Source organism: Leptodactylus fuscus, chromosome 3 (genome assembly GCF_031893055.1).
Source record: "Leptodactylus fuscus isolate aLepFus1 chromosome 3, aLepFus1.hap2, whole genome shotgun sequence".
NCBI lineage: Eukaryota > Metazoa > Chordata > Amphibia > Anura > Leptodactylidae > Leptodactylus > Leptodactylus fuscus.
The window spans coordinates 243,425,775-243,497,863 of NC_134267.1; the positions used below are offsets into that span (position 1 = coordinate 243,425,775).

General features: G+C 41.7%; 1 protein-coding gene across 1 annotated transcript; it reads left to right on the forward strand.

The window, feature by feature from the left end:
* The first annotated feature begins 3,016 nt into the window (after positions 1-3,016).
* Positions 3,017-43,857, forward strand: LOC142198686 (uncharacterized). The gene is given in 12 exon segments (XM_075269714.1): positions 3,017-3,034; positions 7,665-7,772; positions 13,311-13,619; positions 13,703-13,894; positions 14,389-14,640; positions 14,724-14,850; positions 19,086-20,980; positions 36,637-36,738; positions 39,579-39,806; positions 39,890-40,016; positions 41,430-42,286; positions 42,288-43,857. Coding segments are annotated over 11 exon segments (5,094 nt in total). The 5' UTR covers positions 3,017-3,034; positions 7,665-7,694; the 3' UTR covers positions 43,215-43,857.
* The last annotated feature ends 28,232 nt before the right edge of the window (positions 43,858-72,089 follow it).

The following is a 72,089-nucleotide window of genomic DNA, read 5'->3' on the forward strand; positions in this document are numbered from 1 at the left end:
CCACTACATGTCACTGTACAGCCGCTATATACCACTACATGGTCACTGTACAGCCGCTATATACCACTACATGTCACTGTACAGCCGCTATATACCACTACATGTCACTGTACAGCCGCTATATACCACTACATGTCACTGTACAACCTCTATATACCGCTACATGTCACTGTACAGCCGCTATATACTACTACATGTCACTGTACAGCCGCTATATACCACTACATGTCACTGTACAGCCACTATATACCACTACATGTCACTGTACAGCCGCTATATACCACTACATGGTCACTGTACAGCCGCTATATACCACTACATGTCACTGTACAGCCGCTATATACCACTACATGGTCACTGTACAGCCACTATATACTACTATATGGTCACTGTACAGCCGCTATATACCACTACATGTCACTGTACAGCCGCTATATAGCACTACATGTCACTGTACAGCCGCTCTATACCACTACATGTCACTGTACAGCCGCTATATACCACTACATGTCACTGTACAGCCGCTATATACCACTACATGTCACTGTACAACCTCTATATACCACTACATGTCACTGTACAGCCGCTATATACCACTACATGTCACTGTACAGCCGCTATATACCACTACATGTCACTGTACAGCCGCTATATACCACTACATGGTCACTGTACAGCCGCTATATACCACTACATGTCACTGTACAGCCGCTATATACCACTACATGTCACTGTACAGCCGCTATATACCACTACATGTCACTGTACAACCTCTATATACCGCTACATGTCACTGTACAGCCGCTATATACTACTACATGTCACTGTACAGCCGCTATATACCACTACATGTCACTGTACAGCCGCTATATACCACTACATGTCACTGTACAGCCGCTATATACCACTACATGTCACTGTACAGCCGCTATATACCACTACATGGTCACTGTACAGCCGCTATATACCACTACATGTCACTGTACAGCCGCTATATACCACTACATGTCACTGTACAGCCGCTATATACCACTACATGTCACTGTACAGCCGCTATATACCACTACATGGTCACTGTACAGCCACTATATACTACTATATGGTCACTGTACAGCCGCTATATACCACTACATGTCACTGTACAGCCGCTATATACCACTACATGTCACTGTACAGCCGCTATATACCACTACATGTCACTGTACAGCCGCTATATACCACTACATGTCACTGTACAGCCGCTATATACCGCTACATGTCACTGTACAGCCGCTATATACCGCTACATGTCACTGTACAGCCACTATATACCACTACATGTCACTGTACAGCCGCTATATACCGCTACATGTCACTGTACAGCCGCTATATACCGCTACATGTCACTGTACAGCCGCTATATACCACTACATGTCACTGTACAGCCGCTATATAGCACTACATGTCACTGTACAGCCGCTATATACCACTACATGTCACTGTACAGCCGCTATATACCACTACATGTCACTGTACAGCCGCTATATACTACTATATGTCACTGTACAGCCGCTATATACCACTACATGTCACTGTACAGCCGCTATATACCACTACATGTCACTGTACAGCCGCTATATACCGCTACATGTCACTGTACAGCCGCTATATACCACTACATGTCACTGTACAGCCGCTATATACCACTACATGTCACTGTACAGCCGCTATATACCACTACATGGTCACTGTACAGCCGCTATATACCACTACATGTCACTGTACAGCCGCTATATACTACTATATGTCACTGTACAGCCGCTATATACTACTATATGGTCACTGTACAGCCGCTATACTGTCCAAGATGGCGCCGCACTGAGTGGCTGGCTGCCTTGATACAGAGCTCCAAGCTGGGAGTAACCTTTATCTTTCCTTTTCACTCTCTTTGTCTGTATCTTCAAGAATCCTGTAACCAAGTAACCTAGTACTATGAATTGGACGGAAGACCTTGTGGAGTATTTTTTTCCTTTTGTTTCTATTGTTAAGCATGGACAAGACTCAAGACCTGAATCAGCTGGAGTTTCCTGTGTGCACATGTGCCTGTTACCATCCCCCCGCAGCTAAGGACAGCATGGACACCATGCGGCATGGAGGAGAAACCTGCATGGAAGTGTGGGCTTCTTCTTTCCAGGAGATGATTTCTGGTGTCTATGGCTGATGTTTGAAGATGTCTGCAGCTGACTGGTGTTTCTTTCTATTACTGTGGACACGCGGGACTCTGTTACAGCCTGGGAACCATCACCCACCTACCCCAGGAGTTATGGAAGCTTGGCAAGAGAGCAGCACCATGTATACCTGGATGGCTTCAGACCTCTCTGGAGGAGGAGGAGGAAGACTGTGATGAAGGACATTTGGAACATTTTCTGTGGTTAATGGACAATAGCACTGATACAAGATACCGAACTATCAGCTGTGAGCAGGAGATCTCACCACCTACCAAAGAACTGCCACATGTTATCATGATAGCTGCCTATGTCCCCACCTCTGCCTGTCATATCCACATGCTGTGACCCCTCCTCGTGTCCTCCAACCACAGCCCGGCCGTATTATTATTATTATTATTAACATCACTTCACACAGAGAACTAAATGATCCTGCAGTGTGTCTGTTTCTTTCTTTAGTTGCTGTGATTCCTAGGATTTCTCTATCTGCCATGAGCTTGTTATATACTACTGTACCATCTATGAAACTGTATCACTGAGTAAACCCATTGTGGGACTATTAAAGGATTATCTTATCTTATCTATATACCACTATACCAATAGAGAGGATATCGTATAACTAGGTCGGGGTCTCCGCAGACATGTTTGTCCCTCTGCGCTGTAACCATGAAGAAATAAACTCTGCCCCCATATACTGGTCACATGATAGCGGTGACATCATCACAGGTCCTTCATCCTTCTCCTCTCCTGAGCTCCGCCCCCACTTCCTGATCACATGATAGCTGTGACATCATCACAGGTCCTTCAGCTCTTGCAGCTCCTGCTCGGTGGTCAGTGTTGTTGTCTTGTTCTCTCTGTTATCAGCCATTACCCCAGGCTATAGATATATATATATACTGTATATACAGCAGTGACTGCTCTCTCTGTTATCAGCCATTATCCCAGGCTATATATATATATATATATATACTGTATATACAGCAGTGACTGCTCTCTCTGTTATCAGCCATTACCCCAGGCTATAGATATATATATATATATACTGTATATACAGCAGTGACTGCTCTCTCTGTTATCAGCCATTACCCCAGGCTATATATATATATATATATATATATATATATATATATATATATATATATATATATATACTGTATATACAGCAGTGACTGCTCTCTCTGTTATCAGCCATTATCCCAGGCTATAGATATATATATATATATATATATATATATATATATATATATATATACTGTATATACAGCAGTGACTGCTCTCTCTGTTATCAGCCATTACCCCAGGCTATAGATATATATATATATATATATACTGTATATACAGCAGTGACTGCTCTCTCTGTTATCAGCCATTACCCCAGGCTATATATATATATATATATATATATATATACTGTATATACAGCAGTGACTGCTCTCTCTGTTATCAGCCATTACCCCAGGCTATAGATATATATATATATATATACTGTATATACAGCAGTGGCTGCTCTCTCTGTTATCAGCCATTACCCCAGGCTATAGATATATATATATACTGTATATACAGCAGTGACTGCTCTCTCTGTTATCAGCCATTACCCCAGGCTATAGATATATATATATACTGTATATACAGCAGTGACTGCTCTCTCTGTTATCAGCCATTACCCCAGGCTATAGATATATATATATACTGTATATACAGCAGTGACTGCTCTCTCTGTTATCAGCCATTACCCCAAGCTATAGATATATATATATATATATATATACTGTATATACAGCAGTGGCTGCTCTCTCTGTTATCAGCCATTACCCCAGGCTATAGATATATATATATACTGTATATACAGCAGTGACTGCTCTCTCTGTTATCAGCCATTACCCCAGGCTATAGATATATATATATACTGTATATACAGCAGTGACTGCTCTCTCTGTTATCAGCCATTACCCCAGGCTATAGATATATATATATATACTGTATATACAGCAGTGGCTGCTCTCTCTGTTATCAGCCATTACCCCAGGCTATAGATATATATATATATACTGTATATACAGCAGTGACTGCTCTCTCTGTTATCAGCCATTACCCCAGGCTATAGATATATATATATATATATATATATATATATATATATATATATATATATATATATATATACTGTATATACAGCAGTGACTGCTCTCTCTGTTATCAGCCATTACCCCAGGCTATAGATATATATATATATATATATATATATATATATATATATATATATATATACTGTATATACAGCAGTGACTGCTCTCTCTGTTATCAGCCATTACCCCAGGCTATAGATATATATATATATATACTGTATATACAGCAGTGACTGCTCTCTCTGTTATCAGCCATTACCCCAGGCTATAGATATATATATATATATACTGTATATACAGCAGTGACTGCTCTCTCTGTTATCAGCCATTACTCCAGGCTATAGATATATATATACTGTATATACAGCAGTGACTGCTCTCTCTGTTATCAGCCATTACTCCAGGCTATAGATATATATATACTGTATATACAGCAGTGACTGCTCTCTCTGTTATCAGCCATTACTCCAGGCTATAGATATATATATACTGTATATACAGCAGTGACTGCTCTCTCTGTTATCAGCCATTACCCCAGGCTATAGATATATATATATATATATATACTGTATATACAGCAGTGACTGCTCTCTCTGTTATCAGCCATTACCCCAGGCTATAGATATATATATATATATATATATATATATATATATATATATATATATATATATATATATATATACTGTATATACAGCAGTGACTGCTCTCTCTGTTATCAGCCATTACCCCAGGCTATAGATATATATATATACTGTATATACAGCAGTGACTGCTCTCTCTGTTATCAGCCATTACCCCAGGCTATAGATATATATATATACTGTATATACAGCAGTGACTGCTCTCTCTGTTATCAGCCATTACCCCAGGCTATAGATATATATATATATATATATATATATATATATATATATATATACTGTATATACAGCAGTGACTGCTCTCTCTGTTATCAGCCATTACCCCAGGCTATAGATATATATATATATACTGTATATACAGCAGTGACTGTTCTCTCTGTTATCAGCCATTACCCCAGGCTATAGGTATATATATATACTGTATATACAGCAGTGACTGCTCTCTCTGTTATCAGCCATTATCCCAGGCTATAGATATATATATATATATATATATATATATATATATATATATATATATATATATACTGTATATACAGCAGTGACTGCTCTCTCTGTTATCAGCCATTACCCCAGGCTATATATATATATATATATATATATATACTGTATATACAGCAGTGACTGCTCTCTCTGTTATCAGCCATTACCCCAGGCTATATATATATATATATATATATATATATATATATATATATATATATATATATATATATATATATATAAATATATATATATATACTGTATATACAGCAGTGACTGCTCTCTCTGTTATCAGCCATTATCCCAGGCTATAGATATATATATATATACTGTATATACAGCAGTGACTGCTCTCTCTGTTATCAGCCATTACCCCAGGCTATAGATATATATATATATATACTGTATATACAGCAGTGACTGCTCTCTCTGTTATCAGCCATTACCCCAGGCTATAGATATATATATATATATACTGTATATACAGCAGTGACTGCTCTCTCTGTTATCAGCCATTACCCCAGGCTATAGATATATATATATATACTGTATATACAGCAGTGACTGCTCTCTCTGTTATCAGCCATTACTCCAGGCTATAGATATATATATACTGTATATACAGCAGTGACTGCTCTCTCTGTTATCAGCCATTACTCCAGGCTATAGATATATATATACTGTATATACAGCAGTGACTGCTCTCTCTGTTATCAGCCATTACTCCAGGCTATAGATATATATATACTGTATATACAGCAGTGACTGCTCTCTCTGTTATCAGCCATTACCCCAGGCTATAGATATATATATATATATATACTGTATATACAGCAGTGACTGCTCTCTCTGTTATCAGCCATTACCCCAGGCTATATATATATATATATATATATATATATATATATATATATACTGTATATACAGCAGTGACTGCTCTCTCTGTTATCAGCCATTACCCCAGGCTATAGATATATATATATACTGTATATACAGCAGTGACTGCTCTCTCTGTTATCAGCCATTACCCCAGGCTATAGATATATATATATACTGTATATACAGCAGTGACTGCTCTCTCTGTTATCAGCCATTACCCCAGGCTATAGATATATATATATATATATATATATATATATATATATATATATATATATATATACTGTATATACAGCAGTGACTGCTCTCTCTGTTATCAGCCATTACCCCAGGCTATAGATATATATATATACTGTATATACAGCAGTGACTGTTCTCTCTGTTATCAGCCATTACCCCAGGCTATAGGTATATATATATACTGTATATACAGCAGTGACTGCTCTCTCTGTTATCAGCCATTATCCCAGGCTATAGATATATATATATATATATATATATATATATATATATATATATATACTGTATATACAGCAGTGACTGCTCTCTCTGTTATCAGCCATTACCCCAGGCTATATATATATATATATATATATATATACTGTATATACAGCAGTGACTGCTCTCTCTGTTATCAGCCATTACCCCAGGCTATATATATATATATATATATATATATATATATATATATATATATATATATACTGTATATACAGCAGTGACTGCTCTCTCTGTTATCAGCCATTATCCCAGGCTATAGATATATATATATATATATATACTGTATATACAGCAGTGACTGCTCTCTCTGTTATCAGCCATTACCCCAGGCTATAGATATATATATATATATATATATATATATATATATATATATATATACTGTATATACAGCAGTGACTGCTCTCTCTGTTATCAGCCATTATCCCAGGCTATATATATATATATATATATATATATATATATATATACTGTATATACAGCAGTGACTGCTCTCTCTGTTATCAGCCATTATCCCAGGCTATAGATATATATATATATATATATATATATATATATACTGTATATACAGCAGTGACTGCTCTCTCTGTTATCAGCCATTACCCCAGGCTATAGATATATATATATACTGTATATACAGCAGTGGCTGCTCTCTCTGTTATCAGCCATTACCCCAGGCTATAGGTATATATATATATACTGTATATACAGCAGTGACTGCTCTCATGACACGTTCACACTGCGGCTAGAAGGTAAGATGACATCACTGCTCCAGGTGTGAACAGAGTCTTAGTTACATCCAGTTTCCTCCTCTTCTCCTCCAGACGCTCCTTCTCCTGAATGTCCCACCAAGGATGGACAAGGACAGGACTGAGATCACCAGAAGAATATTAGACTTCACCTTGGAGATCATCTCCCTGCTGAGCGGAGAGGTATCTGTACTACATTTCTATCATCTATCTACTGAGCGGAGAGGTATCTGTACTACATTTCTATCATCTATCTGCTGAGCGGAGAGGTATCTGTACTACATTTCTATCATCTCCCTGCTGAGCGGAGAGGTATCTGTACTACATTTCTATCATGTATCTGTTGAGCGGAGAGGTAACTGTACTACATTTCTATCATCTCCCTGCTGAGCGGAGAGGTATCTGTACTACATTTCTATCATCTATCTGCTGAGCGGAGAGGTATCTGTACTACATTTCTATCATCTATCTGCTGAGCGGAGAGGTATCTGTACTACATTTCTATCATCTCCCTGCTGAGCGGAGAGGTATCTGTACTACATTTCTATCATCTATCTGCTGAGCGGAGAGGTATCTGTACTACATTTCTATCATCTCCCTGCTGAGCGGAGAGGTATCTGTACTACATTTCTATCATCTCCCTGCTGAGCGGAGAGGTATCTGTACTACATTTCTATCATCTCCCTGCTGAGCGGAGAGGTATCTGTACTACATTTCTATCATCTATCTGCTGAGCGGAGAGGTATCTGTACTACATTTCTATCATCTATCTGCTGAGCGGAGAGGTATCTGTACTACATTTCTATCATCTATCTGCTGAGCGGAGAGGTATCTGTACTACATTTCTATCATCTATCTGCTGAGCGGAGAGGTATCTGTACTACATTTCTATCATCTATCTGCTGAGCGGAGAGGTATCTGTACTACATTTCTATCATCTATCTACTGAGCGGAGAGGTATCTGTACTACATTTCTATCATCTATCTGCTGAGCGGAGAGGTATCTGTACTACATTTCTATCATCTCCCTGCTGAGCGGAGAGGTATCTGTACTACATTTCTATCATGTATCTGTTGAGCGGAGAGGTAACTGTACTACATTTCTATCATCTCCCTGCTGAGCGGAGAGGTATCTGTACTACATTTCTATCATCTATCTGCTGAGCGGAGAGGTATCTGTACTACATTTCTATCATCTATCTGCTGAGCGGAGAGGTATCTGTACTACATTTCTATCATCTCCCTGCTGAGCGGAGAGGTATCTGTACTACATTTCTATCATCTATCTGCTGAGCGGAGAGGTATCTGTACTACATTTCTATCATCTCCCTGCTGAGCGGAGAGGTATCTGTACTACATTTCTATCATCTCCCTGCTGAGCGGAGAGGTATCTGTACTACATTTCTATCATCTATCTGCTGAGCGGAGAGGTATCTGTACTACATTTCTATCATCTATCTGCTGAGCGGAGAGGTATCTGTACTACATTTCTATCATCTATCTGCTGAGCGGAGAGGTATCTGTACTACATTTCTATCATCTATCTGCTGAGCGGAGAGGTATCTGTACTACATTTCTATCATCTATCTGCTGAGCGGAGAGGTATCTGTACTACATTTCTATCATCTATCTGCTGAGCGGAGAGGTATCTGTACTACATCTCTATCATGTATCTGCTGAGCGGAGAGGTATCTGTACTACATTTCTATCATGTATCTGCTGAGCGGAGAGGTATCTGTACTACATTTCTATCATCTATCTGCTGAGCGGAGAGGTATCTGTACTACATTTCTATCATCTATCTGCTGAGCGGAGAGGTAACTGTACTACATTTCTATCATCTCCCTGCTGAGCGGAGAGGTATCTGTACTACATTTCTATCATCTATCTGCTGAGCGGAGAGGTATCTGTACTACATTTCTATCATCTCCCTGCTGAGTGGAGAGGTATCTGTACTACATTTCTATCATCTCCCTGCTGAGCGGAGAGGTATCTGTACTACATTTCTATCATCTATCTGCTGAGCGGAGAGGTATCTGTACTACATCTCTATCATGTATCTGCTGAGCGGAGAGGTATCTGTACTACATTTCTATCATGTACCTGCTGAGCGGAGAGGTATCTGTACTACATTTCTATCATCTATCTGCTGAGCGGAGAGGTATCTGTACTACATTTCTATCATCTATCTGCTGAGCGGAGAGGTATCTGTACTACATCTCTATCATGTATCTGCTGAGCGGAGAGGTATCTGTACTACATTTCTATCATGTATCTGCTGAGCGGAGAGGTATCTGTACTACATTTCTATCATCTATCTGCTGAGCGGAGAGGTATCTGTACTACATCTCTATCATGTATCTGCTGAGCGGAGAGGTATCTGTACTACATTTCTATCATGTATCTGCTGAGCGGAGAGGTATCTGTACTACATTTCTATCATCTGTCTGCTGAGCGGAGAGGTATCTGTACTACATCTCTATCATCTATCTGCTGAGCGGAGAGGTATCTGTACTACATTTCTATCATGTATCTGCTGAGCGGAGAGGTATCTGTACTACATTTCTATCATGTATCTGCTGAGCGGAGAGGTATCTGTACTACATTTCTATCATCTATCTGCTGAGCGGAGAGGTATCTGTACTACATCTCTATCATGTATCTGCTGAGCGGAGAGGTATCTGTACTACATTTCTATCATGTATCTGCTGAGCGGAGAGGTATCTGTACTACATTTCTATCATCTATCTGCTGAGCGGAGAGGTATCTGTACTACATTTCTATCATCTATCTGCTGAGCGGAGAGGTATCTGTACTACATCTCTATCATGTATCTGCTGAGCGGAGAGGTATCTGTACTACATTTCTATCATGTATCTGCTGAGCGGAGAGGTATCTGTACTACATTTCTATCATCTATCTGCTGAGCGGAGAGGTATCTGTACTACATTTCTATCATCTATCTGCTGAGCGGAGAGGTAACTGTACTACATTTCTATCATCTCCCTGCTGAGCGGAGAGGTATCTGTACTACATTTCTATCATGTATCTGCTGAGCGGAGAGGTATCTGTACTACATTTCTATCATCTCCCTGCTGAGCGGAGAGGTATCTGTACTACATTTCTATCATCTCCCTGCTGAGCGGAGAGGTATCTGTACTACATTTCTATCATCTATCTGCTGAGCGGAGAGGTATCTGTACTACATTTCTATCATCTATCTGCTGAGCGGAGAGGTATCTGTACTACATTTCTATCATCTATCTGCTGAGCGGAGAGGTATCTGTACTACATTTCTATCATCTATCTGCTGAGCGGAGAGGTATCTGTACTACATTTCTATCATGTACCTGCTGAGCGGAGAGGTATCTGTACTACATTTCTATCATCTATCTGCTGAGCGGAGAGGTATCTGTACTACATTTCTATCATCTATCTGCTGAGCGGAGAGGTATCTGTACTACATCTCTATCATGTATCTGCTGAGCGGAGAGGTATCTGTACTACATTTCTATCATGTATCTGCTGAGCGGAGAGGTATCTGTACTACATTTCTATCATCTATCTGCTGAGCGGAGAGGTATCTGTACTACATCTCTATCATGTATCTGCTGAGCGGAGAGGTATCTGTACTACATTTCTATCATGTATCTGCTGAGCGGAGAGGTATCTGTACTACATTTCTATCATCTATCTGCTGAGCGGAGAGGTATCTGTACTACATCTCTATCATCTATCTGCTGAGCGGAGAGGTAACTGTACTACATTTCTATCATCTCCCTGCTGAGCGGAGAGGTATCTGTACTACATTTCTATCATCTATCTGCTGAGCGGAGAGGTATCTGTACTACATTTCTATCATCTCCCTGCTGAGTGGAGAGGTATCTGTACTACATTTCTATCATCTCCCTGCTGAGCGGAGAGGTATCTGTACTACATTTCTATCATCTATCTGCTGAGCGGAGAGGTAACTGTACTACATTTCTATCATCTATCTGCTGAGCGGAGAGGTATCTGTACTACATTTCTATCATCTATCTGCTGAGTGGAGAGTTAAAAAAACAAAATAAAACTTGCTAGTCTTCAGTAGTTGATCCCTATTAATGGCTGACTAATACTGATGACAGATTACAACGTTTCGGATCTCTCGGCTCCTTTCTCAAGTAAATTTAAAACCATTTCTGAAGGAGCAGATTTATGTACAAGGGGACACACAGGGATAGAATTCCAGGAGGAGGGGGTGGAGGGGGGTTATTAGTAATTGGTAGAAACAATGTAAACAATTCCAGGGTTTTATCAGTTCTCAGGGTCTCAGGTCAGTGATTTCTGTAAGATGCCATAAACCCATGTGACAGATTTAGCCCCCTCTCCAGTGTGTGAAGCAGGGTCATCAGTTTATACTCATAAATCCGTCGCTCTTTCTTTGATTTAAAATTCCCTCTTAAAACCAAAACTTTCATGTGATCAGTGATATTATGATCCTCATTGCAGAAATGTTTTGATACGGGAAGGTCCAGTCTTCGTTCTCTAATTGTATGGCGATGTGAGTTCATACACGAGTGAATTCCCATCGCCATACAATTAGAGAACGAAGACTGGACCTTCCCGTATCAAAACATTTCTGCAATGAGGATCATAATATCACTGATCACATGAAAGTTTTGGTTTTAAGAGGGAATTTTAAATCAAAGAAAGAGCGACAAATTTATGAGTATAAACTTATGACCCTGCTTCACACACTGGAGAGGGGGCTAAATCTGTCACATGGGTTTATGGCATCTTACAGAAATCACTGACCTGAGACCCTGAGAACTGATAAAACCCTGGAATTGTTTACATTGTTTCTACAAATTACTAATAACCCCCCTCCACCCCCTCCTCCTGGAATTCTATCCCTATCCAATGTCCCTTTGTATATAAATCTGCTCCTTCAGAAAGGGTTTTTAAATTTACTTGAGAAAGGAGCCGAGAGATCCGAAACGTTGTAATCTGTCATCATTATTAGTCAGCCATTAAAAAATGGATCAACTACTGAAGACGATCAAGTTTTTTTTTTTTTCCTACCCACTGGCTTACACGGTACGTGAACAAACATTTTCCTTATACTTAGTGGAGAGGTAACTGTACTACATTTCTATCATCTATCTGCTGAGCGGAGAGGTATCTGTACTACATTTCTATCATCTATCTGCTGAGCGGAGAGGTATCTGTACTACATTTCTATCATCTCCCTGCTGAGCGGAGAGGTATCTGTACTACATTTCTATCATGTATCTGCTGAGCGGAGAGGTATCTGTACTACATTTCTATCATCTATCTGCTGAGCGGAGAGGTATCTGTACTACATTTCTATCATCTATCTGCTGAGCGGAGAGGTATCTGTACTACATTTCTATCATCTATCTGCTGAGCGGAGAGGTATCTGTACTACATTTCTATCATCTCCCTGCTGAGCGGAGAGGTATCTGTACTACATTTCTATCATCTATCTGCTGAGCGGAGAGGTATCTGTACTACATTTCTATCATCTATCTGCTGAGCGGAGAGGTATCTGTACTACATTTCTCTCATCTCCCTGCTGAGCGGAGAGGTATCTGTACTACATTTCTATCATCTATCTGCTGAGCGGAGAGGTATCTGTACTACATTTCTATCATCTATCTGCTGAGCGGAGAGGTATCTGTACTACATTTTTATCATCTATTGTCTCTCCATATGCAGGAATACTCACTGGTGAAGAAGACATCGGGGGACTGTGTGGCCCCCAGCAGCCGAGGACCCATCACAGAGCCAAGAGGAGGAGGGAGCAGGAGCCGGGGCCCCATCACAGAGCCAGGAGGGAGCAGGAGCCGGGGCCCCATCATAGAGCCAGGAGGAGGAGGGAGCAGGAGCCGGGGCCCCATCACAGAGCCAGGAGGAGGAGGGAGCAGGAGCCGGGGCCCCATCACAGCCCCTCCCCCTCTCTCCCTGATACATGAGCAGAAGATTCTAGAACTCACCAACAAGATGCTGGAGCTGCTGACTGGAGAGGTGACACTGCTGGGAATGCTGGGAAATTCTCCAGTAACAGCACTGGAGGGGGAGGGGTGATGACTGTATCATTGTGTTGTCAGGTTCCTATAAGGTGTCAGGATGTCGCTGTCTATTTCTCCATGGAGGAGTGGGAGTATTTAGAAGGACACGAGGATCGGTACAAGGAGGTGATGATGGAGGATCGCTCATCAGGAATGGACAAGGACAGAAATGACATGACTAGAAGGATATTGGAGCTCACCCTGGAGATTACGGATATTATATCTGGAGAGGTGAGAGCTTCTCGTCCTTCTTATCGCTATTAAAGGGATCCTATCATTAAAATGCTATTTTTTGGGACTAACACGTCGGAATAGCCTTAAGAAAAGCTATTCTTCTCCTACCTTTAGATGTTTTCTCCACGCCGCCATTCGGTAGAAATTCCGGTTTTCGTCGGTATGCAAATGAGTTCTCTCGCAGCACTGGGGGCGTCCTCAATGCTGCTAGAGAACTCTCCAACACTGCCTCCATCTTTTTCAGGAACGACCTCTCTGCGCGTCTTCTTCCGGCGCTGGGGGTCAAACTTCTAGGCCTCGGGCAGAGCTGACTGTGCATGCCCGCGGCACCAAGAAAAATGGCCGCTTACGTAGTAAGTAAGCGGCCATTTTCTTGTGGCCTGTAGGCATTGCGTTTTAATGATAGGATCCCTTTAATATAACAGGTAATGACTGGACGGGTGAAGGAGTCTTAGAATCTTTATAGTAATCTGTAGTCTCTCCATACACAGGAATCCATAGTAGTAACCAAGGCGTCTGGTGAGTGTGAGGCACCCCGTGTGTCAGGAGGAGGGAGCAGGAGCCGGGGCCCCATCACAGAGCCAGGAGGAGGAGGGAGCAGCAGCCGGGGCCCCATCACAGAGCCAGGAGGAGGAGGGAGCAGGAGCTGGGGCCCCATCACAGCCCCTCCCCCTCTCTCCCTGATCCATGAGCAGAAGATTCTAGAACTCACCAACAAGATGCTGGAGCTGCTGACTGGAGAGGTGACACTGCTGGGAATGCTGGGAAATTCTCCAGTAACAGCACTGGAGGGGGAGGGGTGATGACTGTATCATTGTGTTGTCAGGTTCCTATAAGGTGTCAGGATGTCGCTGTCTATTTCTCCATGGAGGAGTGGGAGTATTTAGAAGGACACGAGGATCGGTACAAGGAGGTGATGATGGAGGACCCCCGGCCCCCCCAGACATCACATGGTAAGAGGAGACATATAGATGTATGTGTGTAAGTGTATATATAGTTTGTATACAGGTGTAGCCTGAACTTCTCCAATTGCAAATGTTTTTCTAATGACTTTTTATTGGTTTTATATGGCGGCTTTTTAACACAAGTGCCAGTAAGTAAAATTTCTTTGCCAGGGCGCAGACAGGATGAGGCCTTGACCTTATTAGCATTCTGAATCCAGTAGCTTCTGTCCATGTTGTGGAGGAAGACAGGGATGAACAGTGAGTACCTGTCAGGCATGGAGACAGTACTTAGGCCCCAGAACAGGTTGCTAAAGATAATCTTGAGGGAGAGATCAGAGATGGCGCCTCAGAAGTCCTTCTGACAAGTAGTCAGAGAAACCATCACCTGGGAGAGGGAGGAACAGACAGACGCCAATAGTTCCTCTACTGAAGGTGCCTCCTGCAAAGGAAGTCCTGCTAAATAAGAGAGAACCTTCATACAGAAGATGCTTAAGATAACTCAATTCACGAAGGAAGACATGGGTGGGGCAAGTACCATGCATGAGCAGGGCGATACACAGAAGACAGGATCTTCTCATTTTTTGAACCAGGTATATTGGTTGTGCCATCAGAAAGGGCCCTTGGTGAGAAGTTAGTCACTTCTGGGGTCCACACCTCATAGGGATGTGAAGGACATCATACAACATCAAATCAAAGGAGGGCAGTTGCAAAGATCCGTAGGTAAGTATAGGTCAATAGAGATCAGATAATCGGGAATTTACTGTTACGTTTGAATAGAAACTCTATACCAATTGCATTGATCTGTGGAGTGAAGGCAAACACGCTCAAAACATCTAGCAACAGAGTCCATGGCTTGTTTTCTATTCACTAATATTAGAAACGTGACCTCATTGTCATTTAGGTTATTAATTGCTTGACTAAACGTTTAAGATAGTAAATGCTGGACTACGTTTTATATCCGAGTGACAAAATGAGGCCCAGTAAATCCTATAGTAATGACTAACCATAATAGAACGAGGCATCAGCGAAGTAAGAATGAGGCTTACTGACCTAAATGTCAGGGCTCTCAAATATCATCTTGTCCAATGTTCTTCACTCCTCCTATAACCAATGAGCTGTAAATTATGCTGAGAGTTTCCCTGGACACAGGGGGCGCTAGTCCCTCAGTACATTAGTTCCTCGGTGAATGCTCAAGCTGCTCCCACACCACCTAAGCCTTTATTCCATCTTCCCCTGAAAGTTTAGGGAAAGTAAGAGTGGACCTGGTGTCCTTACGAGGTCGGCTGCATGTTAGTATCTGTGACATGTTATTACTAGCTCACAATACCCCACAGCATCAGAGTTCCATTTCGGCTGACAGCACAGATAGAGAGATCCATCAAACGGCATGGACTGATAGATCATGCTCTGGGACAGGCCTACATATATACTGAGCTGCTGATATAAGATAAGATAATCCTTTAATAGTCCCACAGTGCGGATACTCAGTATGTTACAGCAGCCTAGTAATACAGATACAGGATAATACACAGTAATATAATACAGGACACACATATGCTGAGAAGAGAAGATATACTAGGAATCCATAGCAGCTAAGGAACAGAAGAAGGAAGACCTCATAGTCATAATCATTAGTTCTGTGTGCGGAGTGTCTTCGCTTGGTCTGATGTAGATTATACAGCCTGGTCGCGGTTGGAAGGAAGGACTTGCGATAGCTCCTTCTCACATTTGGGGTGAAGCAGACGTTCACTTACAGTGCTGCTAATTGCCATCAAGGTCTCATACATGGGATGGGATTTGTTCACCTGCATGGAGGTCACCACAGACAGTATCCTTCTGTCACCCACCACCTGTACTGGGTCCAAGGGGCTCCCCAGGACAGAGCTGGCCCTCCTGATCAGCCTGTCAAGTCTATTTCTGTCCCTGGTTGATATACTGCTCCCCCAGCATTCCACTCCGAAAAAGATGGCAGAAGCAACCACAGAGTTGAAAAAGGCCCTAAGAAGTGTCCCCTGGACTCCGAAGGCCCTAAGAAGTGTCCCCTGGACTCCGAAGGCCCTCAGCCTCCTAAGCAGGTAGAGTCTGCTGTGGCCCTTTCTGTGCAGCACCTCAAGGTGATCAGCCCAGTCTAGTTTATTATTGAGGAGCACACCCAGGTACTTATAGGTCCTGACTATCTCAATGCCCGTCCCCTGGATCTCCACCGGGGTCGGAGCACTTCTCCATTTGCTAAAGTCCACCACCATCTCCTTGGTCTTCCCAGCATTAATCCTGAGCTGGTTCTGCTGGCACCATTCAACAAATGGACCTTGTGGTGCCCCCGTACTACAGATCACAGTGTCAGACACACAGTCCTGGATGCTCACATACTGAGGGCGGGTTGTCAGGTAGTATAGGATCCAGTAGGACAGGTGATGGTCCACTCCACCAAGGTTCAGCTTCTCCTTCAGTAGCCCTGACTGAATGGTGTTGAAAGCACCGGAGAAATCCCGGTTCCGGGTTTCTCCAGGTGAGAGAGAGCTCTATGAAGAAGGTGGATGATGGCGTCATCTACCCCAATGCCCAGCCGATAGGCAAACTGGAGGGAGTCTAGATTGCAGCACACTAGAGGGCGTAGGTGTGTCAGGACCAGTCTCTCTAGGACCTTCATCAGGTGAGATGTCAGTGCTACAGGTGTTACATTGTAGGTAGTCATTGTAGCCCGTCGGGTTGGGTTTCTTTGGTACTGGTACCACACAAGATGTTTTCCAACTAATATCAGATCCCTCGCTAGACACGAAGTATCTGAATGATGGAGTGCTGATATCTAGATAAGGTACAGAGCCGGGATTTAATATATGTAGCCACTTGTTTTGCACCTAATACTGAGTGAGGGACATTAGCTCTGGCTGGAAGAGATGTTAAGACTAACCAGCTGGAGTCTAGCCAGAGAAGTTGATTCCAATCTGGGGCGGTAAATGCCAGCAAACTAAAGATTGAGTTATACATAGTCCCTTCTCTGCTCCCGATCAACTGTGACCGGTGTCATTAGGCAGTAACACCGATTCTGCGCCACGAGAAAGCCTTATGAGGTCGGTAGCCAAATACGTAGGCTACCCAGGGAGAATGCCTTATGTACTTGTCTGACACGTAGCTCCTGGCTAGAGTATAGAGGTATCAGTAACCGATATGAGGGCCGCTACTCTCAGACTAAGTCCAATCATTGTTCTTTTGCCTTTTAGATCATTGTGCTGAGGCAAAATATCCATCTTTACGTTTTTGTATACTCCCTTTTATATATCCACTAATAAATGTTCGTTTCTGATCGACTTCTATCCCTTTATTATAAGATAAGATAAGATAATCCTTTAATAGTCCCACCTTGGGGAAATTTCAGCGTGTTACAGCAGCATAGTAATACAGATACAGGATAATACAGAGTAATATGTTACAGACGTAGACACAGATAAGCTGAGAAGAGAAGATATACTAGGAGTCCATGGCAGCTAAGGAAAAACAGAAGAGAAAGAGGAAGACCTCATGGTCATCCTCATAATCATTAGTTCTCTGTGCGGAGAGCTCTTCGTTTGGTCTGATGTAGATTATACAGCCTGGTCGCGGTTGGAAGGAAGGACCTGCGATAGCGCTCCTTCTCACACTTGGGGTGAAGCAGACGGTCGCTTACAGTGCTGCCAAGTCCCATCAGGGTCCCATACATGGGGTGGGATTTGTTCTCCCGCATGGAGGTCACCACAGACAGTATCCTTCTGTCACCCACCACCTGTACTGGGTCCAAGGGGCTCCCCAGGACAGAGCTGGCCCTCCTGATCAGCCTGTCAAGTCTATTTCTGTCCCTGGTTGATATACTGCTTCCCCAGCAGGCCACACCGAAAAAGATGGCTGAGGCAACCACAGAGTTGAAGAAGGCCCTATGTTGATAGCCATGAGTTTTTGAAGTGACCTACGAGACTTCCACATATTGGTTTACTGTAGAGATGCCTCTAGTGTTCAGGAGTGAGACATGTCGATATGTATGTATATATGTTTTTTTGTTTTTTTAAATGCCAAAAAAATCTAAAACTAAGATAGTCATTCATTTTCATGAATAAGAATTTAGTGACTCACTCCCTATAAGAGTAATGTCTCTATCTCTCTGTCATTGATTATATTATATATTGTTTGTGCGTTTCCAGCCTGTTATAAATTTTTCTACTTTTGTGTTTTGAAAAAAAAAATAAATCATCAAATCCATTTTAATCCTACAGAAAATCCCAATAAGAATCTTCAGATAAACTTCATGTCATCAGTAAACTATAAAGTAGAAGATGAAGATATTGTTTATACCCATAATGCATATCCAGGACGTCACAGTACAGATCCCTCATATAATCCCCCGAATCATGAGGAACCCTCTGTCCCATCACGGATTGTGACCACAAGTACCAGGAAGAAAGACGGGAAAAGGTTTCAATGGAAAGATGGAAAAGAATTTAATAAGAGCTCAGGTCTTCTTACACACAGAAGAATTCACCCAGGAGATGAGCCATATTCATGTTCAGAACATGAAGATTATTTGAACGATGAATCAAATTTTGTTACATATGAGAGAAGTCACACTGAAGAGAAGTCATTTATATGTCCTGAATGTGGGAAATGTTTTAGCAATAAATCAAATCTTGAAAAACATGAAAAAATTCACACAGGAGAGAAGCCGTATTCATGTTCTGAATGTGAGAAATGTTTTATTTCTAAAGCCAAACTAAGTTATCATCAGAGAGGTCACACAGGGGAGAAGCCATATGTTTGTTCTGAATGTGGAAAACATTTTTCAGATAAATCAAGTCTGAATAGTCATCAAAGATATCATATAACAGAGAAGCAGTATTCATGTTCAGATTGTGGGAAATGTTTTATGAAGAAGAGCCATGTCGTTGTGCATCAGAGAATTCACACAGGAGAGAAGCCGTATTTATGTGCTCAGTGTGGAAAATGTTTTTCAGATAATTCAAGTTTCATTAGACATAAAAAAATTCACACAGGAGAGAAGCCATATTCATGTTCAGAGTGTGGGAAATGTTTTATGAAGAAGGAACATTTTGTTGGGCATCAGCGAATTCATACAGGAGAGAAGCCGTATTTATGTTCTGAATGTGGAAAATGTTTTTCTAATAAATCAAGTCTCATTAGACATAGAAAAATTCACACAGGAGATAAGCCGTATTCATGTTCAGAGTGTGGGAAATGTTTCATAAATAAAGCAAGTCTCATTAAACATCAGAAAATTCACACAGGAGAGAAGCCATATTCATGTTCAGAGTGTGACAAATGTTTTATGACGAAGAGTCATTTTGTTGTGCATCAGAGATTTCATACGGGAGAGAAGCCATATTCATGTTCTAAATGTGGAAAACATTTTATACGCAAATCAAATCTTATTAGCCATCAACAAATTCACACAGGAGAGAAGCCTTATTCATGTTCAGAGTGTGGGAAATGCTTTATGACAAAGAGTCATGTTGTTGTACATCAGAGAATTCATACAGGAGAGAAGCCATATTCATGTTCTGAATGTGGAAAACGTTTTATACGCAAATCAAATCTCATTAACCATCAACGAATTCACACAGGAGAGAAGCCTTATTCATGTTCAGAGTGTGGGAAATGTTTTATGACAAAGAGTCATGTTGCTGTGCATCAGAGAATTCATACGGGAGAAAAACCATATTCATGTTCTGAATGTGGAAAACATTTTATAGATAAATCCCTACTCATTAGACACCAGAAATGCCACACAGGAGAGAAACCGTATTCGTGTTCTGAATGTGGAAAACATTATATCCATAAATCAAATCTCATTAGACATCAAAGAATTCACACAGGAGAGAAGCCATATTCATGTTCTGAATGTGGAAAACATTTTATAGAAAAATCAGGTCTCATTAGACATCAGAGAACTCACACAGGACAGAAGCCGTATTCATGTTCAGAGTGCGGGAAATCTTATATAAAGAAGGAAAATTTTGTTGTGCATCAGAGAATTCACACAGGAGAGAAGCCATATTCATGTCCAGATTGTGGGAAATGTTTTATTTCAAAAGCCAAATTTAATGATCATCAGAGAAGTCACATGGGAGAGTTTATGGAAAATAAGACCACTCTTGTTTGAAGTTCACAGATATTAAACAGCCAATAAGAGCCTCTTTTTGGGTGACATTAGCTTGTATCTGCGAGGTCAATGTGACCGGGATCCATGGAGGAAAAGTCTGGTGGATATAAGATGTGAAGCTGAATTGTCATCATGAAAAAGGAAGGAGACCCTGTGTGACATGTATATTATATGATATATGGACGTATCGTTGTCTGATTGTTATGTAGGGGATGACTCCTAAATAGAGATCGGGGCTAATAGCCCAGAAAGAGCTGCTGGACTGTAATAAACAATGAGTGATTACACATTCTGGAGTGTGGGCTATTCCTTGGTGCATCAGGGAACTGCCCCAACAACAAAGACATAGAGGGCTTAAAGGGATAAACCTCAGCTCTGATTGTAGATACAACTACAGGTCTAATTGTAACGTTGTATCACAGAGCCCGGCCATTCATTTACTATATAGCACCAGCACATAACACTTTGCAGTTGGTCACTGTCCCATATAGGACTCACAATCTAAATTCACTGTTAGAGATGAGCGAGTAGTGAAATATTCGATATTCGTTTCGAGTAGACCCTCAATATTCGACTATTCGACCGAATATCGAATCCCATTACAGTCTATGGGGAAAAAATGCTCATTTCAGGGGAAACCACTATTCGACTAAGGAGAGTCACCAAGTCCACTATGACACCTCAGCAAATGATGCAAACACCTCTGGGACAGCAGGGGAAGCGCCTGGGGTAATCTAACATGCCAATGTCCCAGTATTACCCCACTATCACAGCCTATCAACTAGACACTTTCCAAACTCAATAGAACCTCTATGGAAAGTGGAAAAATACTTGGAAACCTTCTTTCCTCTACATTAATATGGACAGAAACACAAATTTAAAGCTAAACAAACATTAGCACGCGCTCATCACAATCCCTGGCTTGATGGCAACGTTAAGCAGGGTGCAGGGTACAACGCTGACCAGGCCCGAGCACCAGGAACAGGTATTACAAATTGTAACATTATGTGAAGTATGGTCTATACTGTATGGCAAGTAGACCCATATGGGACAGGTATATTGGGCGCACAAACCGATACAAGCAGACTGTATTGCAAGTATACACAGTATCTATTTTGAGTGTATGTGATTCATGTACACTCAAAATAGATAGCATCCTAATGGAACCTAAAGGGTGTTTGGTAAAGGCCCAAACCAGGGAGGTCAGCTGACTAATCAAGGTCTGATATTAGTCTTTGTGGGAGGACTAAGTGTGTGGCACCACACTGACTGACCTGTCCAGACCAAATCTACAGAAGCAGGTACTGTGCCACCCATTGTTGTTGCCAAGGTGGGAGTCTGGTAGCCAGGCTTCTATATAGACAGGGAAAAGTTTTCCTATGTTTAGTGAGTTCTCAGCTGAGAAGGGTTTTGTTCTGTTTATTTTGTGCCAGTTAATGCACTGCAAGTGAATAAAGCCTAAACTTGTGTGCAACCCAGTGTCTGTGTCCCTTTTTCCTGCACTGCTACCGAGCATCTACCTGAGCGATTCCCCACAGCTTGTATACATCGTTTTTTGCACCCAATATACCTGACCCATATGGGTCTGAAGCAATGGGTCTACTTGCCATACAGTATAGACCGTACTAGGTAAATGCTCAAAATAGATACCGTGTATACTTGCAATACAGTCCGCTTGTATACATTGTTTTTGCACCCAATATACCATACGAGTCTGAAGCAATGGGTCTACTTGCCATACAGTATAGACCGTAGAAGGTATACACTCAAAATATATACCGCATATACTTGCAATACACTACACTTGTATACATCTTGAAATGATTAAGGCTAGCGGAAGAGGACGGGGGCATAGTAATCCAGCTAGGCCGTGGTCAAACTACTGCGGATCCAATGCCTACTGGTGAGGGGCAGCCAGCATTGCGCTCATCTACAATCTCTGGCTTGATGGCAACATTAAGCAGGGTGCAGGGTACAATGCTGACAAGGCCCGAGTGCCAGGAACAGATGTTACAATGGCTAGCAGATTATGCTTCCAGCTGCATTTCTGCCAGTCAGCCACTACCTCCAGTTGTGTTCCTACCCAAGAGTCTGCCCCTCCTTCCTCCCAACATGCCCAATCTTCCCAGCAGAGTCATCCCACCCTTTCCCCCTCCCAGGAGCTGTTTTCGGGTCCTTTAACTGTTTCTCACTCTGTCCAACCACTTCCCGAATCCCAGGAGCTACCAGACGAATTTCTCTATCCTGATACCCAAGCACTGGAGCATCCGCGATCTCCTGCCGATTTTGTGGTTGTGGACCCGCAACCAGCATTTCTCGGTCTCAGTGATGATGATGAGACACAGTTGCCATCAAGGTAGGCTGTGGTTATGTGCGGTGTGCAGGAGGAGGAGCATATGAAGGAATTGGAAGAGGAGGTGGTGGATGACGAGGCCACCGACCTGGACAGGGGTGATGTCTAGCGTGGTGGCTATAGGCAGAGGCATGTCCAGAGGCAGAGGGTAGCTGCTTCATAGAAGCCAGGCCAGAGTCAGCAAGGCCCAAGATTTTGCCTGTACTAGCCACTCGCCCATCGAGGTGACGTCCCTCTATGGTGGGTATATTATTCAACATATGTGCAGAGGACAAACTGAGTGCAGTTTGCACACTGTGCAACTCAAAACTGAATAGGGGCTCTGAATAAAGCAAACTGACCACCTCAGCCATGCGCATGTCATTTGGAAGGCAAGCACTGGGCTCAGAGGGAGAGAGCAAACTCAGGACAATTGTCATCCAGCGTTGCCGCCAATGACTCTTCCACTGTGTCCCATAACATCAGTCAGGCCCTGAGTTCCACACTTTGCTCTAAGGTCCACTTGACCACCGATGCCTGGACAAGTACATGCAGTCAGGGACGCTGCAACTCTCTACCGACAGACTGGGTGAATGTAGTGGAGGCTGGGACCGGGTCGCAAACTGGGGCGGCCTATCTCCTCTCCCCACCCAAGATTCCTGGCAGGGGTTCTCACAAAGCCTCCTCCTCTGCCGTAACATCGACCCCAGCTGCAAGTTGGAAACGCTGCAGCACTGGTGTGGGGAGACATCAGCAGGTCGTGCTAGGATCAGCTTGGGTGACAGAAAACACATTGCCCCCAAGGTGAGGGTTGCCATCCTAGACACGTCAATGTGGTTTTCGCTGGTGCACCTGGGCCCAGGCATGGTCGTGTGTGATAACGGCCGGAACCTGGTAATGGCTTTGGAGCTTGCCAGACTCAAAACACTTTCCATGCCTGGCCCAAGTTTTCAACTTGGTGGTGCAAAGGTTTTTAAAAACCTACCCCAATGTGCCTGAGCTACTGGTGAAAGTGCGCACTTGTGCGCCCACTTTCGTAAGTCTACAGTAGACACTGCTAGCCTGAAAACCCTCCAGCAATGCCTCCATCTGCCTGAACACTGGCTGTTGTGCAATGTCACCTCACGCTGAAACTCTATATACCATATGTTGAGCAGAGTGTGTGAGCAGAGACCTTTCATGGAGTTCCATCTCCAAAACCCAAGGGTTCCTCAAAATCAGCTGCCCCTCACCAGTATTGGATCCACAGTAGATTGACCACGGCCTGGGCCCCCAGCTGGATTTCCACACCCCCGTCCACTTCCGCTAGCCTTACACATTTCAAGATGTATACAAGCATAGTCTATTGCAAGTATACGTGGTATATATTTTGAGGGTATGTGAAGTGCAGTCTATACTGTATGGCAAGTAAACCCTTGCTTCAGACCAGTATGGGACAGGTATATTGGGTGCAAAAAACGATGTATACAAGCGGACTGTATTGGAAGTATACATGCTATCTATTTTGAGATACACCTGTTCCTGGTGCTCGGGCCTGGTCAGCGTTGTTCCCTGCACCCTGCTTAACATTGCCATCAAGCCAGGGATTGTGATGAGCGAATGCTAATGTTTGTTTAGCTTTAAATTTGTGTTTCTGTCCATACTAATGTAGAGTAAAGAAGGTTTCCAGGTATTTTCCCACTTTCATAGTGTTTTTTTTTTTGAGTATGGAAAGTGTGTAGTTGTTAGGCTGTGATGTTGGGGTAATAGAGGGACTTTGGTGTGTTAGATGCCCCCAGACATGCGCCCCCTGCTGTCCCAGTTGCATTGCAGAGGTGTTGGCATCATTTGCTGAGGTGTCATAGTGGACTTGGTGACTCTCCTGATTCGTATGGTTGGATCCCCTGAAACGAAGCATTTTCTCCCATAGACTATAATGGGGTTCCATATTCGGTCAAATAGTCGAATATTGAGGGGCTATTCGACACAAATATCAAATATTTCACTACTCACTCAACTCTAATCATTATTATTATTGTTGCACCTCTCAATACCGCACCGAGTCCGAGATATCACAGAGAGAAGACAACCCGTGTCATCTGCTGCCTCCTATATATAACAATAAATCCCGCCCACTCATGACATCATCACAGGTCCTTCATCCTTCTCCTCTCCTGAGCTCCGCCCCCCATGCACTGGTCACATGATAGCGGTGACATCATCCCAGGTCCTTCAGCTCTTGCAGGTCCTGCTCGGTGGTCAGTGCTGTTGTCTTGTTCTCTCTGTTATCAGCCATTACCCCAGGCTATAGATATATATATATACTGTATATACAGCAGTGACTGCTCTCTCTGTTATCAGCCATTACCCCAGGCTATAGATATATATATACTGTATATACAGCAGTGGCTGCTCTCTCTGTTATCAGCCATTACCCCAGGCTATAGATATATATATATATATATATATATATATATATATATATATATATATATATATATATACTGTATATACAGCAGTGACTGCTCTCTCTGTTATCAGCCATTACCCCAGGCTATATATATATATATATATATATATATATATATATATATATATATATACTGTATATACAGCAGTGACTGCTCTCTCTGTTATCAGCCATTACCCCAGGCTATAGATATATATATATATATACTGTATATACAGCAGTGACTGCTCTCTCTGTTATCACTCATTACCCCAGGCTATAGATATATATATATATATATATATATATATATATATATATATATATATATACTGTATATACAGCAGTGACTGCTCTCTCTGTTATCAGCCATTACCCCAGGCTATAGATATATATATACACTGTATATACAGCAGTGACTGCTCTCTCTGTTATCAGCCATTACCCCAGGCTATAGATATATATATATATATATATATACTGTATATACAGCAGTGACTGCTCTCTCTGTTATCAGCCATTACCCCAGGCTATAGATATATATATATATATACTGTATATACAGCAGTGACTGCTCTCTCTGTTATCAGCCATTATCCCAGGCTATAGATATATATATATACTGTATATACAGCAGTGACTGCTCTCTCTGTTATCAGCCATTACCCCAGGCTATAGATATATATATATATATACTGTATATACAGCAGTGACTGCTCTCTCTGTTATCAGCCATTACCCCAGGCTATAGATATATATATATATATACTGTATATACAGCAGTGACTGCTCTCTCTGTTATCAGCCATTATCCCAGGCTATAGATATATATATATACTGTATATACAGCAGTGGCTGCTCTCTCTGTTATCAGACATTACCCCAGGCTATAGATATATATATATACTGTATATACAGCAGTGGCTGTTCTCTCTGTTATCAGCCATTACCCCAGGCTATAGATATATATATATATACTGTATATACAGCAGTGACTGCTCTCTCTGTTATCAGCCATTACCCCAGGCTATAGATATATATATATACTGTATATACAGCAGTGACTGCTCTCTCTGTTATCAGCCATTATCCCAGGCTATAGATATATATATATATATACTGTATATACAGCAGTGACTGCTCTCTCTGTTATCAGCCATTACCCCAGGCTATAGATATATATATATATATATATATATATATATATATATATATATATATACTGTATATACAGCAGTGACTGCTCTCTCTGTTATCAGCCATTACCTCTGGCTATATATATATATATATATATATATATATATATATATACTGTATATACAGCAGTGGCTGCTCTCTCTGTTATCAGCCATTACCCCAGGCTATAGATATATATATATATATACTGTATATACAGCAGTGACTGCTCTCTCTGTTATCAGCCATTACCCCAGGCTATAGATATATATATATATATATACTGTATATACAGCAGTGACTGCTCTCTCTGTTATCAGCCATTACCCCAGGCTATATATATATATATATATATATATATATACTGTATATACAGCAGTGACTGCTCTCTCTGTTATCAGCCATTATCCCAGGCTATATATATATATATATATTTATACTGTATATACAGCAGTGACTGTTCTCTCTGTTATCAGCCATTACCCCAGACTATAGATATATATATATATACTGTATATACAGCAGTGGCTGCTCTCTCTGTTATCAGCCATTACCCCAGGCTATAGATATGTATATATATACTGTATATACAGCAGTGACTGCTCTCTCTGTTATCAGCCATTACCCCAGGCTATAGATATATATATATACTGTATATACAGCAGTGACTGCTCTCTCTGTTATCAGCCATTACCCCAGACTATAGATATATATATATACTGTATATACAGCAGTGGCTGCTCTCTCTGTTATCAGCCATTACCCCAGGCTATAGATATATATATATATATATATATATATATATATACTGTATATACAGCAGTGACTGCTCTCTCTGTTATCAGCCATTACCCCAGGCTATAGATATATATATATACTGTATATACAGCAGTGACTGCTCTCTCTGTTATCAGCCATTACCCCAGGCTATAGATATAAAACTCCTAGAGAGCGGAATAGGAGGAAGAACGTACGACGTCATCAAGAGCTCCTACACCGGAAACCAGTGCAGTGTGAAGGTGAATGGGAAAAGGACCGCATACTTCCAACAGGCCCGAGGGGTCAGACAAGGCTGTAGCCTGAGCCCAACGCTCTTCAACATCTATATCAATGAACTGGCTACAGCCCTGGAGGCCTCACCAACCCCAGGCCTCACCCTGAACGAGCGGGAAGTGAAGTTCCTGCTATACGCCGATGACCTCCTACTCCTGGCCCCCACTGAGAAAGACCTCCAAGAAAGCCTGTCAGTGCTGGAAAAATTCAACACCACATGGGCCCTACCCATCAACCAGAAGAAGACCAAAATCATGGTATTCCAGAAGAAGGGCCACAATAAAGCCTCCACCACCCCACAATTCACACTGAACGGCTCCACACTGGAGAAAACCAACAGCTACACCTACCTGGGGCTGGAGCTCAGCCAATCAGGAAGCTTCAAAGCAGCAATAGAAACCCTGAAAGCAAAAGCCTGCAGAACCTTCTACACCATCAGAAGACAACTGTACCACCTCAAACCACCGGTGAGGGTCTGGCTGAAGATATTTGACGCTGTCATCTCCCCAATCCTTCTCTATGGCAGTGAGGTTTGGGGCCCAGTCACCTACCCAGACCAGTCAAAGTGGGATTCCAGCCCAACAGAGAACTTCCACCTGGAGTTCTGCAAATACCTGCTCCATGTCCATCGCAACACCTCCAACATGGCCTGCAGGGCAGAGCTAGGCAGACTCCCCCTATGGCTCACCATACAGAAGAGGGCGCTAGCTTTCCAGGCACACATCCAGGTGAGCAAGCCCGACTCCTACCACCACCAAGCATGGCTAAGCCACCTGAGCAAACCAGACACTCACCAACCAAACAGCAGCCAACCACCAAACCAAAAACACCAACAGATGACAACCAAGGCCGAAATAAAGGCGACCACAGAGGCAAACAGAGAGCGGTACATTGAAGAATGGAGAAACGAAATAAATAACTCCAAGAAACTCACCAATGTGTACCAATCCCTACAAAGGGACTACACCATGGCCACCTACCTGGAGAGAATACGCCACCCCAAGCACAGACAGACCCTGAGCCGATACAGACTGAGCGCCCACAACCTAGAGATAGAGACGGGGCGATACAGACAGACGTACAAGCCACGGGAGAAGAGACTGTGCCAGCACTGTGACCTGGGGGCCCTAGAAGACGAGACCCACTTCCTGCTACACTGCACCAAATACTCAGCTGTGAGGGCCGTCTACTACCAAAGACTCTCTGCCCACATCCCAGACTTCATATCTGCAGACGAGAAGAGGAAACTCTACATCCTACTGGGAGAAGAAGAGGCCACTGTGGAGATCGCTGCCCAATACGTGTCCAGCTGTCACCAAACAAGAGGAAGATGAGACTCCATGGACTGTTATATTTATCCCAAATATATATATATATATATATATATATATATATATATACTGTATATACAGCAGTGACTGCTCTCTCTGTTATCAGCCATTATCCCAGGCTATAGATATATATATATACTGTATATACAGCAGTGACTGCTCTCTCTGTTATCAGCCATTACCCCAGGCTATAGATATAATCAAATCAAAAAAGCTTTATTGGCACGTCCGAATAGATATTTGGCATTGCCAAAGCTAGTAAAGTGTGTGTGGGGGGGGGGGAGTTGGACTCGGGTGGGTGGGTGGTTTGGGGTATAACAGTCCATGGAGTTTCATCTTCCTCTTCGTTGGTGACTGCTATATGGGGAGGTGGGGTGGGGCGGGTGTATTGGGATAAATATAACAGTCCGTGGAGTCTCATCTTCCTCTTCGTTGGTGACTGCTATATGGGGAGGTGGGGTGGGGCGGGTGTATTGGGATAAATATAACAGTCCATGGAGTCTCATCTTCCTCTTGTTTGGTGACAGCTGGACACGTATTGGGCAGCGATCTCCACAGTGGCCTCTTCTTCTCCCAGTAGGATGTAGAGTTTCCTCTTCTCCCAGTCTGGGATGTGGGCAGAGAGTCTTTGGTAGTAGACGGCCCTCACAGCTGAGTATTTGGTGCAGTGTAGCAGGAAGTGGGTCTGGTCTTCTAGGGCCCCCTGGTCACAGTGCTGGCACAGTCTCTTCTCCCGTGGCTTGTACGTCTGCCTGTATCGCCCCGTCTCTATCTCTAGGTTGTGGGCGCTCAGTCTGTACCGGCTCAGGGTCTGTCTGTGCTTGGGGTGGCGTATTCTCTCCAGGTAGGTGGCCATGGTGTAGTCCCTTTGTAGGGATTGGTACACGGTGAGTTTCTTGGAGTTATTTATTTCGTTTCTCCATTCTTCAATGTACCGCTCTCTGTTTGCCTCTGTGGTCGCCTTTATTTCGGCCTTGGTTATCATCTGTTGGTGTTTTTGGTTTGGTGGTTGGCTGATGTTTGGTTGGTGAGTGTCTGGTTTGCTCAGGTGGCTTAGCCAGGCTTGGTGGTGGTAGGAGTCGCTCCCCTGGATGTGTGCCTGGAAAGCTAGCGCCCTCTTCTGTATGGTGAGCCATAGGGGGAGTCTGCCTAGCTCTGCCCTGCAGGCCATGTTGGTGGTGTTGCGATGGACATGGAGCAGGTATTTGCAGAACTCCAGGTGGAAGTTATCTGTTGGGTTGGAATCCCACTTTGACTGGTCTGGGTAGGTGGCTGGGCCCCAAACCTCACTGCCATAGAGAAGGATCGGGGAGATGACAGTGTCAAATATCTTCAGCCAGACCCTCACCGGTGGTTTGAGGTGGTACAGTTGTCTTCTGATGGCGTAGAAGGTTCTGCAGGCTTTTGCTTTCAGGGTTTCTATTGCTGCTTTGAAGCTTCCTGATTGGCTGAGCTCCAGCCCCAGGTAGGTGTAGCTGTTGGTTTTCTCCAGTGTGGAGCCGTTCAGTGTGAATTGTGGGGTGGTGGAGGCTTTATTGTGGCCCTTCTTCTGGAATACCATGACTTTGGTCTTCTTCTGGTTGATGGGTAGGGCCCATGTGGTGTTGAATTTTTCCAGCACTGACAGGCTTTCTTGGAGGTCTTTCTCGGTGGGGGCCAGGAGTAGGAGGTCGTCGGCGTATAGCAGGAACTTCACCTCTCGATTGTTCAGGGTGAGGCCTGGGATTGGTGAGGCCTCCAGGGCTGTAGCCAGTTCATTGATATAGATGTTGAAGAGCGTTGGGCTCAGGCTACAGCCTTGTCTGACCCCTCGGGCCTGTTGGAAGTATGCGGTCCTTTTCCCATTCACCTTCACACTGCACTGGTTTCCAGTGTAGGAGCTCTTGATGACGTCGTACGTTCTTCCTCCTATTCCACTCTCTAGGAGTTTTAGAAGTAGGCCTGGGTGCCATACTGAATCAAACGCCTTCTTAAAGTCCACGAAGCAGGCGAATATCTTGCCTCTTCTGGTGTTGTGGACGTGCGTCTTGATGAGGCTGTGCAGGGTGTAGATATGGTCTGTGGTGCGGTGGTTTGGCATGAACCCTGCTTGGCTCTTGCTGAGGACCCCGTGTTGTGTGAGGAAGGTGAGGATTCTGTTATTGATGATGCTGTTGAACAGTTTCCCCAGCTATGTGCTGCTGACGCAGATCCCTCTGTAGTTGTTGGGGTCATATTGGTCCCCATTCTTGTAGATGGGGGTTATGAGCCCTTTGTTCCAGTCTTCGGGGAAGTGTCCAGCATTGAGCACGAGGGTGAATAGCTTTGCCAGTGCCGCGTGTATTGCTGGAGGGCTGTATTTGATCATCTCTGGTAGGATGCCGTCAGGGCCACTGGCCTTTTTGCCTTTCAGCAGGGCAATTCTTTCCTGTATATCTTTTATGGTGATTGGCGAGTCCAGAGGGTTCTGGAAGTCTTTGATGACTTTCTCCATGTCCCTCAGTTTGGTGATTATCTGTTGCTGTTCTGGAGTTAGTTCTTCTTCTGGGATGTTTTTGTAGAGACCTCTGAAGTAGTTGAGCCAGATATTGCCATTTTGGATGTGGAGAGAGTTTTTCTTGGGCTTTGTGCCCATGTGGTGCCAGGTCTCCCAGAATGAGCTGTCCTGGAGGGAGTCCTCTAGTTGCTGTATTTTGTGGGAGAGGTATCTCTGTTTCTTCTCTCTGAGGGTGACCTTGTATTGCTTGCATAGATTGCTGTAGGCTTCCCTCGACTCTCTGTTGTTGGGGTCTCTGTGTTTCTGGTTGGAGGCTGCCCTTAGAGAACGGCGTAGAGCCTTGCAGTCGCTGTCAAACCATTTGTGAGACTGTTTGTTAGTCGGTCTCTTGGGCTTTGTCTGTTTCAGGCCTGCTAGTTCTGCCGTGGTGTACAGGATGTTACTGAAGTCCTTCACTGCTCGGGTGACCCCTTGTTGGTCTGGCTGGTAGGAACTCATATAGAAGTTTGTGAGCAGTGTCTTGATTTCGGGTCGGTTAGCTGCATTGGTGTATTCGGTGGCTCGGTGACTGGCCCATTTGAAGAATGGTGGCAGGTTGTAGAGACCAATCTGGTGGGGCTGCTGTGTGAGGGGCTTGTCAGTGGATCTCATGTACAGCAGGATCTGGTTGTGGTCTGACAGGTGTGTCTCAGGGGTGACTATGAGAGCATCTATGTCTGCTGGGTCTGCGTCTGTGATGACATAGTCCACCACGCTGTTGCCCACATGGGAGTTTAGTGTGAAGCGTCCCTGAGTGTCCCCTCTGGTACGCCTGTTCATTATGTACAGTCCCAGACTCCGGCACAGGTTCAGCAGCTGTCTCCCGCTCTTGTTGACGACTATGTCATAGCTATTTCTTCTTCTCTGTGCAGACTCCAGGTGGTGGACCTCGCCTACTGGGATGTGCAGGTTTCCATCAGAGGACAGGTAGTCTATCTCTGTTCCAGTCCTGGCGTTTAGGTCGCCGCAGATCAGCACTCTGCCTTGGGACTGGAACTGTGCAGATTCCCTTTGTAGGACCTCATAGATGTCTGGGTTGTGGTAGGTGGACTCAGATGGGGGGATGTATACTGCACAGAGATAGATGTCGTGTTGGCCGTTGAGGATGGAGTTGCTTATTTTTATCCACATGTGGTTGTCACCGCGTTTGATGGCTTTCACATGTTCTTTAAGCTCCTCCTTGAACCATATTAGTATGCCTCCTAAGTAGCGGCCATGTTTGGTAGTCTTGCTTTTCCGGGCAGCGACAGAGAATTCCTTGTAGCCCATGGGTGTTAGGGATTCATCTTCTGCCCGGGTCCATGTCTCTAGGAGGATTTGGATGTCTATGTTTTTTAGTCTGTCTATAAATTCTGGATCGTTTGGTTTGGATCCAAAGGCTGAGGCGTTCAGCCCCTGGATATTCCAGCTACTGATAGTCAGTGGTGTCATCTTTGGTGGGTATACCTTGTAATGAGCTGTCCTGCAGAGGACGGGCTGGGTTCCTGATTGGTGGCCATGTTGTGGATCCCAGTCTGGATCAGTGTGTTGCACAGGGTGCTGAACATGGTTCTTATCTCCTCCATGTCTGTGCTCTGTCTTGTTCTGTATGGCACAGGTGGCTTCCGCCCTGGCTTATAGTAGTCCCCATTTCCAGTTTTTTGGGGGAGACGTTGTGTTTGAGATATTTTCCAGCCAGGCAACCCCCCCATGAGTCTTTGTCTTGTATGTTGAGGGTGTTATGGTGTTTGGGTGTGTCTCCTGGAAGGTGACTTCTCCACAGGTTTTTGTCTTGTATGGTGTATGGGCCAGGGGTCTCTGTTGAGCACTATGTCTAAGTTCTTTGGCCAGGAGGCTGACTCCCTGTTTGTTGAGGTGTTTGTTATCATATAGGTGACGCCTGTCTATGGAGGGGTGTTGTGCCAGGGTGATACCTGATGTTGATCGGATTTTGGATGCCAGCTCTGAATTGATATCTCTGATGATGTGTTCAGAGATGTCTCCTCGTGGGAGCAGAGATGACAGGATGATACTACAGTCTGGGAACTGTTGTTGTGCTTTCTCTGCTAGCTGGGTCAGCTGTCCCGCTATCTGTTGGTGCTGGCCCTGGGCCTCAAGGTTTTTTGTCCCTGTGTGTATGATGATGTGGTTGGGTTTGGTGAAATAAGGGTCGTTGATGACAGCGTTTGCTTTTTCGATTGTTAAACAGCGGATTTTGGTGACTCTTTTCCCTGGGAACAGTCTATTTGTGTCCAGGTATTTGCCATTGGAGTCTGTGATCAGGACAATATCTGGACCCGGTGATCTCCTCGTCAAGACTTGTCTGCTGTTCGGTTGGGTTGTTGGGGTTTGTTCTGGTTCTGATCTTGGGTTGGGGGGCAGCTCTGGTTCTGATCTTGGGTTGGGGGGCAGCTCTGGTTCTGATCTTGGGTTGGGGGGTAGCTCTGGTTCTGATCTTGGGTTGGGGGGCAGCTCTGGTTTTGATCTTGGGATGGAGGGCAGCTCTGGTTTTGATCTTGGGATGGAGGGCAGCTCTGGTTCTGATCTTGGGTTGGGGGGTAGCTCTGGTTCTGATCTTGGGTTGGGGGGCAGCTCTGGTTCTGATCTTGGGTTGGGGGGTAGCTCTGGTTCTGATCTTGGGTTGGGGGTAGCTCTGGTTCTGATCTTGGGTTGGGGGGCAGCTCTGGTTTTGATCTTGGGTTGGGGGGCAGCTCTGGTTCTGATCTTGGGTTGGGGGGTAGCTCTGGTTCTGATCTTGGGTTGGGGGTAGCTCTGGTTCTGATCTTGGGTTGGGGGGCAGCTCTGGTTCTGATCTTGGGTTGGGGGGTAGCTCTGGTTCTGATCTTGGGTTGGGGGTAGCTCTGGTTCTGATCTTGGGTTGGGGGGCAGCTCTGGTTCTGATCTTGGGATGGAGGGCAGCTCTGGTTCTGATCTTGGGTTGGGGGTAGCTCTGGTTCTGATCTTGGGTTGGGGGGTAGCTCTGGTTCTGATCTTGGGTTGGGGGTAGCTCTGGTTCTGATCTTGGGTTGGGGGGTAGCTCTGGTTCTGATCTTGGGTTGGGGGGTAGCTCTGGTTCTGATCTTGGGTTGGGGGTAGCTCTGGTTCTGATCTTGGGTTGGGGGGTAGCTCTGGTTCTGATCTTGGGATGGAGAGCAGCTCTGGTTCTGATCTTGGGTTGGGGGGTAGCTCTGGTTCTGATCTTGGGTTGGGGGTAGCTCTGGTTCTGATCTTGGGATGGAGAGCAGCTCTGGTTCTGATCTTGGGTTGGGGGGTAGCTCTGGTTCTGATCTTGGGTTGGGGGGCAGCTCTGGTTCTGATCTTGGGTTGGGGGGCAGCTCTGGTTCTGGTCTTGGGTTGGGGGGTAGCTCTGGTTCTGATCTTGGGATGGAGGGCAGCTCTGGTTCTGATCTTGGGTTGGGGGGTAGCTCTGGTTCTGATCTTGGGTTGGGGGGTAGCTCTGGTTCTGTTCTTTGGGTGGGGGGAAGCTCTGGTTCTGTTCTTTGGGTGGGGGGAAGCTCTGGTTCTGTTCTTTGGGTGGGGGGCTGCTCTGGTATCTCCTGTGTTGTATTTCCTTCTGCTTTGTTGGGGTCCTGTCTGTTATCTGTCCTTTGTTTCTCACTCCCCTCATTCTCTGACCCTCTCTCTTGGGTGAGGTGTTGTATCTGAGATTTCATGTCTGCTATCACTCTCCACAATTCAGCGTTTTCTTGGCGTAGTTTATGAAAATCACCTTCTAGTTTCTGCAGGGCTTCACACCTCAGCCTGGTCAGCTCAGCCATGGTTTGCTTATTTGTGTTGTTGTCACTGTGGTTCCTTTTAATTTGTTGTTTGAAGTGTGTGAAATCTCTTTCTAGTTCAGATAAGGAGTCTCTGAGGATCTCAAGTGAAAGGTGAGGGGGGTTGTGGCTTGGAGCAGTGGGGGGATTTGCTGCTGGGGGTTCCTGTGGAGGGGGGTTTGCTGGAGGGATGGCTCCCCTGTGTCAGTCTCTGTGCAGGCAGAGGTCTCTGTCTTCTGTTTGTGGGTTTGTGTCAATCTCTAAATCTTTGGAAAGGCATCTTCAAACTGCTGTAGTATGACTTCTCTGCCCTGTATTGTAATATTACCAGTATTGTATACGGTTATAGTGAGTATCACGTCGCCATCGTTTTGTGGGTCTTTTACTCTAATTCGTCTGCCTGTGCTGTTGTATATACTGTATATACAGCAGTGGCTGCTCTCTCTGTTATCAGCCATTACCCCAGGCTATAGATATATATATATATATACTGTATATACAGCAGTGACTGCTCTCTCTGTTATCAGCAATTATCCCAGGCTATAGATATATATATATATATATATATATATATATATATATATATACTGTATATACAGCAGTGACTGCTCTCTCTGTTATCAGCCATTACCCCAGGCTATAGATATATATATATATACTGTATATACAGCAGTGACTGCTCTCTCTGTTATCAGCAATTACCCCAGGCTATAGATATATATATATACTGTATATACAGCAGTGACTGCTCTCTCTGTTATCAGCCATTACCCCAGGCTATAGAGATATATATATATATATACTGTATATACAGCAGTGACTGCTCTCTCTGTTATCAGCCATTACCCCAGGCTATAGATATATATATATACTGTATATACAGCAGTGACTGCTCTCTCTGTTATCAGCCATTATCCCAGGCTATATATATATATATATATATATATATATATACTGTATATACAGCAGTGACTGCTCTCGGGTTTCGGGCCCCTCCTCTCTCCTGCACTACTAGATCCTCCAGCTCATCCAGTTTCCTCCTCTTCTCCTCCAGACGCTCCTTCTCCTGAACGACCCACCAAGGATGGACAAGGACAGGACTGAGATCACCAGAAGAATATTAGACTTCACCTTGGAGATCATCTCCCTGCTGAGCGGAGAGGTATCTGTACTACATTTCTATCATCTATCTGCTGAGCGGAGAGGTATCTGTACTACATTTCTATCATCTCCCTGCTGAGCGGAGAGGTATCTGTACTACATTTCTATCATCTCCCTGCTGAGCGGAGAGGTATCTGTACTACATTTCTATCATCTATCTGCTGAGCGGAGAGGTATCTGTACTACATTTCTATCATCTATCTGCTGAGCGGAGAGGTATCTGTACTACATTTCTATCATCTATCTGCTGAGCGGAGAGGTATCTGTACTACATTTCTATCATCTATCTGCTGAGCGGAGAGGTATCTGTACTACATTTCTATCATCTATCTGCTGAGCGGAGAGGTATCTGTACTACATTTCTATCATCTATCTGCTGAGCGGAGAGGTATCTGTACTACATTTCTATCATCTATCTGCTGAGCGGAGAGGTAACTGTACTACATTTCTATCATGTATCTGCTGAGCGGAGAGGTATCTGTACTACATTTCTATCATCTATCTGCTGAGTGGAGAGGTATCTGTACTACATTTCTATCATCTATCTGCTGAGCGGAGAGGTATCTGTACTACATTTCTATCATGTATCTGCTGAGCGGAGAGGTATCTGTACTACATTTCTATCATCTATCTGCTGAGCGGAGAGGTATCTGTACTACATTTCTATCATCTATCTGCTGAGCGGAGAGGTATCTGTACTACATTTCTATCATCTATCTGCTGAGCGGAGAGGTATCTGTACTACATTTCTATCATCTATCTGCTGAGCGGAGAGGTATCTGTACTACATTTCTATCATCTATCTGCTGAGCGGAGAGGTATCTGTACTACATTTCTATCATCTATCTGCTGAGCGGAGAGGTATCTGTACTACATTTCTATCATCTATCTGCTGAGCGGAGAGGTATCTGTACTACATTTCTATCATCTATCTGCTGAGCGGAGAGGTAACTGTACTACATTTCTATCATGTATCTGCTGAGCGGAGAGGTATCTGTACTACATTTCTATCATCTATCTGCTGAGCGGAGAGGTATCTGTACTACATTTCTATCATCTATCTGCTGAGCGGAGAGGTATCTGTACTACATTTCTATCATCTATCTGCTGAGCGGAGAGGTATCTGTACTACATTTCTATCATGTATCTGCTGAGCGGAGAGGTATCTGTACTACATTTCTATCATCTATCTGCTGAGCGGAGAGGTATCTGTACTACATTTCTATCATCTATCTGCTGAGCGGAGAGGTATCTGTACTACATTTCTATCATCTATCTGCTGAGCGGAGAGGTATCTGTACTACATTTCTATCATCTCCCTGCTGAGCGGAGAGGTATCTGTACTACATTTCTATCATCTATCTGCTGAGCGGAGAGGTATCTGTACTACATTTCTATCATCTATCTGCTGAGCGGAGAGGTAACTGTACTACATTTCTATCATGTATCTGCTGAGCGGAGAGGTATCTGTACTACATTTCTATCATCTCCCTGCTGAGCGGAGAGGTATCTGTACTACATTTCTATCATCTATCTGCTGAGCGGAGAGGTATCTGTACTACATTTCTATCATCTATCTGCTGAGCGGAGAGGTATCTGTACTACATTTCTATCATCTATCTGCTGAGCGGAGAGGTATCTGTACTACATTTCTATCATCTATCTGCTGAGCGGAGATGTATCTGTACTACATTTCTATCATCTATCTGCTGAGCGGAGAGGTATCTGTACTACATTTCTATCATCTATCTGCTGAGCGGAGAGGTATCTGTACTACATTTCTATCATGTATCTGCTGAGCGGAGAGGTATCTGTACTACATTTCTATCATCTCCCTGCTGAGCGGAGAGGTATCTGTACTACATTTCTATCATGTATCTGCTGAGCGGAGAGGTATTTGTACTACATTTCTATCATGTATCTGCTGAGCGGAGAGGTATCTGTACTACATTTCTATCATCTCCCTGCTGAGCGGAGAGGTAACTGTACTACATTTCTATCATGTATCTGCTGAGCGGAGAGGTATCTGTACTACATTTCTATCATCTATCTGCTGAGCGGAGAGGTAACTGTACTACATTTCTATCATCTATCTGCTGAGCGGAGAGGTATCTGTACTACATTTCTATTATCTATCTGCTGAGCGGAGAGGTATCTGTACTACATTTCTATCATCTATCTGCTGAGCGGAGAGGTATCTGTACTACATTTCTATCATCTATCTGCTGAGCGGAGAGGTAACTGTACTACATTTCTATCATCTATCTGCTGAGCGGAGAGGTAACTGTACTACATTTCTATCATCTATCTGCTGAGCGGAGAGGTATCTGTACTACATTTCTATCATCTATCTGCTGAGCGGAGAGGTATCTGTACTACATTTCTATCATCTATCTGCTGAGCGGAGAGGTATCTGTACTACATTTCTATCATCTATCTGCTGAGCGGAGAGGTAACTGTACTACATTTCTATCATCTATCTGCTGAGCGGAGAGGTAACTGTACTACATTTCTATCATGTATCTGCTGAGCGGAGAGGTATCTGTACTACATTTCTATCATGTATCTGCTGAGCGGAGAGGTATCTGTACTACATTTCTATCATCTATCTGCTGAGCGGAGAGGTAACTGTACTACATTTCTATCATCTATCTGCTGAGCGGAGAGGTATCTGTACTACATTTCTATTATCTATCTGCTGAGCGGAGAGGTATCTGTACTACATTTCTATCATGTATCTGCTGAGCGGAGAGGTATCTGTACTACATTTCTATCATCTATCTGCTGAGCGGAGAGGTATCTGTACTACATTTCTATCATCTATTGTCTCTCCATACACAGGAATACTCACTGGTGAAGACATCGGGGGACTGTGTGGCCTCCAGCAGCCGGGGCCCCATCACAGAGCCAGGAGGAGGAGGGAGCAGGAGCCGGGGCCCCATCACAGAGCCAGGAGGAGGAGGGAGCAGGAGCCGGGGCCCCATCACAGCCCCTCCCCCTCTCTCCCTGATACATGAGCAGAAGATTCTAGAACTCACCAACAAGATGCTGGAGCTGCTGACTGGAGAGGTGACACTGCTGGGAATGCTGGGAAATTCTCCAGTAACAGCACTGGAGGGGGAGGGGTGATGACTGTATCATTGTGTTGTCAGGTTCCTATAAGGTGTCAGGATGTCGCTGTCTATTTCTCCATGGAGGAGTGGAAGTATTTAGAAGGACACGAGGATCGGTACAAGGAGGTGATGATGGAGGACCCCCGGCCCCCCCGGACATCACATGGTAAGAGGAGATATATATATTATATACAGACCCCCCCCCCCCCCCCCCCGGACATCACATGGTAAGAGGAGATATATATATTATATACAGACCCCCGGCCCCCCCGGACATCACATGGTAAGAGGAGATATATATATTATATACAGACCCCCGGCCCCCCCGGACATCACATGGTAAGAGGAGATATATATATTATATACAGACCCCCGGCCCCCCCCGGACATCACATGGTAAGAGGAGATATATATATTATATACAGACCCCCGGCCCCCCCGGACATCACATGGTAAGAGGAGATATATATATATATTATATCTAATTTGCTTCCTTAAAAACAAAGTATATTTACTCATATGCCTGTGACCACACGTTCTTATTTCCTGGTAACGTTCTCTATCGGCGTTTCCGGAGACTGGAGGCCACCAGTACTCCACTCCCGGCCTCCTCAGTCCCTCTTATACTCACCACTGCTCACTTCCTTTTCTTCTGCTGGGCGTCGCTTCCTTCACAAGGAGCCGGAGTTGTCACTTGCGCAATAGAACGCTGGCAACAGCAAAAACAAGCAGCGTTCTATTGCGCATGCGTGGCCTCTGCCGGCTTTCTATTGCACAGGCGACAGTTCCAGATCCCAGGTGAAATGGAAGAGGAAGGGACAGCGGTACCTCAAAGTCATCTCCAGGATGAGAAGACAGGTAAGTATGATGGGATGAGGAGGGGTTTGGGGGACTGAATTAGGTAGCTGGGTATGTAGATAGGGCTAGTAGTCCACGGGCTAGCGAGTGAGAGGTTTATCTGAAGGAACTACAATGCATCATGGTAGTTGTAGGCTAAGACATCAAGAAGCTAGCCATGTAAATGAATACAGAGGACATCATGAGCTCCCAGAGAAAGCCAAAAATCACTCAAAACACTGCTAAAGGTATTTGGGGGACACCTATTAACCCACTGATAGCACTAACAGAACTTTTTAAAAAATATATTTTTTGCCTGGAAAACCCCTTTACACATCACAATGATACAAATACAGTTTTCCGCTGCTACACATAAAGCTTCTAAAAAGCATAAAAGACGGTGTCAGTGCGGCCACTACAGTTATGTGAGCAGGAAATTATAAAGGCTTTTCATACACTACAAATGTAGTAGTGCAGAGATGTATTGTGAAGCTACTGTTGCTTAAGGAGCTGGGATGACATCATCATAGGTCCTTAAGCAACTAGATATGGTGGAGAGAGGGTTAACTCCTTCCATTACTCTGCTATAGGTTGTGTACACAGATGATGCTGCCTCTAGTGTTCGCTATGGGCTTTATCATTGATTATATTATATATTTCTTCTGTATTTCCAGCCTGTTGTAAATTTTTCTACTTTTATGTTTTGAAAAAAAATATCATCAAATCGATTTTAATCCTACAGACAAGCGCAGTAAGAACCTTGAGGAAAACTATAAAGTAGAAGAAGAAGATATTGTTTATACCCATAATGTACGTCCAGGACCTCACAGTACAGATCCAACATATAATCCCTCGAATCATGAGGAACCTTCTGACCAACCACAGATTGTGACCACAAGTACCAGGAAGAAAGAGGGGGAAAAGTTTCAATGGGAAGATGGAGAAGAGTTTAATCAGAGCTCAGATCTTACACAGAGAACAATTCACCCAGGAGATGAGCCATCTTCAGGTTCAGAACATGGAGAATATTTCAACGATAAGTCAAATTTTGTTACAAATGAGAGAAGTCACGCGGAAGAGAAGTCATTTATATGTCCAGAATGTGGGAAATGTTTCAGCAATAAATCAAATCTTGAAAAACATGAAAAAATTCATACAGGAACAGGAGAGAAACCGCATTCATGTTCAGAATCTGAGAAATCTTTTATATCTAAAACCAAACTAAGTGATCATCAGAGATGTCACACAGGAGAGAAGCTATATTCATGTGCAGAATGTGGGAAATGTTTTACTTCTAAATCAAATCTTATTACACATGAGAAAATCCACACAGGGGAGAAACCATATTCATGCTCAGAATGTGGGAAATGTTTTACTTATAAATCAAAACTTATTACACATAAGAAAATCCACACAGGAGAGAAGCCATATTCATGTTCTGAATGTCTGAAAAGTTTTACAGTTAAATCAAGTTATATTAGACATCAGAGATATCACACAGGAGAGAAGTCATATGTGTGTTCTGAATGTGGAAAAACATTTTCAGATAAATCAAATCTAAATAGACATCAAAGAAATCACACAGGAGAGAAGCCATATTTCATGTTCTGAATGTGGGAAAGGTTTTATGAAGAAGGATAATTTTGTTGTGCATCAGAGAATTCACACGGGAGAGAAGCCATATTCATGTTCTGAATGTGGAAAACGGTTTACAGGTAAATCAAGACTCATTACACATCAGAAAAATCACACAGGAGAGAAGCCATATTCATGTTCTGAATGTGGGAAATGTTATATGAAGAAGGAAAATTTTGTTGTGCATCAGAGAATTCACACAGGAGAGAAGCCATATTCATGCTCTGAATGTGGAAAATGTTTTATAGATAAATCAAGTCTCCTGAAACATCAAAAAATTCACACAGGAGTCAAACCATATTCATGTTCAGAGTGTGGGAAATGTTTTATGAGGAAGAATAGTTTTATTGTGCATCAGAGAACTCACACAGGAGAGAAGCCGTATTCATGTTCTGAGTGTGGAAAATGTTTTTCAGATAAATCAAGTTTCATTAGACATCAGAAAATTCATACAGGAGTGAAACCATATTCCTGTTCAGAGTGCGGTAAATGTTTTATGAAAAAGGATAGTTTTGTTGTGCATCAGAGAATTCACACAGGGGAGAAGCCATATTCATGTTCTGAATGTGGAAAATGTTTTATTGATAAATCAAGTCTCATTAGACATCTGAGTAATCACACAGGAGTGAAGCCATATTCATGTTCAGTGTGTGGGAAATCTTTTATAAAGAAGGACAATTTTGTTGTGCATCAGAGAATTCACACAGGAGAGAAGCCATATTCATGTTCTAAATGTGGAAAATGTTTTTCAAAAAAATCAAATCTTATTAAACATGAGAAAACTCATACAGAAGACAAGCCGTATTCATGTTCTGAATGTGGAAAACATTTTATATATAAATCAAGTCTCATTAGACATCAAAGTAATCACACAAGAGAGAAGCCATATTGATGTTCACATTGTAGGAAAGGTTTCCTTAAAAAGAAACCATTTGTCGTGCATCAGAGAACTCACACAGGAGAGAAGCCATATTCATGCTCTGAATGTGAAAAAAGTTTTTCAAATAAATCAAATTTCAATAGACATCAAAGAATTCACACAGGAGAGAAGCCATATTCATGTCCAGATTGTGGGAAATGTTTTATTTCAAAAGCCAAATTCAGTGATCATCACGGAAGTCACACGGGAGAGTTTATGGAAAATAAGACCATTCTTCTTCACAATCAGACATTAAACAGCCAATAAGAGTCTCTTTTTTGGGTGACATTAGCTTGTATCTGCGAGGTCAATGTGACCGGGATCCATGGAGGAAAAGTCTTGTAGATATAAGCTGTGAAGCTGAATTGTCACCATGATAAAGGAAGGAGACCCTGTGTGACATGTATATTATATGATATATGGACGTATCGTTGTCTGATTGTTATGTAGGGGATGACTCCTAAATAGAGATCGGGGCTAATAGCCCAGAAAGAACTGCTGGACTGTAATAAACAATGAGTGATTACACATTCTGGAGTGTGGGCTATTCCTTGGTGCATCAGGGAACTGCCCCAACAACAAAGACATCGAGGGCTTAAAGGGATTCTGTCAATGGCATTAGTGATTTTTAACTAAACATTTTATATTTTTCATATCTCATTTTATTAACATTTTCAATTTTTTTTTTTACAGAAAATAAAACATAAAAATGAGGTAGCAGTGGTATGAACATTTTGAGCATATGAGATGAAACAATACAAAGAGGGTCAAACCCTCAAATGATCTGAAAAAGACTGAATAAGTAACATGTATGTAAAGTACAAGGATTCTTGTTCTTAAGCAAAGGAAATGAGAGGAAAAGGCATAAAAATGAAAAAAGGGAGGGTGGGGGATGGGGGGGGTCAGGGGATGTAAAGGTCTGGTGAAAGGTGAGAGAGGGGTCTGTCAGTCTGTAATAGTCTCGTGAGTGTGGGTCTTTGGTATAGAACAATCTTTGAAAACGTCTACTGGGTGTCTGCTGAGATACTAATTTGGTTGAATTTAGACCACGGTGACCACGTCTTCAAGAATCGGTTGTGTGAGCCGGTGGACCAGCTAAGCATCTCTTCGAATTTAAAAATTTGCGTCACTTTTTCTCTCCATTCAGCAGTTGAAGGGACGGTAGGTTGGAGCCAATATTTAGGTCTGAGGGACTTTGCTGCCTCAAATAAGTGCGTTGTGAGATTAGCTTTGTTGGGCGAATAGTAAGATGTAGGGCATGAGAGAAGGACAGAAGCAGGTGGGTAGATAAGAGTGGACGAGGTGATATGTTGAATCTTGTGTTATTTGGGACCAGAAAGCCTTAATTTTCGGGCAGGTCCACCATATGTGATAAGGGGTACCTCTTTCCGTTCGGCATCTCCAGCACAAGTCGTCTGACGACAGTTTGTGAGCGTGTAGCCAATCTGGAGTACGGTGCCATCTCACTAGGAGTTTAAAATGTGATTCCTGAAGCCGCACAAAGTTTGAGAAGCCATGTGAGGATTGTAAGATGGATGTGATTTCATCTTGAGTGAAGGTTGTATCGAGCTCAGCTTCCCAGGCTGAAAGATATCCCGGCTTGGAATCTGGAATGGTATCTAGCAAAGCTGCTTTACAGGTAGCTAATCTTCTGTTTCTTGGAGATTTAAGGACAACCATCCTCTCAAACTTGGACACTGGTTCATCAGTTGTAACTGGGCGAGGTAAGGAGGCGATACAGTGTCTGAAATGTAGATAATGCATGAATGCGAAAAAATGAATAGAAGGAATTACTTGGCACTCACCGAAAATAGCGTAAAAAGTTGAAACTTTATTGAAGAATGTCCATACAAAGTTTTAAAAGCGGGAGGAGGCACGCTCAGCAACCGGGCGACAGCTGTTTCGTATACAAAATATACTTTTTCAAGCTCGTTGGTCTCTAAGAGTGTGCTACCTTCTATTTATACTGGTGCAATCACATACACGTCAATCACATTTGTCTATTAACTCTTACATGTCTGTAACAATTTTAGATACATAGAATAACACCTCCATAATAAAACACTTCCATGTGTGAACAAGACCCAAGTTTTCAGAATTACAACATTGAATAAAGTTGTGAACACTTTTAATAAACTTTTGAAAAACTTTCAATATTCAGAAAAAGAGCTAGAGGTCCATGGAAAAATATCCATAGAACTCTATAGTGTCAAATCAACCAATGGGGAGCCTGCCGACAATAGGCTCCTCCCCTAGAGGCGTGTTTAACAAGTCGGACTTGAAGGAGAACTAAGGTTTTTTCTATCTTTATTGCTATCAACAAACACCCATAGAATCCTTTTAGGTTAAATAAACCAATAAGGAGCTCGCCGACGGCAGGCTCCACCCCTTATGGGTGTATTCATGTCACTGAGCTTGGGGGGGGGAAAAAAGAGAATTCTTTTACTATGGTCTAAATCCGACCAATGAGGGGACTGCCTACATCTAGCCCCTCCTTTAAGGGTGTGTCCAAAAAGAGCCGGACCTGAAGGAAAACTTCACTAGTTTATTCTTATATCTGTACAACAGAGACTCCGTATTTTGTCTAACGGCAGCTGGCCAATGAGATTCCTGCCTACACTTCAAAGAAGAGCCGTCGACCAATGAAGCTAAGAGCTACACAATGTAAAAAAATCATAGCTCTAAAGCTCCTCCTCTTTTTAAAACCATAAGAATGATCAATAAAACGGGGCCAATATAAACACTGTTCTACAAAAAAATACTCATATCTAATTTATCATTCAAGCCTAGCGGACCCATAGCATTGGTGGCTATAATAATTCTCGCTTCCTGTTGCAATAAATATTTACTTAAATCACCTCCTTTTGGTGAGGGGTTCAGTTTTAGCAGACCCATAAATTTTAAGCAGCTAATATCACCTCCATGTATTGAATTTATATGTTCTATAAATCTTTGCGATCCCTTTTTTGTCTGTACCGATCTAAAATGTTCTCTGATCCTAACAAATAGGTTCCTAATAGTTTTTCCAATGTAAAAAAAGCCACAAGGGCAAATAATAGTATAAACCACAAACTTGCTGCGACAATTAATAAACTGATTCACAAAGAACTCCTGTCCTCCTAATTTGCAATATTTAAGTTCTGAGTTAAACCGACAAAAAGAGCAAGATTGACACTTAAAGTTACCTTTAGGTCGATTTATATTGATCCAATTATCTTTGTTGGGGTTAAAGGTACTAGATGTTATACAGTCACCTATTGTTTTACTTTTTTTAAAAGTGACAATAGGAGGATTCTGACTTATTGATTTAAGTGCGGGATCACTTTCTATGATATGCCAATTTTTTCTTATTACCGATTTTATGATCTGTGACATGGGACTATGGCGAAAAGAAAAACAAAATCTAGGTTCTAAATTTCTATTTTTACTGTGTGTTAATAACCCTTCTCTATTTAAGTTTTCAGCCCTATCATATGCTGTTTCCACCAATCTTAGAGGGTATTTTCTTTCCAAAAACCGTTTTTTTAAGTCATCTGCTTGTTGTTTATAAGTACTACTCCTACTATTAATACGTTTAAGGCGTAAAAACTGACTATAAGGAAGGGCAGTCTTAACGTGGGGAGGATGGTAGCTGTCAAAATGTAGTAAGGTATTTTTTGATGTAGGCTTACGAAAAACACTAGTCTGAACCTCATTGTCTTCAATTCTCAGAAGTACATCTAGAAATTCTAATTCTCTTTCATGAATTTTTGAAGTGAAAGTCATATTAAATGTATTATTATTCAGATAATATATAAATTCATTGAATTCTTCAGACGTTCCAGACCATACTAAAAACACATCATCGATGTATCTATAGTAGGCCTGTATAAATTTCGAAAAATGATTATTCATCGAAAAAACATATTCATCTTCAAAAATTCCTAGGAAAATGTTAGCAAAGGTGCAAGACACAGGCGTGCCCATTGCCGTCCCGGTTACTTGACTATACCACTGATTTCCGAAGACAAAAGCATTATTAGTTAGAACCAGATTAAGTCCTTCTATGATAAATTCTATCATGTGATTGTCAAATCTAGCATGTTTTAAAACTTTTTTAACCGCCTCAATACCTCTCTCATGTGGTATTCGGGAATACAAAGATTCCACGTCTATTGAGGCTAATTTATATTCAGACTGCCATTTGATGTTTGTAAGTATTGATAAAAAATCTTTAGTATCCTTAATGTAAGAAGGAATACTTTAGATTGGTTATTAAGACCTATGCTGACTAGTATTCCTTCTTACATTAAGGATACTAAAGATTTTTTATCAATACTTACAAACATCAAATGGCAGTCTGAATATAAATTAGCCTCAATAGACGTGGAATCTTTGTATTCCCGAATACCACATGAGAGAGGTATTGAGGCGGTTAAAAAAGTTTTAAAACATGCTAGATTTGACAATCACATGATAGAATTTATCATAGAAGGACTTAATCTGGTTCTAACTAATAATGCTTTTGTCTTCGGAAATCAGTGGTATAGTCAAGTAACCGGGACGGCAATGGGCACGCCTGTGTCTTGCACCTTTGCTAACATTTTCCTAGGAATTTTTGAAGATGAATATGTTTTTTCGATGAATAATTATTTTTCGAAATTTATACAAGCCTACTATAGATACATCGATGATGTGTTTTTAGTATGGTCTGGAACGTCTGAAGAATTCAATGAATTTATATATTATCTGAATAATAATACATTTAATATGACTTTCACTTCAAAAATTCATGAAAGAGAATTAGAATTTCTAGATGTACTTCTGAGAATTGAAGACAATGAGGTTCAGACTAGTGTTTTTCGTAAGCCTACATCAAAAAATACCTTACTACATTTTGACAGCTACCATCCTCCCCACGTTAAGACTGCCCTTCCTTATAGTCAGTTTTTACGCCTTAAACGTATTAATAGTAGGAGTAGTACTTATAAACAACAAGCAGATGACTTAAAAAAACGGTTTTTGGAAAGAAAATACCCTCTAAGATTGGTGGAAACAGCATATGATAGGGCTGAAAACTTAAATAGAGAAGGGTTATTAACACACAGTAAAAATAGAAATTTAGAACCTAGATTTTGTTTTCCTTTTCGCCATAGTCCCATGTCACAGATCATAAAATCGGTAATAAGAAAAAATTGGCATATCATAGAAAGTGATCCCGCACTTAAATCAATAAGTCAGAATCCTCCTATTGTCACTTTTAAAAAAAGTAAAACAATAGGTGACTGTATAACATCTAGTACCTTTAACCCCAACAAAGATAATTGGATCAATATAAATCGACCTAAAGGTAACTTTAAGTGTCAATCTTGCTCTTTTTGTCGGTTTAACTCAGAACTTAAATATTGCAAATTAGGAGGACAGGAGTTCTTTGTGAATCAGTTTATTAATTGTCGCAGCAAGTTTGTGGTTTATACTATTATTTGCCCTTGTGGCTTTTTTTACATTGGAAAAACTATTAGGAACCTATTTGTTAGGATCAGAGAACATTTTAGATCGGTACAGACAAAAAAGGGATCGCAAAGATTTATAGAACATATAAATTCAATACATGGAGGTGATATTAGCTGCTTAAAATTTATGGGTCTGCTAAAACTGAACCCCTCACCAAAAGGAGGTGATTTAAGTAAATATTTATTGCAACAGGAAGCGAGAATTATTATAGCCACCAATGCTATGGGTCCGCTAGGCTTGAATGATAAATTAGATATGAGTATTTTTTTGTAGAACAGTGTTTATATTGGCCCCGTTTTATTGATCATTCTTATGGTTTTAAAAAGAGGAGGAGCTTTAGAGCTATGATTTTTTTACATTGTGTAGCTCTTAGCTTCATTGGTCGACGGCTCTTCTTTGAAGTGTAGGCAGGAATCTCATTGGCCAGCTGCCGTTAGACAAAATACGGAGTCTCTGTTGTACAGATATAAGAATAAACTAGTGAAGTTTTCCTTCAGGTCCGGCTCTTTTTGGACACACCCTTAAAGGAGGGGCTAGATGTAGGCAGTCCCCTCATTGGTCGGATTTAGACCATAGTAAAAGAATTCTCTTTTTCCCCCCCCCCCAAGCTCAGTGACATGGATACACCCATAAGGGGTGGAGCCTGCCGTCGGCAAGCTCCTTATTGGTTTATTTAACCTAAAAGGATTCTATGGGTGTTTGTTGATAGCAATAAAGATAGAAAAAACCTTAGTTCTCCTTCAAGTCCGACTTGTTAAACACGCCTCTAGGGGAGGAGCCTATTGTCGGCAGGCTCCCCATTGGTTGATTTGACACTATAGAGTTCTATGGATATTTTTCCATGGACCTCTAGCTCTTTTTCTGAATATTGAAAGTTTTTCAAAAGTTTATTAAAAGTGTTCACAACTTTATTCAATGTTGTAATTCTGAAAACTTGGGTCTTGTTCACACATGGAAGTGTTTTTATTATGGAGGTGTTATTCTATGTATCTAAAATTGTTACAGACATGTAAGAGTTAATAGACAAATGTGATTGACGTGTATGTGATTGCACCAGTATAAATAGAAGGTAGCACACTCTTAGAGACCAACGAGCTTGAAAAAGTATATTTTGTATACGAAACAGCTGTCGCCCGGTTGCTGAGCGTGCCTCCTCCCGCTTTTAAAACTTTGTATGGACATTCTTCAATAAAGTTTCAACTTTTTACGCTATTTTCGGTGAGTGCCAAGTAATTCCTTCTATTCATTTTTTCACATGCTTCTTTACTCTGGACTTAGAGCACCACCACATTTAGCGTTTTTTTGTCTCCCGTGCAGATATATATCTCTGTATGAGTAGTGCCACCTATACCTACGTGCGTCTTTGGAAGTCTTCTCTTAATGCATGAATGCTCCTCCAATCCTCAATTTGTCCCAAGAGCCTAATACTCTGCTCCTACAAGGCTCAACTCACTTCAAGGGCCTAAGGGTGTCTTCACACGGTGTAGCGCGCCGCTCCTTTAGACACATATACACGTGTTCTAGCGCGGCGCTTCAATACAGAGCCCATTGATTTCAATTGGTGCCGATGTACACGCACTACCCATTGAAATCAATCAGAGGCTTTTTTACCTATTGATTTCAATGGGTAGCGCGCGTATATCGGCACCCATTGAAATCAATGGGCTCTGTATTGAAGCGCCACGCTCGGACACGTGTATACGTGTCTAAAGGAGTGGTGCTACGCTGTGTGAAGGCACCCTAATACTCTGCTGGTGCAAGGCTCAACTCTCCCCAAGGGCCAAAAATTCTGCTCCTACAAGGCTCAACTCACGTCAAGGGCCAAAAATTCCAAAATTCTCTTTGAAGAAAAACTTTTCTCCATGCCATTCTTCAGCAACTCTCAATAAATCAAATACAAATCTATTGATATTCTCACTCTAATCTCTTCATAGTATCTTGATAATCTCACATACCAGGAGAAAACAGAACTACAGGAAATCGTTGAACAGTTTTCATTTTTCAAAAATTGTGACAAGAAACAGAATTCAAACTTGAATCAGAAGAAAACATAGACACGCAGGTTCTAATATGGAGTTACAAGTAGAAGAGTCTCTCAGCAAGTGACAGATGTGGTTCTTTGTGGGGCCACACGGTGGCTCAGTGGTTAGCACTGCAGCCTTGTAGCGCTGGAGTCCTGGTGTTCAAATCCCGCCAAGGGCATAAAACCATCTGCAAGGAGTTTGTATGTTCTCCCTGTGTTTGCATAGATTTCCATCCCATATTCCAAAAGACATGCTGATAGGGAAAAATGTGCATTGTGTGCTCTATGTGGGGCTCACAATCTACATTAAAAAAAAAAAAAAAAGATGTGGCTCTTTGTGTACACTCTGTTCCACCAAAAAGGCTAACTTATGGGTGTACTGGAACCCCCTCGCCAAAAACTCTGCTGGTGCAAGGCTCAACTCACTTTAAGGGCCACAGGTCCAACTTCGACACCCAATACGTTTAGGGCGTAGAGGGATCGGAGAGGACAGGGCTGTGGTTGGCCAGGTACTCACACAAAATGCGCCTATACTTTTCCTTCCTGGTGACACTAGGCCCCTCAGTGACAGTAGTTTGGCGAGGGGGTGCCATTAACGTATCCCGCACCTCGGAGAGTGTTCCCCTAGTGGGTGTGGACCGGATGGCAGTTGTTAGTCTCTTGGAGGAACTCTCCTCTCTGCCGCCAGCGAGGGTTGATGTGCCAATCATTAATGCGACTGGCCCTCCCCTCTACCAGAATGAAGGACGAGATGTTATTTTTATACCGGGGGTCGAGGATTGCAAAACTCCAGTATTGGTTGTTCTCCAGGATTTTGACAATGCATTTGTCACTGGTAAAGCAGCCCAACATGAAGTCAGCCATGTGTACCAGAGTGTTACTTGGCATGACTTTGCTGCCCCCACCGGAAGGGTCACTCTCCATTTCCTCCTCCCCTTTGCCCCATACGCGCTGAAGCAATGGGACGCACTGAACTTCCCTACTAGCCTCGTGTGTGAGAATGACATCATCTGCCACTTCATCCTCCTCCATCATTACACGCTGAGAAGCTGACAGGAGTGACTCTGACTACCCTGCTGGGATGGTTCTGCTCCTATCCCCGACTCCTCAGCGTGCAATGCGTATATCTGATTGTGATGAGGGATTCTGGCATTACACAGAGGCGCGGGATGGTCACGCTCACTAATGCCTCGTCACAGCTGACCCTCTTGGTGGACTTCTCAAAGCCATGTAGGATTTCACATAATTCTGCCATCCATGGCCACTTATGGTTGACAAACTGAGGGAGCTGACTTTGAGAAACCCTTGGGTTTTGGAGATGGTACTCCATCAAAGGTCTCTGCTGCTCACACACCCTACTGAACATACGGTATGTCGAGTTCCAGCGTGTGGGGATGTCGCACAACAGCCAGTGTTCAGGCAGATGGAGGCATTGCTGGAGGTTTTTCAGGCTAGCAGTGTCTACTGTAGACTTACGAAAGTGGGCGCACAAGCACCGCACTTTCACCAGTAGCTCAGGCACATTGGGGTAGGTTTTTAAAAACCTTTGCACTATCAAGTTGAAAACATGGGCCAGGCATGGAATGTGTTTGAGTCTGGCAAACTCCAGAGCCGCTACCAGGTTTTGGCTATTATCACACACGACCACATTGCCGTCTCCTCTAGGATGGCATCCCTCACCTCGGGTGCAGTGTGTTTTCTGTCGCCCAAGCTGATGAGCTTCAGTAAGGCCTGCTGACATCTCCCCACGCCAGTGCAGCAGCGTCTCCAGCTCACATCTGGGGTCGATGTTATGGCGGAGGATGAGGAGGGTTTGTGAGAACCCCTGCCAGGAATCTTGGGCGGGGAGAGGACGTAGGCCGTCCAAGTTTGCGACCCGGTCCCAGTCTTGACTACATTCACCCTGTGTGCCGTTAGTGAGATGTAGCGTTCCTGTCCGCATGCACTTGTCCATGCATCGGTGGTCAAGTGGACCTTAGTGCAAAGCGCAGAACTCAGGGCCCGCCTGATGTTATGGGACACGTGTTGATGCAAGGCGGGGACAGTACACCAGGAGAAGTAGTGACAGCTAGGGACGGCATAGCGAGATGCTGCAGCTGCCATCAGGTCACGGAAGGCCTCCACAAGTCTAAACAGCAACATCTGCAGGGCCAGCAGTTTTGAAATGTGGCCGTTTAAGGCTTGGGCATGTGGGTGATTACACTGTACTTCTGCCTGCGATCAAATGCCTGGGAGATAGGGAGTTGCTGGGAAGAGGCACATGATGGTGTAGGAGAAGGAGCTAAGGCATGAAAAGGGGAGGATGAGGGTGAAGTCCCCATAGTGGCAGAGGCAGATGTGGAGGTGACCTGGCTGGTGGTCTGGACTGCAGTGCCAGCACTGACAACAGTAAGAAAGGCAGTGGCGGCAACACCGGATGACGATTGTCCAGCGTTTGCTCTCTCCCACTGAGCCCAGTGCTTGCCTTCCAAATGACAGCGCATGGCTGAAGTGGTCAGGTTTCTCTTCTCAGAGCCCCTACTCAGTTTTCATGGTCACTGTACAGCCGCTATATACCACTACATGGTCACTGTACAGCCGCTATATACCACTACATGTCACTGTACAGCCGCTATATACCACTACATGTCACTGTACAGCCGCTATATACCACTACATGTCACTGTACAGCCGCTATATACCACTACATGTCACTGTACAGCCGCTATATACCACTACATGTCACTGTACAGCCGCTATATACCACTACATGTCACTGTACAGCCGCTATATACCACTACATGTCACTGTACAGCCGCTATATACCACTACATGTCACTGTACAGCCGCTATATACCACTACATGGTCACTGTAAAGCCGCTATATACCACTGTACAGCCGCTATATACCACTACATGTCACTGTACAGCCTTTATATACCACTACATGTCACTGTACAGCCGCTATATAGCACTACATGTCACTGTACAGCCGCTATATACCACTACATGTCACTGTACAGCCGCTATATATCACTACATGTCACTGTACAGCCGCTATATACCACTACATGTCACTGTACAGCCGCTATATACCACTACATGTCACTGTACAGCCGCTATATACCACTACATGTCACTGTACAGCCGCTATATACCACTACATGTCACTGTACAGCCGCTATATACCACTACATGGTCACTGTAAAGCCGCTATATACCACTGTACAGCCGCTATATACCACTACATGTCACTGTACAGCCTTTATATACCACTACATGTCACTGTACAGCCGCTATATACCGCTACATGTCACTGTACAGCCGCTATATACCGCTACATGTCACTGTACAGCCGCTATATACCGCTACATGTCACTGTACAGCCGCTATATACCGCTACATGTCACTGTACAGCCGCTATATACCGCTACATGTCACTGTACAGCCGCTATATACCGCTACATGTCACTGTACAGCCGCTATATACCGCTACATGTCACTGTACAGCCGCTATATACCGCTACATGTCACTGTACAGCCGCTATATACCGCTACATGTCACTGTACAGCCGCTATATACCGCTACATGTCACTGTACAGCCGCTATATACCGCTACATGTCACTGTACAGCCGCTATATACCGCTACATGTCACTGTACAGCCGCTATATACCGCTACATGTCACTGTACAGCCGCTATATACCGCTACATGTCACTGTACAGCCGCTATATACCGCTACATGTCACTGTACAGCCGCTATATACCGCTACATGTCACTGTACAGCCGCTATATACCGCTACATGTCACTGTACAGCCGCTATATACCGCTACATGTCACTGTACAGCCGCTATATACCGCTACATGTCACTGTACAGCCGCTATATACCGCTACATGTCACTGTACAGCCGCTATATACCGCTACATGTCACTGTACAGCCGCTATATACCGCTACATGTCACTGTACAGCCGCTATATACCGCTACATGGTCACTGTACAGCCGCTATATACCGCTACATGTCACTGTACAGCCGCTATATACCGCTACATGGTCACTGTACAGCCGCTATATACCGCTACATGTCACTGTACAGCCGCTATATACCGCTACATGTCACTGTACAGCCGCTATATACCGCTACATGTCACTGTACAGCCGCTATATACCGCTACATGTCACTGTACAGCCGCTATATACCGCTACATGTCACTGTACAGCCGCTATATACCGCTACATGTCACTGTACAGCCGCTATATACCGCTACATGTCACTGTACAGCCGCTATATACCGCTACATGTCACTGTACAGCCGCTATATACCGCTACATGTCACTGTACAGCCGCTATATACCGCTACATGTCACTGTACAGCCGCTATATACCGCTACATGTCACTGTACAGCCGCTATATACCGCTACATGTCACTGTACAGCCGCTATATACCGCTACATGGTCACTGTACAGCCGCTATATACCGCTACATGTCACTGTACAGCCGCTATATACCGCTACATGGTCACTGTACAGCCGCTATATACCGCTACATGTCACTGTACAGCCGCTATATACCGCTACATGTCACTGTACAGCCGCTATATACCGCTACATGTCACTGTACAGCCGCTATATACCGCTACATGTCACTGTACAGCCGCTATATACCGCTACATGTCACTGTACAGCCGCTATATACCGCTACATGGTCACTGTACAGCCGCTATATACCGCTACATGTCACTGTACAGCCGCTATATACCGCTACATGGTCACTGTACAGCCGCTATATACCGCTACATGTCACTGTACAGCCGCTATATACCATGTCACTGTACAGCTGCTATATACCACTACATGTCACTGTACAACCGCTATATACCACTACATGTCACTGTACAGCCGCTATATACCACTACATGTCACTGTACAGCCACTATATACCGCTACATGTCACTGTACAGCCGCTATATACCACTACATGTCACTGTACAGCCGCTATATACCATGTCACTGTACAGCTGCTATATACCACTGTCACGGAGCAAAGGTATACGTCTTCCTCCGGAAGGTCTTTTGAATCAACACGGACGCAAGAGGTCGGGAGACAACAGCAATTTATTGTAATCCACAAAGTTAGTAGCCGGCGGCGGTCACATCAACCGTAACAACAATAAGTCCACAGAAGTCACAATCCAATGATAGCTTTGGCTCCTTGGTCCTGTAACTAAATCCTGGCTCTCTACAGAGCTGTGCACAGGCCGGCTAACACATACTAACTGCAAGCTACAACTATATACTAAACTGTTACTTCCTATATCTGGAGGTGGGAAGGGCTGAGTCACAGATCCTTCCCCCCTCACCTATGCCAAGGAGAGCAGACTCCCTGTCTCTTTTGAACAATGCACAGTCCAACATCTTCTTGGAGACACTGATCAGATTATCTCCACCCATTGTCCTCACTAGTTAGAGGTATTTGCATACAATGTGCTAACACACTAGACCCTAATCAGCCAACTACACACTGATGTTTACAACAGGTTAGAGAATACATTCCACATGAAATATATATTACACATTGCCTATTGCCGGACTCTAACCATCCCGTGACAACCCCTCCCCCTCTCAAAACATGTGCATGACACAATTGGCCTACACAGGTAAATTGGGGAATGCACATCAGTCTCTATAGCTCATATGTCCTCCTGCCGGGATAACCCATCCGCGTTCTGGTGTTGGCTCCCTCGGCGGTACTGAATGGTAAAGTTGTAGGGTTGAAGGGCTGGCATCTGTCAGAAAATCCGGTGGATCCATGTTGGCTTCTCCCTGAGCTTGGCTTCGGGTCACTGCTTCCACAAAGTGGCACTGTAGATTTCCAACATCGTTGCCTAACAGAACATCGGCCGGCAGCCCGCTCATCACACCAATTGTGCATCGTTTTGGTCCATAACCATAGTCGAGTTCCACGGTAGCTTTAGGAATACGTTTCCGAGTACCCCCTGCCAACTTGATAGAAATGCCAGGGCCCTCCTCTAGGGCCTCGGGTCGCACAACTCGGGGGTCCGCTACCGTTAGGAAAGCTCCCGAGTCCCGGAATCCAACAACTGTTCGGCCATCCAGTAGGACCTCCTGCAAGTGCTTCCGCTGAAGGTTTGCGGGATGTGTGGCGGAGGGCTGAATCCCATAGACCCCTGGAGGTGGAACAGATGGGTCATTCATGGAGTCATCTGGAAATGGGGCCAAACTTTCTGTCCTAGGGGTGGTTCCCAGGTAGTGAATAGGCCGGGATGCCACGGTGGCCCGTGCCCCCATGTTAGCAGGGCAACTAGCTTGCAAATGTCCAGGCCGCCCGCACCCAAAACATCTGCGCTCTAGCATTCTTCCAGTGGGTCGTTGTCTAGGGACAGGGTTGTTCATAGCTGGAGGCCGATGGGCTGGGGCAGGGGTAGAGGGGGAATTGTAATCCTGAGGCCGGACACGAAAGGTGGGTGGCTGGCTGAAGGGTGTCTGGCGGACTGTGGTAGTTTTCCGCTCCTCTGCAAACAACCTCTTCCACTGCGGCTTGATGGTCAGGCCCTCATCTGCAAGGGAAGCAGCTTGCTCCACTGTGGCTGGGTTCCGTTCCAGCACCCACTCACGGATCTCAGCGGGGCACTGGGAAAAGAACTGTTCCTTAAGTATGACTTGGAGGATCTTATCGACTGTGACAGCCTCCTCTCCTTCTAGCCAGCGCTTGCATGCTTGCTTCAACTTGTGGGCGAACATGTGGAAGGAGCTTCCCCCATTGTAAGACAAAGAGCGGAACTGAACTCGGTAGGTCTCTGGAGTGACTGCATAATACTTCTGCACTGCTCTTTTAATGGCCTCATAGTCCCGCTGATCACTAGGGTCCATGGCTCTGAGAGCTTCCGCAGCCCCATCTCGTAGGTGCCCCACCAGATACCGGACCCAATCCTTCTCTGGGACTTCCATCAGGCGGCACTGGTGTTCGAAGTCCTGAAAATATCCATCAACATCCCCAGCCGCTTCATCAAAGGTCTTGAAGTGTTTATGGGAGACATATGGTGGTTCTCTCACTGTTGGGCTGGGGGTCGACGTTTGATTATAATTCCGCGTAGTTATCTCAGCCATTCGCATTTCATGCGCCATTCTTTCCTTTTCATGCGCCATTCTCTGTTCCTCCTTCTCCGTTTCCTGAGCCCTCTGTAACGCTCTACTCCTTTGCTCTGCAGTTGCTCCTAGCCCCAGCACTGCCAATTCCTCCTCATACAAAACAACCCATCTGCTCTTTTGGGTCTGTACCTGCCACTCCCGTATCTCTACTGTCTCCTGGGGGCAGCCCTCCTCATGGTCGCTTTGCAGGGTCATCTCCTCCAGTGCCTCGATCAGTTGATCTTTCGTTCTTCCCTGGTAACTCAGGTTTAGTTCCCGGGCCCTTACTTGTAGACTTGCCATAGTCCAGTTCCTGTATTCTGAGGTTGTGGCTCCATTAATCGCTGGGCTGCTGTAGTCCATCTCGCTGTCCTCTGTTGATCCCACCGCTGCCAACCAGTTGTCACGGAGCAAAGGTATACGTCTTCCTCCGGAAGGTCTTTTGAATCAACACGGACGCAAGAGGTCGGGAGACAACAGCAATTTATTGTAATCCACAAAGTTAGTAGCCGGCGGCGGTCACATCAACCGTAACAACAATAAGTCCACAGAAGTCACAATCCAATGATAGCTTTGGCTCCTTGGTCCTGTAACTAAATCCTGGCTCTCTACAGAGCTGTGCACAGGCCGGCTAACACATACTAACTGCAAGCTACAACTATATACTAAACTGTTACTTCCTATATCTGGAGGTGGGAAGGGCTGAGTCACAGATCCTTCCCCCCTCACCTATACCAAGGAGAGCAGACTCCCTGTCTCTTTTGAACAATGCACAGTCCAACATCTTCTTGGAGACACTGATCAGATTATCTCCACCCATTGTCCTCACTAGTTAGAGGTATTTGCATACAATGTGCTAACACACTAGACCCGAATCAGCCAACTACACACTGATGTTTACAACAGGTTAGAGAATACATTCCACATGAAATATATATTACACATTGCCTATTGCCGGACTCTAACCATCCCGTGACAACCACTACATGTCACTGTACAACCGCTATATACCACTACATGTCACTGTACAGCCGCTATATACCACTACATGTCACTGTACAGCCGCTATATACCACTACATGTCACTGTACAACCTCTATATACCACTACATGTCACTGTACAGCCGCTATATACCGCTACATGTCACTGTACAGCCGCTATATACCACTACATGTCACTGTACAGCCGCTATATACCAGTACATGTCACTGTACAGCCGCTATATACCGCTACATGTCACTGTACAGCCGCTATATACCGCTACATGTCACTGTACAGCCGCTATATACCACTACATGTCACTGTACAGCCGCTATATACCAGTACATGTCACTGTACAGCCGCTATATACCGCTACATGTCACTGTACAGCCGCTATATACCGCTACATGGTCACTGTACAGCCGCTATATACCAGTACATGTCACTGTACAGCCGCTATATACCGCTACATGTCACTGTACAGCCGCTATATACCAGTACATGTCACTGTACAGCCGCTATATACCGCTACATGTCACTGTACAGCCGCTATATACCGCTACATGTCACTGTACAGCCGCTATATACCGCTACATGTCACTGTACAGCCGCTATATACCAGTACATGTCACTGTACAGCCGCTATATACCGCTACATGTCACTGTACAGCCGCTATATACCGCTACATGGTCACTGTACAGCCGCTATATACCAGTACATGTCACTGTACAGCCGCTATATACCGCTACATGTCACTGTACAGCCGCTATATACCAGTACATGTCACTGTACAGCCGCTATATACCGCTACATGTCACTGTACAGCCGCTATATACCGCTACATGGTCACTGTACAGCCGCTATATACCGCTACATGTCACTGTACAGCCGCTATATACCACTACATGGTCACTGTACAGCCGCTATATACCACTACATGTCACTGTACAGCCGCTATATACCACTACATGGTCACTGTACAGCCGCTATATACCACTACATGGTCACTGTACAGCCACTATATACCACTACATGTCACTGTACAGCCGCTATATACCACTACATGTCACTGTACAGCCGCTATATACCACTACATGTCACTGTACAGCCGCTATATACCACTACATGTCACTGTACAGCCGCTATATACCACTACATGTCACTGTACAGCCGCTATATAGCACTACATGGTCACTGTACAGCCGCTATATACCACTACATGTCACTGTACAGCCGCTATATACCACTACATGTCACTGTACAGCCTCTATATACCACTACATGTCACTGTACAGCCGCTATATACCACTACATGTCACTGTACAGCTGCTATATACCACTACATGTCACTGTACAGCCTCTATATACCACTACATGTCACTGTACAGCCGCTATATACCACTACATGTCACTGTACAGCCGCTATATACCGCTACATGTCACTGTACAGCCGCTATATACCACTACATGTCACTGTACAGCCGCTATATACCACTACATGTCACTGTACAGCCGCTATATACCACTACATGTCACTGTACAGCCGCTATATACCACTACATGTCACTGTACAGCCGCTATATACCACTACATGTCACTGTACAGCCGCTATATACCACTACATGTCACTGTACAGCCGCTATATACCACTACATGTCACTGTACAGCTGCTATATACCACTACATGTCACTGTACAGCCGCTATATACCACTACATGGTCACTGTACAGCCTCTATATACCACTACATGGTCAATGTTCAGCCGCTATATACCACTACATGTCACTGTACAGCCGCTATATACCACTACATGTCACTGTACAGCCGCTATATACCACAACATGTCACTGTACAGCCGCTATATACCACTACATGTCACTGTACAGCCGCTATATACCACTACATGTCACTGTACAGCCGCTATATACCACTACATGTCACTGTACAGCCGCTATATACCACTACATGTCACTGTACAGCCGCTATATACCACTACATGTCACTGTACAGCCGCTATATACCACTACATGTCACTGTATAGCCGCTATATACCACTACATGTCACTGTACAGCCGCTATATACCACTACATGTCACTGTACAGCCGCTATATACCACTACATGTCACTGTACAGCCGATATATACCACATGTCACTGTACAGCCGCTATATACCACTACATGTCACTGTACAGCCGCTATATACCACTACATGTCACTGTACAGCTGCTATATACCACTACATGTCACTGTACAGCCGCTATATACCACTACATGTCACTGTACAGCCGCTATATACCACTACATGGTCACTGTACAGCCACTATATACCACTACATGTCACTGTACAGCCGCTATATACCACTACATGTCACTGTACAGCCGCTATATACCACTACATGTCACTGTACAGCCGCTATATACCACTACATGTCACTGTACAGCCGCTATATACCACTACATGTCACTGTACAGCCGCTATATAGCACTACATGGTCACTGTACAGCCGCTATATACCACTACATGTCACTGTACAGCCGCTATATACCACTACATGTCACTGTACAGCCGCTATATACCACTACATGTCACTGTACAGCCGCTATATACCACTACATGTCACTGTATAGCCGCTATATACCACTACATGTCACTGTACAGCCGCTATATACCACTACATGTCACTGTACAGCCGCTATATACCACTACATGTCACTGTACAGCCGCTATATACCACTACATGTCACTGTACAGCCGCTATATACCACTACATGTCACTGTACAGCCGCTATATACCACTACATGTCACTGTACAGCCGCTATATACCACTACATGTCACTGCACAGCCGCTATATACCACTACATGTCACCGTACAGCCGCTATATACCACTACATGTCACCGTACAGCCGCTATATACCACTACATGTCACTGTACAGCCGCTATATACCACTACATGGTCACTGTAATATCCAGTGCACATATATTATATATCCAGTGCACATATATTAAATATCTAGTGCACATTTATTATATACTAGCTGGTACCCGCGACTTGGTCTGCGGTGATTGTAGCAGTGGGTATATACAGGCGTGGGTAAGGTTTTCGTACTGTGTATAAGGTCTGGGATATGAAATGTAACTTTGTATCTTGTTTTTGCTGTAATTCAGAGAATCCGTGAATCTTTTGTGTTGCAGTTACTTTGTATTTGAGCCGCTATATATACGGTGTTGTGAGAAACTTTACATAGTGACTTTGGGACAGAAGTATTTGAAGTTAACCCTTTCCCGCCGATGGCATTTTTTGATTTTAGTTTTTGACTCCCCTCCTTCTAAACCCCATAACTTTTTTATTTCTCTGCTCCCAGAGCCATATGAGGTCTTAATTTTTCCTGGGACAAATTTTTCTTCATGATGCCACCATTATTTATTCTATATAATGTACTGGGAAGCAGGGAAAAAATTCAGAATGGTGTGGATTTGAAGAAAAAATGCATTTCTGCGACTTTCTTACGGGCTTTGGTTTTACGGCGTTCACTGTGCAACCAAAATGACATGTCCCCTGTATTCTGTGTTTTGTTATGATTCCGGGGATACCAAATTTATATGGTTTTATTTACATTTTGACCCCTTAAAAAACATCCAAAACTGTGTTAAAAAATTATTTTTTGCAAAGTCACCATATTCCGACAGCCGTAACTTTTTTATACTTGCGTGTACGGGGATGTATAGGGCGTCTTTTTTTGCGGGACCGGGTGTACTTTGTAGTTCTACCATTTTTGGGAAATGTTATTGCTTTGATCACTTTTTATTCAAATTTTTAGCAGAATCAAAACAGTGAAAAAATGGCGGTTTGGCACTTTTGACCATTTTTCCCGCTACGGCGTTTACTGAACAGGAAAAATATTTGTATAACTTTGTAGAGCGGGCGATTTAGGACGCGCGGATACCTAACATGTATGTATTTTACAGTTTTTAACTACTTTTATATGTGTTCTAGGGAAAGGGGGGTGATTTGAATTTTTAATCCTTTTTATTTATTTTTTTTATATTGTTTTACTTTTTTTAAACTTTTTTTTTTGCATTTATTAGACCGCCTAGGGGTATTGACATGGGTGGGCGGTGTCGCGGATTGTCAGAGCGGTGGGGGTCGGCAAACATGACTGCTCCGGAGCGTTAAAGAGCGCCTCCTGGAGTATCGTTAAGGTGAGGGGCAAAGTGGTAAAGTATATGTATATGAGATTGTGTGGGGTTAGGGGCGAGGCTGTAGAGGGCAATAGGAATTTTGTGGCTTGCTATGGTCCAAAGTGTGTGAGATTGCAGAGATGGTGGTGTGAGTTTGGGTTTTGTGGGGGTCCTTGCACAAACGTATGTGCGCTATTGTGACGAAAAGTAGCCTATTGTTTAATCGAGTGTAATAACTATGTTCGTGGAAAATTTCAGCCAAATCGGTGGAGCGGTTTTTGCGTGATTGACCGCCAAACATCCGAACATCCAAAGGGTCCTGAGAAAAACGTGTGTGCGCTATTGTGACGAAAAGTAGCCTTTTGTTTAATCGGGTGTATTAACTATGTTTGTGGAAAATTTCAGCCAAATCGGTGGAGAGGTTTTTCCGTGATTGAGGAACAAACATCCGAACATGCAAACATCCAAACACACAAACCCACAAACTCACAAACTTTCACATTTATAATATTAATAGGATATCCAGTGCACATATATTAAATATCCAGTACACATTTATTACATATCCAATGCACATATATTATAAACATCCAGTGCACAAATATTAAATATCCAGAGCAAATATATTATAGATCCAGTGCACATATATTAAATATCCAGTGCACATATATTATATATCCAGTGCACATATATTATATATATCCAGTGCACATATATTAAATATCCAGTGCACATATATTATTTATCCAGTCCACATATATTATATATCCAGTGCACATATATTATATATCCATTGCACGTATATTAAATATCCAGTGCACATATATTATATATATATACAGTGCACATATATTATATATCCAGTGCACATATATTATATATATTCAGTGCACATATATTAAATATCCAGTGCACATATATTATATTTCCAGTGCACATATATAATATATATACATTACACATATTTTAAATATCCAGCACACATAAATTATATATCCAGTGCACATTCATGATATATATCCAGTGCACATATATTAAATGTACAGTGCACATATATTATATTTCCAGTGCACATATATTATATATATACAGTGCACATATATTATATATATCCAGTGCACATATATTAAATATCCAGTGCACATATATTATATGTCCAGTGCACATATTTTATATATATCTAGTGCACATATATTATAAATATCCAGTGCACATATATTATATACAGTATATCCAGTTCAAATATATTAAATATCCAGTGCACATATATTATATATCCAGTGCACATATATAATATATATCCAGTGCACATATATTAAATATCCAGTGCACATTTATTATAAATCCAGTGTACATATATTAAATATCCAGTACACATTTATTACATATCTAGTGCACATATATTATATATATCTAGTGCACATATAATAAATATCCAGTGCACATATATTATAAACATCCAGTGCACAAATATTAAATATCCAGTGCACATATATTATATATCCAGAGCAAATATATTATAGATCAAGTGCACATATATTAAATATCCAGTGCACATATATTATTTATCCAGTGCACCTATATTATATATATCCAGTGCACCTATATTAAATATCCAGTGCACATATATTATAGATCCAGTGCACATATATTAAATATCCCGTGCACATATATTATATTTCCAGTGCACATATATTATATATTTCCTGTGCACATATATTAAATATCCAGTGCACATATATTATATATCCAGTGCACATATATTAAATATCCAGTGCACATAAATTATATATATCCAGTGCAAATATATTAAATATCCAGTGCACATATATTATATATATACAGTGCACATATATTAAATATCAGTACACATATATTATATATATATCCAGTGCACATATATTAAATATCCAGTGCAGATATATTACATATCCAATGCACATATATTAAATATCCAGTGCAGATATATTATATATCCATTGCTCATATAGTATATATATCTAGTGTACATATATTAAATATCCAGTGCACATAAATTATATATATCCAGTGCAAATATATTAAATATCCAGTGCACATATATTATATATCCAGTGCACATATATTATATATATTCAGTGCACATATAATAAATATCCAGTGCACATATATTATATATCCAGTGCACATACATTATATACATCCAGTGCACATATATTAAATATCCAGTGCACATATATTATATATATACAGTGCACATATATTAAATATCCAATGCACATATATTATATTTCCAGTGCACATATATTAAATATCCAGTGCACATTTATTATATATCCAGTGCACATATATTATATATATATCCAGTGCACATATATTAAATATCCAGTGCACATATATTAAATATCCAGTGCAGATATATTAAATATCCAATGCACATATATTAAATATCCAGTGCAGATATATTATATATCCAGTTAACATATATTATATATATCCAGTGCACATATATTAAATATCCAGTGCACATAAATTATATATATCCAGTGCAAATATATTAAATATCCAGTGCACATATATTATATATCCAGTGCACATATATTATATATATTCAGTGCACATATAATAAATATCCAGTGCACATATATTATATATCCAGTACACATATATAATATATATCCAGTGCACATATATTAAATATCCAGTGCACATTTATTATAAATCCAGTGTACATATGTTAAATATCCAGTACACATTTATTACATATCTAGTGCACATATATTATATATATCTAGTGCACATATAATAAATATCCAGTGCACATATATTATAAACATCCAGTGCACAAATATTAAATATCCAGTGCACATATATTATATATCCAGAGCAAATATATTATAGATCAAGTGCACATATATTAAATATCCAGTGCACATATATTATTTATCCAGTGCACCTATATTATATATATCCAGTGCACCTATATTAAATATCCAGTGCACATATATTATAGATCCAGTGCACATATATTATATTTCCAGTGCACATATATTATAGATCCAGTGCACATATATTATATTTCCAGTGCACATATATTATATATTTCCTGTGCACATATATTAAATATCCAGTGCACATATATTATATATCCAGTGCACATATAGTAAATATCCAGTGCACATAAATTATATATATCCAGTGCAAATATATTAAATATCCAGTGCACATATATTATATATATACAGTGCACATATATTATATATTTCCTGTGCACATATATTAAATATCCAGTGCAGATATATTACATATCCAATGCACATATATTAAATATCCAGTGCAGATATATTATATATCCATTGCTCATATAGTATATATATCCAGTGCACATATATTAAATATCCAGTGCACATAAATTATATATATCCAGTGCAAATATATTAAATATCCAGTGCACATATATTATATATCCAGTGCACATATATTATATATATTCAGTGCACATATAATAAATATCCAGTGCACATATATTATATATCCAGTGCACATACATTATATACATCCAGTGCACATATATTAAATATCCAGTGCACATATATTATATATATACAGTGCACATATATTAAATATCCAATGCACATATATTATATTTCCAGTGCACATATATTAAAAATCCAGTGCACATTTATTATATATCCAGTGCACATATATTATATATATATATATATATATATCCAGTGCACATATATTAAATATCCAGTGCACATATATTAAATATCCAGTGCAGATATATTAAATATCCAATGCACATATATTAAATATCCAGTGCAGATTTATTATATATCCAGTTCACATATATTATATATATCCAGTGCACATATATTAAATATCCAGTGCACATAAATTATATATATCCAGTGCAAATATATTAAATATCCAGTGCACATATATTATATATCCAGTGCACATATATTATATATATTCAGTGCACATATAATAAATATCTAGTGCACATATATTATATATCCAGTGCACATACATTATATACATCCAGTGCACATATATTAAATATCCAGTGCACATATATTATATATATACAGTGCACATATATTAAATATCCAATGCACATATATTATATTTCCAGTGCACATATTTTAAATATCCAGTGCACATTTATTATATATCCAGTGCACATATATTATATATATATCCAGTGCACATATATTAAATATACAGTGCACATATATTAAATATCCAGTGCAGATATATTAAATATCCAACGCACATATATTAAGTATCCAGTGCAGATATATTATATATCCAGTTCACATATATTATATATATCCTGTGCGCATATATTAAATATCCAGTGCACATATATTATATATATCCAGTGCACATATATTAAATATCCATTGCACATATATTATATATATTCAGTGCACATATATTAATTATCCAGTGCACATATATCATATATCCAGTGCACATACATTATATATATCCAATGCACTTTTATTAAATATCCTGTGCATATATATTATATTTCCATTGCAGATATATTATATATAGCCAGTGCACATATATTATATATATCCAGTGCACATATATTATATTTCCAGTGCACATATATTATATATTTCCTGTGCACATATATTAAATATCCAGTGCACATATATTATATATCCAGTGCACATATATTAAATATCCAGTGCACATAAATTATATATATCCAGTGCAAATATATTAAATATCCAGTGCACATATATTATATATATACAGTGCACATATATTAAATATCAGTACACATATATTATATATATATCCAGTGCACATATATTAAATATCCAGTGCAGATATATTACATATCCAATGCACATATATTAAATATCCAGTGCACATATATTATATATCCAGTGCACATATATTATATATATTCAGTGCACATATAATAAATATCCAGTGCACATATATTATATATCCAGTACACATATATAATATATATCCAGTGCACATATATTAAATATCCAGTGCACATTTATTATAAATCCAGTGTACATATATTAAATATCCAGTACACATTTATTACATATCTAGTGCACATATATTATATATATCTAGTGCACATACAATAAATATCCAGTGCACATATATTATAAACATCCAGTGCACAAATATTAAATATCCAGTGCACATATATTATATATCCAGAGCAAATATATTATAGATCAAGTGCACATATATTAAATATCCAGTGCACATATATTATTTATCCAGTGCACCTATATTATATATATCCAGTGCACCTATATTAAATATCCAGTGCACATATATTATAGATCCAGTGCACATATATTATATTTCCAGTGCACATATATTATAGATCCAGTGCACATATATTATATTTCCAGTGCACATATATTATATATTTCCTGTGCACATATATTAAATATCCAGTGCACATATATTATATATCCAGTGCACATATAGTAAATATCCAGTGCACATAAATTATATATATCCAGTGCAAATATATTAAATATCCAGTGCACATATATTATATATATACAGTGCACATATATTAAATATCAGTACACATATATTATATATATATCCAGTGCACATATATTAAATATCCAGTGCAGATATATTACATATCCAATGCACATATATTAAATATCCAGTGCAGATATATTATATATCCATTGCTCATATAGTATATATATCCAGTGCACATATATTAAATATCCAGTGCACATAAATTATATATATCCAGTGCAAATATATTAAATATCCAGTGCACATATATTATATATCCAGTGCACATATATTATATATATTCAGTGCACATATAATAAATATCCAGTGCACATATATTATATATCCAGTGCACATACATTATATACATCCAGTGCACATATATTAAATATCCAGTGCACATATATTATATATATACAGTGCACATATATTAAATATCCAATGCACATATATTATATTTCCAGTGCACATATATTAAATATCCAGTGCACATTTATTATATATCCAGTGCACATATATTATATATATATATCCAGTGCACATATATTAAATATCCAGTGCAGATATATTAAATATCCAATGCACATATATTAAATATCCAGTGCAGATTTATTATATATCCAGTTCACATATATTATATATATCCAGTGCACATATATTAAATATCCAGTGCACATAAATTATATATATCCAGTGCAAATATATTAAATATCCAGTGCACATATATTATATATCCAGTGCACATATATTATATATATTCAGTGCACATATAATAAATATCCAGTGCACATATATTATATATCCAGTGCACATACATTATATACATCCAGTGCACATATATTAAATATCCAGTGCACATATATTATATATATACAGTGCACATATATTAAATATCCAATGCACATATATTATATTTCCAGTGCACATATTTTAAATATCCAGTGCACATTTATTATATATCCAGTGCACATATATTATATATATATCCATTGCACATATATTAAATATACAGTGCACATATATTAAATATCCAGTGCAGATATATTAAATATCCAATGCACATATATTAAGTATCCAGTGCAGATATATTATATATCCAGTTCACATATATTATATATATCCTGTGCGCATATATTAAATATCCAGTGCACATATATTATATATATCCAGTGCACATATATTAAATATCCATTGCACATATATTATATATATTCAGTGCACATATATTAATTATCCAGTGCACATATATCATATATCCAGTGCACATACATTATATATATCCAATGCACTTTTATTAAATATCCTGTGCATATATATTATATTTCCATTGCAGATATATTATATATAGCCAGTGCACATATATTATATATATCCAGTGCACGTATATTAAATATCCAGTGCACATATATTATATATATCCAGTGCACATATATTAAATATCCAGTGCACATATATTATATATCCAGTGCACATATATTAAATATCCAGTGCACATATATTATATATCCAGTGCACATATATTAAATATCTAGTGCACATTCAATATATATTCAGTGCACATATATTATATATATCCAGTGCACATATATTAAATATCCAGTGCACATATATTATATATATCCAGTGCACGTATATTAAATATCCAGTGCACATATATTATATATATCCAGTGCACATATATTAAATATCCAGTGCACATATATTATATATCCAGTGCACATATATTAAATATCCAGTGCACATATATTATATATCCAGTGCACATATATTAAATATCTAGTGCACATTTAATATATATTCAGTGCACATATATTATATATATATATATATATTCAGTGCAAATATATTAAATATCCAGTGCACATATATTATACAGTATATACAGTGCACATATATTATATACTAGCTGGTACCTCCGACTTCGTCTGCGGTGATTGTAGCAGTGGGTATATACAGGCGTGGGTAAGATTTTCGTACTGTGTATAAGGGATGGGATATGAAATGTAACTTTGTATCTTGTTTTTGGTGTAATTCAGAGAATACGTGAGACTTTTGTGTTGGATGTAATTTGTATTTGAGCTGCTATATATACGGTGTTGTGAGAAACGTTACATAGTGACTTTGGGACAGAGGGATTTGAAGTTAACCCCTTCCCGTCGATGGCATATTTTGATTTTGGTTTTTCATTTTTGACTCCCCTCCTTCTAAACCCCACTCCCAGAGTCAAATGAGGTCTTAATTTTTCTTGGGACAATTTTTTCTTCATGATGCCACCATTAATTATTCTATATAATGTACTGGGAAGCAGGGAAAAAATTCTGAATGGGGTGGATTTGACAAAAAAAATGCATTTCTGCGACTTTCTTAGGGGCTTTGGTTTTACGGCGTTCACTGTGCAACCAAAATGACCTGTCCCCTGTATTCTGTGTTTTGTTATGATTCCGGGGATACCAAATTTATATGGTTTTATTTACATTTTGACCCCTTAAAAAAATCCAAAACTATGTTCAAACATTTTTTTTTGAAAAGTCGTCATATTCCGACAGCCGTAATTTTTTTATACGTGCGTGTACGGGGATGTATAGGGCGTCTTTTTTTGCGGGACCGGGTGTACTTTGTAGTTCTACCATTTTCGGGAAATGTTATTGCTTTGATCACTTTTTATTCAAATTTTTATCAGAATCAAAAGAGTGAAAAAACGGCGGTTTGGCACTTTTGACCATTTTTCCCGCTATGACGTTTACCGAACAGGAAAAATATTTGTATAGCTTTGTAGAGCGGGCGATTTCGGACATGGGGATACCTAACATGTATGTGTTTCACAGTTTTTAACTACTTTTATATGTGTTCTAGGGAAAGGGAGGTGATTTGAATTTTTAATCCTTTTTATTTGTTTTTATATTTTTTTTACTTTTTATTAAACTTTTTTTTTGCATTTATTAGACTTCCTAGGGGTATTGACATGGGTGAGCAGTGTCGTGGATTGTCAGAGCGGTGGGGGTCGGCAAACATGGCTGCTCCAGAGCGTTAAAGAGCGCCTCCTGGAGTATCGTTAAGGGGAGGGGCAAAGTGGTAAAGTATATGTATTTGAGATTGTGTGGGGTTAGGGGCGAGGCTGGAGAGGGTAATATGAATTTAGTGGCTTGCTATGGTCCAAAGTGTGTGAGATTGCAGAGATGGTGGTGTGAGTTTGGGTTTTGTGGGGGTCCTGGCACAAACGTATGTGCGCTGTTGTGACGAACAGTAGCCTATTGCGCAATCGAGTGTAGTGACTATGTTTGTGGAAAATTTCAGCCAAATCGGTCGAGCGGGTTTTGCGTGATTGAGGAACAAACATCCAAACATTCAAACATCCAAACACACAAACCCACAAACATATATTATATATATCCAGTGCACATATATTAAATATCCATTGCACATATAATATATATATCCAGTGCACATATATTAATTATCCAGTGAACATATATTATATATCCAGTGCACATACATTATATATATCCAATGCACAT